At 36.4% G+C, this 72089-nt stretch overlaps 1 protein-coding gene across 1 annotated transcript; it reads right to left on the bottom strand.

Moving 5' to 3' along the window:
- Window positions 1–21391: 21391 nt before the first annotated feature.
- Window positions 21392–28703, bottom strand: LOC140887409 (WD-40 repeat-containing protein MSI4). Its single transcript, XM_073294641.1, has 15 exons — window positions 28408–28703; window positions 27829–27892; window positions 26564–26650; window positions 26415–26477; window positions 26042–26107; window positions 25865–25939; window positions 25263–25338; window positions 24958–25144; window positions 24510–24591; window positions 23820–23893; window positions 23567–23678; window positions 23388–23462; window positions 23062–23138; window positions 21865–21964; window positions 21392–21773 (listed from the first exon to the last, which is right to left on the bottom strand). Exons 1-15 carry the CDS (start codon window positions 28653–28655, stop codon window positions 21675–21677), a joined length of 1485 nt encoding a protein of 494 aa, XP_073150742.1. The 5' UTR covers window positions 28656–28703; the 3' UTR covers window positions 21392–21674.
- Window positions 28704–72089: the final 43386 nt, after the last annotated feature.

The raw sequence follows: 72089 nt of genomic DNA, 5'->3' as shown, positions 1-72089 counted from the left end.
ATTTCCACAATCTTCGGACACAATCTTGATTATATCCCTCGCTTAAGATTGTTCAACAAATTAAGACCGAGGTAGCCTACCACCATGTCCCACCTGGAATCACCACCAAGTGTATACTGGTATCACGCTTCCCTCATGCGTCAATTAGCCTTATAAAATCCTTAGCGTCTGATACAACCCCATTATTGATGAAAGACTAACATCGTTGGAAATACTCACCTCCGAGTCAACGTCTCAGACAGTATTCACTCTTCCCTCCTGAATAAGTCTCATATCAGGAGAATCCAATCATATTTCTAATATGATACTAGTCAGATGATATCCCCAATCATCATGGTGTAGTCCTCGTATTCGATTTGAAGTCTTAAAACAGCATCCCATCCAAGGAAGTTCTAACCACAACTCCGATGACAACTCCTAGTCATCGCTGGTAGAAATCCGTCCACCTACTAGATCCACACGTCTAGCAGTAACCCAAATGTTAAAAACCTATCTGCTCAGAGTATACACTTGTCAAGGAAATCCCTCCATGATTGGTTCCACAGCAGAAAACTCAAACTATATCTCTGGCACACCAGACGATATCGTACCATCGATATCAAACCTGATATCTAATCCAAGGTCATACCTCGTCGTGACTGCTACCAAATCCCTAGACTGAGTAGCCTTCCCACCACCAATCCTAAAGCACCAAGGCTCCCAGATAACCTCTGAAGTACAAGGACTCCCAGATTAATACTGGCATAGGGTCGCGCCCCATCACGTCTAGTCATGGTCATAGTCCACAACTCTCGGCATATACTGGACCTGGTATCCCAATGAAAACCCATCATCACAAGCCTCAACCTAACAAAGGTTAGACAGCCTGTTCTAAGGAAACAACCTAGAACAAAGCCCAAATGTTCTAAACCGAATCAATATGCCTAATGTCTCTAGATGAGTCCACTCATCGCTGGCACTATTTTAGTCCACTGACTAACTAGGTCAATCCTAGGAAAACGCCTAGACTAACCACAAGTCACACTATCACAGTCGGCCCACTCAAATCCCTGAGCTGCAACAGTTGAACACTAATCAACTAAAACAATGTCAATCCTAGCAAAATCACTTGCAATCATTCACGAATTGCTGGATAAATAAAACATGTATCATTGCTTCCATTTATGTACAATTTCTCAATTACAATCCCATGTAATACATACAGTATTCAAAATACAATGAAATGTACAATCGAACTTGAAATGATACAACCATAGTATGATGATTAATTACAATTGAATAACTGTTTACAACTACATCAATACAGTATTTAAATCATCGTACTAGTCTTCGTTTCTTGAGCATGAAGCTTCTAATCGACACACGCATCGATACAAGCATACTTCCGACCAAGTCTTTCTACATGTCCTCCTACGAAGAACTCCGGAGAAATGGCTCATGATAGCTAACCAGCTATGCTTTGCGTCAGTTCATGTCAGTCGACCCCTTCTGCTCACGATCTACCATCAGCGTTCTTCTTGTATTCATATCATGCTTCTGAACATGAAGTTTTTCGTGTGCCTACCGAAAGCATCGATATCAGCATATCGGCAAAACCATGTACTGCATGAGGTTAAAGACCTTACACTCGAAACCTGTCATGCCTTAGGCACTCGAGGCATTTTCTGGTAAAGGTATATCTGACAATCTCTCCAACTACTAGTGGAGAATCTTCAGAGTAGTGTCATCATGGTATGGACGATACAGATGCAAGCATCAAGTGCGTCCCATCCAATGCTCTGCCACTGCCTCTGACATCCGGTACTCGATCCAAAGCTAGGATCCACATGAGTAGAAATCTTGAAAACTCGGACACGATCCATCACTCCTGTCCGCACTTGCTGGTATCCCATAAGCTAAATCTTTAGAAATCCTGCCGATGATGATAGTATTCGGGCAACTTAATCGCCGCATCATTACCTCTTCCAAGGTCTCATCAATCTTATAAGGATAACCCAAAGTCTCTTTACTATATCCCAAGTCTCTTGCATGCATATGCTCTGATACCAATAAATGTAGCGACCCTACCCGGATCCGCTAGCTAATCAGAGTTAAGAGCATAATTAAACATGCATTAAATAAATCGCTGCGGAAGACTTAAATAAAAACAGACCGGCAGAATACAACCGGTTAAACCAATTCGATTTATACAACCAAATCGAATAAATAACCTAAAGGCATAACCTACAGCTAATCCTGCTGTCTTCACTGGTCACTGGCTACTCCAAGCTCCGAGTGCTCAATCCTGCACCTACACCTGCCCCGTCGAATGGGGTGTCCAAATACACAGAAAAGACTGGACGTGAGCTCTAAGCTCAATACGAAAGCATTGGAAAACATACAAATATGATGCATGCAAATGATAGGGTATCCATATCTGGGATAACTGTATATAACTGCTCAGTAATGGTGCCTAGGACATGAGTGGTACAACCCGGGGAGCAAACCCTGTGTACACTGCTCATTCCTATAGGACGTGGACTGTGTCCCCAGATGCTAATCACCCATGACCCATCAGTCACTGAGCACTAGACATCAACCGTCCAGACAGGGCTGAGGGGCCCTACATGGCTCATCTCACAAGATGGACAAACACAATATGATATGCACATGCTGCATAATAATATGACACACAAATGCAACATATAAGCATGCAAAACCCGCTGGCAATCTCAGTCTATACTTACGTACCTTACTAAAGGCAGTTCCTAGCAGTCCCACTCTAGGTTCCAAGCCTATATCAGCTCTACAATGCAAATACTCATGCATCAATAATTTAGCTCTAAAATCATTAATTAAGCTATTGCATACTCCTAAATAATTTAAGGAGACCATAGCTATATCTGCGTCCGTCGTCAACCCGCTGATGACAATTGCCTCAAAACTTAGGCACATCTTCGCCTCGACGTCAAGATCGCTATGCCACTTTCGGATTCCAATAGGATGCCTAGAACTCCCTAGATCTGAGTTAGAAGGCTTAGGAATCAGAGAGAAGAGAGGGAAAGGTGCACTTTGAAATGAAATCTCGGCCCCCTATTTATAGACGGAGTTCGGAGCCTCCGATCGCTCAATATTACGTCAGCCATGACGTCACCTTGCTGATGTCAGCGATGACACGTGCCCTGGTCCCAATCGGAACGTCCGATATTACCGACGGAGCTTCCGATCCACTTCGGAGCCTCTGATCCTGAGTTCGGATCCTCCGATCCAGTTCGGAGCTTCCGAACCCTCCGGACCTTCGGGACCTTCCCGGCTATTTTGAGTGTCCTGAATCCATTTCTGGACTTCGTTAACCCATTTGGGATTTCCTGAATCATGTTTTATTTAATCTAAACATAATTACACGATTAATATACTCATTAATCGCTAATTTTGGATACGGGTTACTACACATCTGAACATATTCAGAGCTTCCAAATAGTCCCAACACTTGGTTCCCTTTCAACCATTTTTTATCATTTTAAATTCGATTTTACACTCTTATTACCCAAACGAGGATCCCTTAACCATATTTTGACCAATTAAACATGATTAAGCAGTTTGATTACCTTAATTATAAAGTCGGGCTACTATGGATTTAAAAATTATTAAATTATGTAAGACTCTAGTAGACAGATGACCCAAACAAGTATTCTAGATAGGGAGAGACACGACAGATGCAGAGAGTGCTAGTGGTGGAGAAGGTTGGGGTCTGTGCTTGGTGTTGACATAACTGGCATCTCTGTCTTACACGGCTCTGACTCTCTTCTTGATCGATTTGACTGTATCAACAATCTGCTGAATCAACTATGGTCTATCAATATGTCGTTCTCCTACTTCATCACAAAACAAGGGTTTACGCCAACAGAAACTATAGAGAGCATCAAACGGTGTCATTCTAATAGTGCGATTATAGTTATTTATAAGCGAAATTTACATAGACAATTGATCTCTCTAGGATAATCCAAAGGTCCGAACCCTGGCGCAGCTTCAATACAATCCTCGTAGCACCTCGCTATCGTCTGGTCCTCGAGAATAAGGTTAAACCCTGAGAATTATACTGTATTTGAAAATCACACACACATTTCACACACTAAAATATGAGTCTCGGTCCTATTTATAGGCATCGGTGCGGAAGCTCCGAACTTGCATGACTGTCTCGTCTCAAAATGCCTCTGATCAGAAGCTCCGATCTACCTCTTCGGAAGATTCGATCATCTTAGGAAGCTCCGAACTCCTACTTCGGAAGTTCTGATCTACATGTTTTCCCACACGTCTACACACACTTGACATGCCAATAATGCACATGACCTAGCTCTTCGGACATTCGGATCTCACGTTCGGAAGTTTCGATCTCAACCCTTGCTTCCGAACTGCATCGCTTTTTCCGATCCTTATTTGTTCAAGTTCGGTGGTTCCAAGCCACCCGAACACACTTTGTATTATGGCCCATTTCCGATAATTCTGGAGTCGTTTAAATCCACTCGATTTACTCATATTAAAATCTCTTAAGCATGTTTTACTTATACTAAATAGGTTTATCCACTTAATCATGTAAAATGGATTTTGAGTTACTACAAACCCCTCTTATATAAGAACGAAGAATAGATAGAAGATGAAGAACAAAACCAGTTTTGGCTCTGGTGAAGGAAATGAATGTGTAGTTTAGTTTAGTTATATTATGTTATTGTGTTGCATTTGTTAGACAATGTTGTCGTTCTATTTTAATTCAAAGTTGTAAGAACAATTTAATTCAATATTATGAATAAATAGACTGATTGTTTTTATAAAATATGTACTTTTAGGCTTGTTGTTTTTGAATGTATAATTTGATAACAACGCCGATATAGATTATTTTGGGTTTGGGATGTTGGGGCGCAATAATTGTCTCTGCTTGGTAGAGCGATCGAACACTGGTGATTGGGCTGCTGTGCGATTTAAAAGATTTGAGTTACATCATTATCAACAGGTATAGCTTTTGGTAAAGCGGGGCAAGCGCTCGGTCCTACAATTGATATCAAAACCAAGGTCATGGGTTCGATTATCATTGATTGTGATGAGTGCAATTATTGAGAGAGATTGTTGGAGTGAAATAATTATCCTTGATGGATACAGCGATCGAACCATGGCGCTTGGGCTACTGTGATGTTTAAAAGATTTGAGTTGCACCATTACTACCAACTATTTTTGATTAAAGCGACAGATGCTCGATTCTACATGAGGCATGATAGTTGTAAACTGTGTGAAAGAATCTTTACACAGTAATTTGTTTCATTGTGTTGATCAAATTGAGTTACATGGGTTTCAAAATGCATTATATAAGTCATTTTGAAGTGGGTAGTTACAAGAGTTATAATTATCAAAGTCTTCTCGTGATAATTTTTGGAAACAAAAGAAAGAGAGACGTAGATGGGGTTTGTCCTTCGAAATTATATAAACAAGTGTTGTCTTTTTACCGCCTACATTTCTATAGTACTATTTCACTGAGTTCAGTAGACCTAGTTATTTTTGCACTTTTATTTCAAAAATGTGTATACTGCACTGAGAAGATTGAGATTAGTTCTTGACTGCCGACAATATTGAAAATAAGCTTCATATTCAGAAGAAAAAAGAAAAAATTGTGAGGTTTTTGTTCACTCCCTTCTAAACACATGAGTCGATCCTAAAAATGTTCTTTTTTTAGGATCTAAAAATGTTCTTCATAAAAACAAAAATACATGTGGGATATTAAAAATTCCCTTTCATCTTACAACATCTTTTTCACGAAAATTTTTCTGAAATATTTATAATAAAAACAAATATTTTGTATATTTTTTTTATAAAAACTTGTAACATTATGCACGCGTTTTATACTTGTATAATTGGTTTTCTGTAGATAAATATATTTTAATTTCAATTAATTTAATATGAAAATATAAATAATTGCATTGAAAATATTTGTGATTGTTTATGTTACAGTTTGAAATATATTTATTGGAGGATGTGTGCATTTTTGAAGAAAAATAATGATATGATTATAGTAAACATATTCATAATTTGCATAACTAAGGTGTGAATTCTTGAATTTCTTAAATTTGTTGAGAAACGATAGCTATTAGTTATAAATTTATAGCTATTAGTTATAAATTTATTTTACTAAAATAGGTTTGGTATTTTCTATAATAATATAAGAAAAAATATTTTTCTAATTAAATGGGTGCATTGTTGTAAATTACATTGATATCATCAAATCGAGCCAGTAAGGCCTCATGAGTTATATAATGTATGTATGTATATATAACAATTAGCTTACCATTTAATAAAGTCTCAACCCCTTATAGTAATTGATTAATTTGGTAATTTATGTGTGTAGACTAAAATATCTTTCAATTTTATTTATTGATGAAAATAATTGAATGACATTAATATGGTAATTTACATGACTCATTTTAAATCCAACTTCTCATCTCAAACCCATATTCTCTCCACTTTTCCCACTACCCTTTATTTTCTATACATTATATTTCACACATAATGTGTGTGCGTGTGTAGCTAGTAATAAATAAAATTCCAAACTCCAAATTGCATTGTCTATTGATCACGTGCACCATTCACATTTAATAGTTAATACAATTCCCTTTGTAGAAATAACGAGAACTCATGCACATGGCATTAAAACCCCATAGTAAGTTGGACAAAGATTTAATTTTCTAACTGTTGAAAAATATATTATTATTATTATTATTATTATTATTATTATTATTATTATTATGTTGAATATTGAATATTGAATGTTGAATGTTGAATATTGAGTTGTAAAATGTGGAAAATTAGTGTGTGATGATGTAGATGATGATGTATTTATTTTTGGACTAATCTCAAATGTGGATCTATAAATAGGTCTTCATTTGTGATGAAAAATACAATTGAGTTGAGAGAAAAATATTATAAAGTGTAGAGTTTGATATATTTTGAGTTTTGGAGTATTTACTTTTTACCGTAAATTTTTACTTTTTCACAACACGTTATCAGCACGATCGCTCGAAGGTTCTCTATAATTTTCGACGCTCCAAAATACAAGAAGAAGTCAAAAATATTCAACAAGTAAGAATTTTTATTTTACTGTTTATATATTTTTATTGTGTATATATTAATATATAATATCATGTTATGAAAAAAAAATAAGTTTTTTTCAAAACTTGTTATAAATCCTGGGAGGATGTTAAGACGACATCCCACACTCCCGGTAAGGGATACGACAAGTATAAAAGCCTGTAAGGTTCTTAAACAATATAATCATATTTGTATAATTTCATGTTATTATATAAAAGGTTGTCTATGGCACCGATCTTATAATAATGTGATATGATATACTATACCTGTCTTTATACTAACTATATTGGTATAATTTCACAATATTATATAAAAGGTTGTCTACGACACTGACCTTATAATAATGTGATATGATATACATAATTATTTAATTATGATTATCATTATATGCATTGCATCATTATCACGAATATTTATTCAACATATACTCGATTTTTTCTTTACCCTCAACGGTCACAAACGGCTAGTTTTTGGCCTATAAATATGTTCACTCAAACTTATTTTCAATCACACCAAAATTCATCTTTCTCTCAAAATATTTTTACTCGATTTTTCGAAGATGGAGATGATGGCATTTATAAGGCTATTTTTCATAACGATTATGATCATCATGCTCACGAGTCTTGTACTCACCAGCGATTTTCTACCACATACTTTTTATCTATTTGTATACGCACTTGTAATTTTTATTTTTTTCATTATTTTGTATTGTCATATTAATGGAAATTAACTAATAAAATGCATTGTTATTTTTTTAGTACCACCATGTCAAACTTGTCAAAGCTTGAATTCGTTGCACTCGATATCACTGGAAAAAATTATATGTCATGGACTCTTGATGTTGAGATGCATCTTGAGTCATTGGGTCTAAGTGATACCATCAAAGAAATTAATATATCAACCTCACAAGATAAAGCAAAGGCAATGATTTTCTTACGCCGACATCTTGATGAAGGATTGAAATGTGAGTATCTCACAGAAAAAGATCCAATGATTTTATGGAAAGGGTTGAAAGAAAGATTTGAGCATATAAGGGAAGTGATACTCCCGACCGCCCGTGATGAATGGAATACGTTAAGATTCCAAGACTTTAAAAAAGTCAGTGATTATAATTCTGCGATGTATCGAATAGTTAATAAGAAATCATCAATCCCGACCCACTGGATCAACGGCATTTCCTGAAGCAAATGTCGTAATGAAAAATGAATCAAAATCAAAGGCATAGACCAAATTTGGGTCGTGGACGAGGTCGAGGACGTGGGCGTGGACGTAAAAATGATCGCGGTCGTGGTCGCGGCCGTGGATATGAAAATAATCGAGATAGTTACTTCAATAACTCATCTCAAAAGAACGTCACGAACCACCCACCAAAAGGCAGCATGAAAATACGAGTGAAAATGAAAATCACTCAAAAAGAACTAAGAGTGTTTGTTATAGATGTGGCACTCCAGGACATTGGTCACATATTTGTCGAACCCCTGAGCACCTATGTAAGCTCTATAAAGAATCGACAAAGGGGAAAGGAAAAGAGACCAATTTTGTTGAAAATAGTGACCATTTAATTGGTTCAACTAGTTTCAATGCTGCAGATTTTTTGAATGATTTCGAATACATTGATTAAAGATTGGTGGAACTAGATTGTAACAAATTTGTATTTTTCATGCATTCTTGTATTATAAAGCATGTTATATTTTGCATTTGTATTGAACTTAATTTTTCTTTATTGCATTTTTGTGAAGTTTGATATGGAAAATGCTATGAGCAAACATGGAAATAATATCATGAAAATTTGCATACTGGATAGTGGTACAACGCACATTATTCTGCGAGATGAAAGATATTTTTTGGAAATAAAACCAACAAAAAAAAATGGTGAATACAATATCAGGTCCTGTAGACTTGATTGAAGGTTGTGGTAAAGCACAATTTTTGTTACCAAATGGTACAAAATTTCTGATAAATGATGCTTTATATTCACCATAATCGAAAAAAAATTTGTTGAGTTTTAATGACATATATTCTCATGGATATGATACTGAGACGATAACTGATGGAAATCAGAAATATATGTGTCTTACCACATATAAATCAGGAAAGAAATATGTGGTTGAAAAATTATCAATGCTCCCTACTGGATTGCATTATACACATATAAGGCCAATCGAATCAAATATGGTGGTTAATAGTTCTTCAATATTGATCAATTGGCATGATCGATTGGGACATCCTGGTTCAATAATGATGCGAAGAATTATTGAAAATATGCATGGTCATTCATTGAAAGACCAGAAGATCTTTCAGAATAATAAGTTTCAATGTAAATCATGTTCTCTTGGAAAACTTATTATAAGACCATCGCCAGCTAAAATCCAAACAGAATCATCCATATTTCTTGAACGTATTCAGGGTGATATTTGTGGGCCAATTCATCCACCATGTGGACCATTTCGATATTTTATGGTATTGATCGATGCCTCCAGCAGATGGTCACATGTATGCTTATTGTCAACTCGGAATGTGGCATTTGCAAAACTAATGACTCAAATAATAAAATTGCGGAATCAATTTTTCGATTATACAATCAAGAAAATAAGACTTGATAATGCTGGAGAATTTACTTCCCAAACTTTCAATGACTATTGTATGTCAATGGGAATTACTGTTGAACATCATGTTGCTCATGTTCATACACAGAATGGATTAGCTGAATCATTGATTAAACGTCTACAACTGATTGCTAGACCAATGATTATGAGAACAAAACTCCCTATTTCTATATGGGGACATGCAATTTTACATGCTGCGGCATTAATTCGCATCATACCAAATGCATATCATAAATTCTCCCCATTGCAGCTTGCATTTGGTAAAGAACCAAATATTTCTCATCTGAGAATTTTTGGATGTATGGTGTATGTGCCTATTGCACCACCTCAACGATCAAAAATGGGTCCTCAAAGAAAAATCGGTATTTATATCGGTTATGATAGCCCATCAATCATTCGATATCTTGAGCCTCAGACAGGCGATGTGTTTACAGCACGTTTTGCTGATTGTCATTTTAATGAAGAAATCTTCCCAATGTTAGGGGGGGAAAAAAACACATCGAAAAAGAAATCACATGATATGTACCATCATTGTTACATTTGGATCCAAGGACCAAACAATGTGAGAAAGATGTACAGCAAATTGTGCACTTGCAAAGAATTGCAAATCAAATGCCAGATGCATTTGCAGACACAAAAGGGGTAACAAAATCATATTTACATGCTGTAAATGCCCCTGCTCGAATTGAAATTCCAAAGAAACAAATTGAAGACACTCATGATGTCATAAAACGCTTGAAGCGTGGAAGGCCAGTCGGTTCCAAGGATAAAAATTCTCGGAAAAGAAAAGGTATAGAGAAACACGATGATCATAAAATAGAAAATGGTGTTCCAGAAGAAACACCTGATGATGAAAATGTTCTGTCAGAACCACAAACTGACGAGAATCGTGAAATTTCTATCAATTATATTAATACTAGAAAAATATGGAACCGAAAAGATATAGAAGATATTGATGAGATATTTTCTTATAATGTGGCATGTGACATCATAAATGAAAACGAGGATCATGAACCAAAGACCTTTGGTGAATGTAAAACTCGTCATGATTGGGCAAATAGAAAGATGTCATCCAGGTTGAATTGGATTCGCTGAATAAACGTAATGTTTTTGGACCTATAGTCCTCACACCTGAAGGTGTAAAACCTGTTGGATACAAATGGGTTTTTATTCGAAAGCGAAATGAGAAAAATGAAATAGTCAGATATAAAGTTAGACTTGTTGCACAAGGTTTTTCTCAAAGGCCTGGAACTGATTATGAAGAAACGTATTCTCCTGTTATGGATGCAATTACGTTTCGATATTTAATTAGTTTGGCAGTGTCTGAAAATTTAAAAATGTGTCTTTTGGATGTTGTTACAACTTACTTATACGGATCACTTGATAGTGATATATACATGAAAATCCCTGAAGGATTTAAGATGCCTGAAGCACAAAGTTCAAAACTCAGAGAATTTTATTCTGTAAAATTGCAAAGATCATTATATGGGTTAAAGCAATCCGACCGAATGTGGTATAATCGGTTAAGTGAGCACTTGATGAAAAAGGAATATGTAAATGATCCAATATGCCCTTGTGTTTTCATCAAGAAAACAACATCCGGATGTGTAATTATTGCTGTATATGTTGATGATTTAAACATTATTGGAACGAATAAAGAAATTCAAGAAGTTATGATGTACTTGAAGGAAGAATTCGAAATGAAGGATATTGAAAAAACTAAGTATTGTCTGGGTTTGCAAATCGAACAAAAAGAATGTGGAATTTTTGTTCACCAGGAAAATTATACAGAAAAGATCCTTAAACGTTTTAATATGGATAAATCAAATCCATTAAGTACCCCAATGGTTGTAAGATCATTAAACATAGAAAAGGATCCATTCCGTCCATGTGAAGATGATGAAGTTATTCTTGGTCCAGAAGTACCATATCTAAGTGTCATTGGTGCCCTTATGTATCTTGCAAATTGCACTAGACCTGATATATCTTTTGCTGTAAATTTATTGGCAAGATTTAGTTCATATCCAACAAAGAGGCACTGGAACGAAATTAAACATATATTCCGTTATCTACGAGGAACAACAGATTTGGGACTTTTGTACTCAAAAGACACCAATCAAAGTATCATTGGTTATGCTGATGCTGGATATTTATCTGATCCACATAAGGCACGTTCCCAAACCGGATATGTATTTACTCGTGGAGGCATCGCAATTTCTTGGCGTTCACAGAAACAAACACTCGTAACAACTTCATCAAATCACGCCGAGATTATTGCATTACATGAAGCAAGTCGTGAATGTGTATGGTTAAAGTCAATGACCAAACATATTTAAATATCGTGTGGATTGACAGTAGACAAGAAGCCTGTGACACTATATGAAGATAATGTTGCATGTATTGCTCAAATGAAAGAAGGATACTTCAAAAGTGACAGAACCAAACATATCCCCCCAAAATTCTTTGCCTACACTCAAGAGCTTGAGAAGAATAAAGATATTGATATCTGTTACATTCAATCAAGTGAGAACTCGTCGGATCTCTTCACAAAGGCACTTCCCACGACGATATTCAGAAAGCATATATACAACATTGGGATGCGCAATCTACGGAATATGTGAAGAATCACTCATGTTAACATGAGGGGGAGTTTACGTGGCTGCACTCTTTTTTTCTTACTATGGTTTTTATCCCACTGGATTTTTCCTAGTAAAGTTTTTAACGAGGCAGTATAAAACACGTAATGAAGACAGCCATCATATCACGATCATCATCACAAGGGGGAGTGTTGAAAAATATATTATTATTATTATTATGTTGCATATTGAATATTGAATGTTGAATGTTGAATATTGAGTTGTAAAATATGAAAAATTAGTGTGTGATGATGTAGATGATGATGTATTTATTTTTGGACTAATCTCAAATGTGGATCTATAAATAGGTCTTCATTTGTGATGAAAAATACAATTGAGTTGAGAGAAAAATATTATAAAGTGTAGATTTTGATATATTTTGAGTTTTAGAGTATTTACTTTTTACCGTAAAATTTTACTTTTTCACAACACTAACCACTTTATAAGTAGAGATTTGTGAACACAAAAAATCCCATGAAACTCTTTCACTAATCAATTTTATGAAGTGGATTTCTGACTCAACTCGATCCAAAAAAAATATTATTTTTTATTATTAATATAATATTTCAGATCGATCGTATGATAATCTCAAACTTACTCTTTATGAAAGATAAGAATATTAAAATAATATATATATTTAACTCATAATAGCGGAAACAAAATCACCACTTTGTGTGGTCATAAAACCTCATCGAAAACCTTGCGACAGTAATCAACTTAGTTATCATACAACCATATCGGATAAATCTCAAAAGCAAACGAAAATGAGTAACACTCTTATGAGACGGTCTCACAAATGAGACGGGTCAATCCTACTCATATTTACAATAATAAGTAATACTTTTGACATTAAATATAATACTTTTTAATGGATAACTCATATAAAAGATCCGTCTCAAGAAATTGACCCTTGAGACCGTCTCATATGAGTTTTTGCCAACGAAAATATACCTCTTGTTGAAAGAATAACATAAAAAATTTATTTGAAAGAAGAAAAAAATACTATAACTATAAAAAAAAAACTCAAAGAACTCCTTAATCTCACGAGTCATAGATGAATCAGTGCATAATACAAATATAATAAGTATTATCAACTAAGGAAGCATAAATAATTTATTTTTGCCACAAAAAATATTTAAAAAAATAAAATTATAATTTAAATACTAACAAATGCAAGAAATAATTATAATAGAATGAAGTAAAAATCAGTCTAAGAGCCGAATAAGCAAATCACAAGATTCTAGACTCTTAGAGACCAAAAATCAAATCAATTATTAAAAATAAAAACACCAACCACATTACACAACTAGATAAGAAAATCATACTAATAAAAAAATGACAAATAGTTGAGTCAATTTGAACAACTTAACCCACTTGAATAGAACAATTTAACGAAAAAATATTTTTTTAAAAGAATAAAGAATTTTTTAAGAAAATACAAAAAAATTGACAATTATTTCAAATTATAAACAAAATAATTAAGAGACTCTCCAAGATTCTTATAGAAAAAACCCAAATAATAATAATAATAACAATAATAATAATAATTGAAAAAATTGAGGCTCCTGCCAAGGGGAAGCCCTAGGAGGCTGCTTATGTGGTCTCCCCTTGGAGCCGTCGATGCTCTCTAGGCGACTTATGTGTATAACACTCTATTCCGAAGCACATGTGGATGAGTTCCACACAGACCTGATCTTGGACCTACAATATTCTGGTGCACGGCCCTACTCAAAATGGTTATCTCAAGTGATCATAACAGTCTCAACATGACATACAATGTTGCATGTAACATGAAAGTATAAACATGCATCACGTGACACATAAAATGCAAGCCAATATCAAAGAACGGGGTGTAGCGGGGAAAACAGTTCATCAGATAGGTTAGCTAATCAAGTAGTTTCTAAAGAAAAGATCGATGCCTGCTCCGCTTCCTTCTCACAGTTTGAGCCGTTGCGAGCCGAAAAGTGCAGAATACTCCGCATGGATATTTCATTCAGTACTTATGCACCTCTAAATTAATACTGGTTTAGGATTCCTTCGCTCCGGCCCTATATATCATAACTAAAAGAATGATATCACTAAATCATCATGTTTTCATCTCCAAACTTCTATTCCCAAATATTACTATGGCTTGCGGTTCATACGTGTCTCTGTTGACAGTCCTTTGGGGAAAATCACTTCATTGATTAATCCAGAAGTTGCTACCACTCTTGAAAACGCTTCATAACTAAGGTAATGTTTGGAAGAGCTTCTAATAAGCACTTTTTAATTTCTTTTTAACAAAATTTTCAAAATTTTGTTGAAAAAAGTTGAGAAGTGCTTCCTATAAGTTCTACCAAACACTACCTAAATCGACGTAAATATATGGCGTAGAAGTCATTAAAATATAATCTGAAACGAGAGAATACTCCAAAAATTCATGTCAATTCTGATGTTCGGATGACCTATTTATAATTAAGCTGAGTTCGAGTGTTTCGGGCTCGAGTTCGGATTTTTTGAACTATGCATATATAGTTATATACTGCTACATGTCATGCTTGATTTTTCACCTACCTGGACACCCGAGTTAGGAACGTCCTATATCGGGTTCGGAAGGTCCAAATTGCTATGTGTCACTGCACATATCTTGTCTTGTTGACAATAAAAGTTCGGATGGTCCAAACTGTCCGGTGATTCCAAAATACTTCACAGTTCACATGTAATCATCTCAGTTTACTTAATTAATGACATATTAATCATGTTTAAATAATATTTTATTTAAAATAGACTTTGGGTCGTTACATACACAAAGAACCGAGACTTTTTTAATGTTCCCCCTTCGTTTTAACTAGTTGCTAAAATAGAAAGAAAAACCAGGATTCTAAAATTACATCGAGTGTTAGTTGCATATTGTACATCTCTAGTCTAGCAGAGAAAACCTAATTCCGTGGATCTTGTCTTGTGCATCATTTCTCATAGAAATATATATAGTGCATGATCTTAGTAGGTTTTTTTGTTAGACGGTCTGACGGATCTTTATCCTTGAGATAGATAACTCTACTCATATTTTCAATAAAAAATAATAATACTCTTGGTATAAAATTAAAGGTAATGATTTTGGCATAAATTGACTCGTGAGACTGTCTCACATGATTTTTTTATGCGACGCTAATGTAAAAATCCTACTCTATCCATTGTCACATATTGTATTGATCGTATATCAAAAATCCGAGTGAGAGAATCGGCGGTAAAAATTTGTGAAACTGATGTAATTTCAATGAAAATCCCAATCGATACACATACATGGTCTTTTATGGTACTGTTGTGATAGAAATATACTACTTGAAATGTTGTGGAAATTTAAAAGTTTTTTAATTGAACAGCGCTATTACCATGTAACATAAAGCCTTTGCCGCCCTTTGATACAATTACATGTCCGATTCTTAAATGGTAAGTTGATATATACACAAGTTATTGAAATGTGATTATTGGATAGTAAAAATTTTTAAAACCGGTAATAAAAAATAATTGTTAAAGTCGGTGATAGTGCTCTTATAAGTAACATGACATATTCTCAATATGATATCACAATCCAAACGTTATATATATTAAACTTATTTATTGTTAAAAATATTCGAGCTATGCCGTTATAATCAATAACAATCTTTTATGTAACAACAGATAATCTTTCCCAAAAATATTGAACGAACAAGTAGGGCATTTTTTTTCTATCGACAAGTAGGACAGTTCCTTTTACACAAGGGATATAAGGTTTCATTCAATAATCCATTATTATTATTATTATTATTAGAGAAAATTATTTTGTTATTCTGGTATATTTGTTATTTTGCGATTTTGGTCCTCTATATTTTTAAATTTCAGTTTTAGTCCGCTATCTTTATTTTTTTGGCAATTTTAGTCTTTTTTCTGATGTGGCGCTGATGTGGCACCAATACAGTGTTGATGTGGAGCTGATGTGTATAGTGTCACGTAAGCATTTTCGAATAAAAAAGACTGAAATTGCCAAAAATTGAAACATAAAGGACTAAAACTAAAATATGAAAACATAGCGAACCGAAATCGCAAAATGACAAACATAAAGGACCAAAATTGCAGTTTTTTATTATTATTATTATTATTATTATTATTATTATTATTTAATAGAAAATCTTGGTGGGTATTAATGGTGAATATAATTGGGGACAGGGGTTGAGCTGGATGAAATCTTAGTAAATTCGAGGACCCCATATCTTGTTATTAAATTGGGAATCAGATTCACTTGTGCTTGCTTCCAAAATGTCCTTAACAAAGAGACACCAAGCATAATAGAGGTGTTTTTGCATGCATTATCTATCTTAGGTTTTATTATTGATAGGTCTTCTTCTACACATATAAGCCAAAAACTATTTGGTGTCATGGATTTCTCTAGACATCATCTCAAAAATTCTCAATTATTTTCTTGGTACCAAATGTTTTCGACGATACCAACAAAATCTTTTGCTCTCTTGTTGTCTAAAATATTTACATTATATATGTTACATTTCTTTTTCGAGAAAATATGTCTACTCCCTTCCCTGAAATTAAAATAAATTTCGAAACCCAATTGTTATATCCTATTTAATTCGGCAATTTTCCATGTTCGAAAAATATATTTATAGTGTAAATTTCTATAAATTCAATGGGAAGACGTTTGACCTACAACTCGACCTTAGGATTCCCCGTGTCTTCCACCAACTCAAAAATGACCAATTTTTTTCACAGTAATTATTTATAGAGATAGTACATCGCCAACTTTCAAGAAAGATATCAATTACACGTAGATGATCCATATTTATTATTATATAAATAAATATATATATATATAGCACAAAGTCAACATATTTTCAGTCTAAAGATTTCCAGTTCTACGAGAGGATCGAGTGAGAAAATGACCCATTTAATATATTTCCGAGGTGAGATTTATTATATTTTTTTGCAACATATACGAGGTTGGTTTGTATCTTTCAACTTTTGACAATTTTACTTCTTTTTTAATTAAAAGTTAGTATTGATGTGATAATAAACACATGAGTGTTATGTTGACATCAAGTCAACACTTCGTTGGCTTAATAAATGTCACGTTGGGGCAAAAATAATATATCAAAACTGAAATATGATAAGATAGAAATTAACCCGTGAGAAACGTCAAATTTAAAGGAATAAAAATACCAATTTCATTGAATAGACTGCATATGTACACGCTCAAAGTTTTTATCTTTGTGACACTTGAATTGCACCAATAGCAAGCAAAATAGAAAATCTAATCTAAAGAGTTTTGTTTGGGATTGATATTGATAAAGGGGACATCTGTGGGTGACATCGACTAGTCTAAATCAACAGAGCTGTTCTTCAACACTATTATTGAAAATCTTGCTACAAAAAACAACCTGGCCCACTTACTTCTTGTAGAAATTCAATTGATATGAGATTAAATGACAAGAAATTAGAGATTTTAATTAACAATTTATGAGATATGAAAGTTACATTTTAATAAATTATTTAGATGGTTGAGGTTATGTTTGGATTTGAGGATGGATCTGAAGAAAGGATTCGAAAGAAAAATTTGAAATCACTCCATATTATGGTGTATTTGAAATCATTCGATGTCTCAAAATATACTTAGTTGAGGATTTAAAATTCATGTTCGAGTGGATTTTATTGAACAAATCGGTGAATTTGTTATTATTGGAGTTGAAAATCATTAGCTCCAAATTTATCCAACCAAATATAAGTTTGTTTTTAATATAAATCGAATAACTGTTTATAAATATCCACTTCATATATAAATAATTTAAATATGCAATTCAAATTTACAAACAATCCTTGATGATTGAACAATATAAAAAAACCAATTAATCTGTCAATCAATTGTTTTGTTTGATTCATCAATTTTATTAAATAGTAATTTTAAGGACTAATATACAAAACAAAATTGGAAATATATTCTATTTATGAAGGTGGCTAATATAATTCCAAAATGTTTCTTACCAAAAAAAAATCAAAATTTGTGAACCCTTCTATGGACGCTATTGGAGTCATTGTTTTGCTTTCAATAACAATAGTAACTTTTGGTAGTCATTACTTATTACACAAGTATGATTTTCATCTTGGATTACTTAGAACTCAATACGGTTGTGTTTATATTTTCATTTAGCATTTCAAAATCTCCTTTGGTTTCATAATTGATTTCAAATGTTGCGTTGTATCTATGAAATTGAAAACGGTACGTCATTTAAAACAATATTTGTAATAATGAGTAAATTCCAAAGTTTTTTTTTTATCGAAGTAAATTCCAACGTTTTACAAAAACATAAACACACACACACATATATATATACATATATATATATATATATGAAACCTAAAATTGTTGAAAGGTGAAAAATACATGACTAAAACCAATATCGGAGATATAGAAGATCACAATTGAAAATAGAGTGAATATATATATATATATATAATATATCTTCTATATCTCAGATATTGGTTTTAGTCATGTATTTTTCACCTTTCAACAATTTTAGGTTTCATTTACACATATGTACTTTAAAAACGTTTTTAGTATTTTATAAATAAAAAAATTTAAAGTATGTAGTTGGATAAGATTTTTATAAAATATTTTTGAAAAAAAAAACAATTTTAAAGTGTTATCCAAGTATAATTTTTAAAGAACACTTGAGATATGTTTTTAGATGTTTTTAGAATTGAACTATATATCCAAGGTAAGGATGAACAACATTACTTTTAAAATGTTATAATATTTTTTATAGAATAGTCGTTCAAACGCATATATATTCTTAAAACAACATTTAAAATATTTTGTAAAAAAAATTATAAAAATATTTTATAAGCACATGTCCAAACAGAACCTTAATTACTTTTCATTAGGAGTGTTGATAGAATATTATATAAATCAATATCACATCACCGTCGTATCAACGTCACGTCAAGAAAAAATAAAAAATTGGTTTTTTAAATATCTTTATAATTATATATTCAATATATGCGTATACATGAATATAATGTTTGTGTGTGTGTATCTATATGTATGTATAACCTAGTACCAATTTGCCAACTATCACAAAGTACTCTTGATTCTCCTTTCAAATTAATCATGGACAAGAGTGGTTCTTCTTTGGAGTAGCCAATACTTCAGTGTGTGTATATATAATTCCAACAAAAGTGGACGATTTACTTTCTCAATAGTGGAAGTGTGGATTTTCCTCAACCGATAACATAAAACAAATGGATGGACCATGTTTTAATAGCAAACCTAAGATTAGCTACCATAAATCATATCGGTTGATAATGATTTTGCCCCACTTTTGTTGAACCAAAATGAAAAGAGAGTTTAGCATCATATGTAATCTAGATATTATATCTTTTATTGGCCATTCCGATGAAGTTTTATATGAATTATGTGATTATAGTATGTTATCATATTGGCATCACATTTTGCTTTTTAAAAAAGTCACTAAAGAAAGAAACCCTTTTGTTTAAAGAACAAGAACATATAATCTCTAGATTAACTAGGAGGAATCCATATGTCTTATCATAAGATATTGGTATTTCAAGGGACTTTCTCACCACTCATAGTATTTTCTTTACATCAATAGTTATGGTCCTTGCATCATAATTCGTTTGTCAAAGTATGCAAAACTCATTAATATTTCTCAGAATTTATCTCTCTCTCGGATAGGTTGTATTGGTATTCGAGAAATGATTTTGAAATTACTAGATGAATTTGAAATTCACAACAATAATTCAAAAAATACTTTGAATCATTGTTATCTCAAGGCTCGAGTTCAAATAAGAGACTACTCAAGTTATAATTAAGTCAAGCTCGAATATAAGTAAATGCACAACATAAACTTGAGTTATTCTTATCACTACAAATCATGTTACTTGAACTGCTAGCATCCTTGGACAATATTTGGCAAATATGATCAAATCATTGGGAATTATCATGATAGATTCCTAGTACATGTTCATGACACGTTTGGTTCAACAATTAATTATTCTATTTTATTTGTTATTCTTAAAATCAAATGATTCATCATTCTACCAACCGAACCAAATAGTGTCTTACAGTATTGGCAAACTACTAGTATTAAGGATTATTTATAGTAAAATTTGACACGCATTTTATTAACTTTTAGCTTTCCACCTTTCGAAGAAATTACGAAGTGTCGCGGCTGTGTGATGCAATCTTGGACTCGAAAATAACGAATTGTTAAAGCTGGGGATAGTATGTAATTTCCTACGGTTAATGGTTTCTGAAATTGGTGGGCTGGCCCAAATAGCATTACATACATTACCATGGCTGTTAAATGAATATTTTTTTTTTGGAAATAAACTATATTAATGATTTTTTTTTATGACGATATTATTAAAGATTTTACAACTCTTGGTTTGAAGAAAATATTATAGTGTTAAATTATTTATTACACCGAAATTATAACATGAATAGATCTTTTAAAAATGATCTCACAAACTCTATATCTCTAAAATATGTCGATTCACTCATATCTACGATGAAAAATAATCGATAAGACGATTTCATAAAAATTTTCGTATGAACACCAACAAAAAACTTAAAAATAAAGGCAATAACATATTTAAAGTTAAAGAAAAAAAGTTAAAAGTTAAGTAATAATAATTTTTTAAAGAAAAAACTGCAATGTCAATCTCATATGTTTGTCAATTTGCAATTTCGCTTTTTTATGTTTTCATATTTCAATTTTAGTCCTGGATGTTTTGATTTTTGGTCATTTCAGTCATTTTTCTTTGAAAATACTTACGTGACATTATACACATCAGTTCCACATCAGCACTACAATGGTGCCACATCAGCGTCACGTCAAAAAAAAAACTAAAACTGCTAAAAAAATAAAAATAGTGAACTAAAACTAAAATCTGAAAATATAGAGCATCAAAATCGCAAAGTGACAAACTTACAGGACAAAAAAGCAATTTTCCCTTTTTTAAATTACATAAAATTTAAAAACAAAAAAAAAAAGCTGCCGATATTAATAATGATTTTTTCCAAAATTCGATATTAACGTACATGTTTTGGATTTATGCAATGATGATGCGAGTGTCGTCCATCTGGGATCAAGTTAGTTTCAGTTTAAAAACAAGTACGAAATCTAAACTTCGAGTTAAATCCTATTCCAAGCATTTCACAAAGTAGGAGTCAGAATAAAGAACATAAAAATCTGCAGCTAGAACCAAACACTATCCATCAGAATTCATCTAACAAGCTCAATCAATAGCCTACATTACCCTTGAATGCCGGGATCCGTCAAGTCTTGGCGCACTCAATGACATGGTCCTTGAACTGTTGCAGTTCTTCCAGAACTTCGTCCTTGGGCCGGTACAATAAATCAATCATTCGCCACAGCTACGATCAAACAACATAAAACCATCAAATAAGAAACCAAGCCGCAGGTCAGTGAAAAACTGCAGCATCGGAAAAGAAATTCAAATATCACCTGCAATGTACCACCACCACCAGAGAATTCCCCATCATCTGATACACTGACGATTGTCCATGGATCATTGGCATTCCAGTGGAAGTCAACAACCTTGTCCCTGGAACAGACGGTAACAGTTTTTAGCGGAAATCCATCATAGAAACAAAATACATATTTCTATAAGACATAAATTGTATAATATCAAATAGCCCACTTAGTACAACACTACAATCATTAGGTCAGCAGTTATACTGTATAACTTATACACGACATTTTTAGGGAAAATATAGCGAAAAAACAGAATGCAGGACAACTTCGAATGTCTTTCATTGAATCTCTTTTGCATGGAACTATATAGTTATGATTATATCAAATACGAACAGTTGTAGTTTAATTAATTTAAGGAAGGTAACAATGCATGACAGATGGTCCTTTTTTATACCATATGATAAGCTGATTTATACATAAAAGAAGAATATGTGTGCATCACCCATTTGCGAATTTAATCTTTCGACTAGTGATTACATCCTTTTTGTACAGATCGAACCAACATCACTAGATATTCCACGTCAAACACCGTATTTCAATAAAAATGGAGGCATAATGACCAGAACAATAGGAATCTGAATATTTTTTCAAGTATATTGCCTTGATTAAATAGGACAAAAATTCGATTTTCAACATCCTAGTTATCACAGAAAGGCATCTGTAAACAGCCACGGTATCAAGTCTCACACTTTTCTGTTTTTACATCATTCTCTAACCACGATCACATTCATTCCTTAATTACTGGGATCTGCTACATTCAGTTGAAAAGTTTACTGATCATCTTCTAACACTTCAATTTTTTATTCCTCACACAATGCTTATGCTATCACACAGCTCAATATTACCCAAAAGTTAGACCAAACAAGTAATCCGAGAGGAACATCTTCAAAAGCGCTTCCAAATAAATTGAAGACAAGATACAATTAGATTGTAAATAATACTTCTCGTCTACTGTAGCAAAGCACAAAATAATTATTATTGAGAAAAAGGGTTTCCAAAATACTTCACATATTGTTGCACCGCATAAACCAAAGAATTTAGGGGAGAGGGTCATGGAACTAATTTACATTATAATACGTGGAAATAAATACGTATCTATCATATAAATATAACTGCCAAATGCTTGACAGGTTCGATTTTCATTTTCTAAGAAGAGGAAGAGTCTACCTGTGTCCAGCATGTTGGAAAAACAGCCCTGATGGGGTATTAGGAGATTTGGACCCAGCTTCTTCCTGGTTACCAACCTGCAGCAACATAAATGAAAATAAAAAGAGCATGTGAAGATCCATATGTGAGCAGATTTGGGGTTCCAGGCTGCAGGGAAGGTAGGAAGTTGATGAGTTGATCTAATAATGGTGCTTTGCGGGAAATAATATATTTACATCAACATTATCCGCACAATATGAAAATTATATTTCTAAAGACAGCCCAAGATCCTTTGAATAAAAGTTTCAGACCACGGTGAGTTTAACAAAGAGCATGAGCTTCCCCACCTTCTCATAGTCCCAAATGTTCAACAATCCATCGTCCGCTGAACTCCCAAAGACTGAGCGCTTGTCAGGTGACCACTAAAATTTGAATAATAAATCAGGGTTAAAATATATCGATCGACAATGTACTCGACATGCATCATAGAAAGGTTATTTACAGTGTGAAAACACAATCGAAATACCTGGACACAAAGAACAGCGGCAGTATGACCTTCAAATTTATGGACAGGCGATCCAACTCCATCAGATGTTAAAGTTCGACGATCAAACATGCAAACTGAATGATCGGCGGACCTGAAATCAATGGAACATAGAATAACAACCTTTTAATGAAATCAAGTTGCCAATGAGGCAATGACTGGAAACATTAAGTTTTGCACACTGTTAAGGATCAACAGAATGATATTCAAAATCATGAAATAGGCGAAGGCATACCCTGTTAATATATAATTTTCATCCTGAGAATTCCAATCTACACAATGAAGATCAGCATTATGTGCCTTTTCAACCTAATAATTAAAGAAACATTCCAGTTGAGTAAAATACTAAACAAACTAACAGTAGAAATTACTATTCAAGGAACAAAATTCAAAGGACAAGATATTAGAGAGAATAAAATATGCATCAAAAGTCAAAACAAAGTGAAAATTTTTAAACCTTGAACTTCTCTAACCAGTATTTTTCAACCAACATATAGTTTTCATATTACATACTAAGAACACCGGCCGTTTATCAAAGTTCAAATAACAATGTAGGAATAATTGAAAAAATAAAAATAAAAATTTGAAGTTGATTGATGAGACAGGGACGAATGATGACATTATAAACAAAAAGAAATAAGATATAAAACAAGTGCTACTGGATGTACGATCGAAAACAAATATCAAATCTGGGCAGCAACTATGCTTATAAAATATAAACATTTAAATGAAGTGGTCCATGGTATTTACGGAAAGTGAATTAGTTCATTTCTTATGCTCAAGAAATCCAGACCATTCGAGATTGGCAGAGTTCAAATTAGATAAACATGTCATTAAGAATACATCAAGCCGATGTTGAGTTTAATTTCAAAAAGGAACCAAAGCAAGAAAAGCTATTAACAAATTACAAAAATATCCGCCTAACCTTTACGACTGGACTGTTACCAATCCTTGCGTCCCACAGTATCAAGCAGGAATCATCTCCAACACTACAAAACTGCTGTGAACTTCACGATGCAACAAATAAGTCAGACACACAAAGACAGAAAACTATTAAGAAATTTAGTGTATTCAGAAAATATATATATACATAATTAGAACTTTAAAAAATAAAGAAGTATAGGGACAAACTTTTCATGCTGGAAAGCAATGGAAAATTTAATGAGTAATAAAAAATCAACAAGTTATAAGAGAAATTTTACTTTGAAGTATGAGATTTGCAGCTGTTTAACTTAAACCAATTATATTCGCAAGATTAAAATCACATCACTCATACAATTCAGGAGAACGATAATTAAAGTAAACCTTGATAAAAATTGCATGTATTCAACATTATCGATGATATAATCAAAGAGATCACGAGGGCATGTTACCTTGATGGGCAAAATTGAACGTCCTCAACTGTATCAGTGTGCCCCTGAAAAATTCCACGCGGACCAATGGGAGAATTATCAGCAGCTTTCACAATTGAACTAGTAGATTCAGCAGATTGGGTTACATCTGTGGCCAGAGATGAAACATGATCCTGAATACTCCACAATACCACAGTTTTATCCTTCCCTGTTAGACACCTCATCATCAAAAAAACTAGACTAAAAACCTAGACAAAGCTCATAGGAGAGGGAGAGATATTAAGATAACAACGGTGAATGAAACGTAAAACAAGTCAAGTTCAAACCTCCAGAAAGCACAAAAGGTTCAGCTGGGCACATTGCAAGAGCAAATTCCGCGTTATCTTGGTGTCCAGATAATATCTAGTTAAAAACAATAGTTCTCAAAAATTGAACAAAACAGAGCAATAAAGTCAACTCCGCTGATTAAACTGAATAGTCTTGTGCCTACCAGTTTTCACGAGGCTTAAAAGGACCATGGCAGAGGAATAAAAGTCAAATCTAGGAGTCACTAGGAATTATATCGAAGATTTAAAGAGGCTCATCTATTTAGGAAATTACTGAAAAAATCCAGGTACCATTTTTGTCATAGACTAGAGGATTATATGTATATAAATATAGCATCTGGCTTAGTACCACCAGCATATCCCAACAAAAGCTCAAAAAGAAATTTTGTTGCAATAAATAAATTTCCACCTGACATATTTTCTGACCTGTCAACTTTGCAAGTTATTAATTAGAAGACGTACAGTCGCAAATTTTTAAGTTTTCCACAACACGACTTAAGCAAGTACACAGAACATGGTGTTCTACTGAGAAGCATTATGTGCACGTTGCGGGGACAGAGAGTAAATAGATTAAAATAAAATACAAGAAACAAAAAATGCACCAAATCAGGACGAGATTCAGCAGCTCCAATGACAGCATGTCGATTAGGTTGGGATTCAACATCCCAAATAAGAACCTGGTATGAAACAAAAGAACCAGAAATATTTAAATGTTCAAACAAAATATAGTGCATGTTCATATAGTTTTAAAGTAACATAAACCAAGAACAAACACTTACTTCAGGACAATCAGTGTGTGTTGCTACTATATTTTTATTCTGAGGCAGTTCCCTGATTCTGTTCACCTGACCAGTAATCATTTATGAGAACTGGTTGTCAAAAGGCTGATGAACACAATGACAAAAACTTCTATATTGACAATAAAGAGAACACATGCGATAAACAATAACAATCTTCACAGGCTTGAATACGGATGAGCTAACATGGTACATCAGTAAAGACTTAAATTCATGGAATATCATCTCAAGTATCATGGAGTTCCCATGGCAAGAATCCAAGAACCACAATTGATCATCATCTCAAAACAAGGAATATAAATGAATAAGCATGTCATACAGGCACATAGTTTTTGGGAATTCAGATAGTCGATACCTCTCCCGGATGCAAGATAGTTTTGTACTTCTTGACATATGGTGAACGCGCATCTTCATTGAACTAGTAATTAAGAATTAAATAAACCAAATCATCATGAAACCTTATGCAAAAAAGATTACAACATAAACCAGTAAAAAAGTACATACATTAGCAATGTGATTTTCTGAAGCAACTCGGGGCTTGACAACCTCACAATTTGCTATAATCAAAGTGTTAGGTTGTGTGTGGTCGGTCTGATCAAGACAGAAACAAGGAAGATGTGATTAGATCGATAATGTCAAATAAAGGAAACAAAGCAAAAGCTGTAAATTTAAAATAGTCATATTCACTCTGCTACATAAAAGCTCCAATGAAAGTCCATCAGGAAGCAAAAGCAATGTGCCAGTAATATTCCATTTATTCAGACGACGAAAAACAAATGAAACCATCAAGCACAAAAAGCGGAACTTTAAGAATGAGGATGCAGCACCGGCTTAAGGAAAAACAAAGAACATAAAATAACAATTTTTTAGATCCAAATGCCCATGAAGCATTGAAATATGGGCTCTGCATCCACGACAAAATAAAATCAATAGTAATACATATTTATAGTACTTGATGCATATTCTTATTCAATAGATTGGAACATTGGAAAGTATCTATTTAACTCCATAAAATATAATTTTCATCATGTACCTGAAGTCCTAAACTTTAGAATATTGAGCATTATTGAGCCTCATCGAGCCTCATTAAGATCACTATCCCACAGATTTAACAGGTATACATACAGTTATTATACAAGTAATATATTTTTTTAATCATCTTTACTTTTAGTTACCATAGTAAACCACACGTTTAGGAAGAAAGAAGATTACCAGTACTCTTTGGGGAAAAATTAGTTAAGAAGACATGACAGGATTAAAACGTCAATCCAATGGTAGAGCAATTAATGAAGTTTATTACTCATGGCTAATACTGAAGAGACTTTAAAGTCAAAACAAAAATGAAAGAACTTGAGTCGTCTTAGAAAAGCTTGTAGAACCACAATGAAAGCAAGCCAAATATATCCCCTCCAAACGACTCCAAATTGAACCAGACAAACATGTCCTCATATAGCAATGACCACCAACATAAATGTACTTATAAACCAATCATATACTCAGAACTCAGTTGTAATGGTTGACAGTTATATATAATTTCAGTTCAGATATTTACAGGGTAGAAGGGATCCTTGTTCTTCCGAATATTTAGTCTAAGAAACACTGAAACAGCTCAAATGCACAATCAATATTCACACGATATAACCTCTAACCAACAGCACCAACAATGAATAGCAGCCTTGGCACTGAAAAATTGTCATAGAAATAAACTTTTTTTTTCCGAAAAAAAAAAAGAATAAAAAAACATTCTTGGCCAAGACGAGAATGCTTACTTGTTCAGATAGATAAAGACGCTGTTTGGTTTTGTAGTTTCCTTGCTCAAGAACTGGGCCCCAACTGCGACCATGAAAAGCAACCATAGAAGACCATCATTACATTGTTTCCCCGTGTAATTGTTAATCAAAAATCGTATAACAATAAGCACAGACTGAACAATACAGCCTACGTGTATTACAGATATTCCAGCTAACAAGAAAAAAGTTCACATTTTCAACTTGGGCCCGCACTTGTATCAGATGTAGAGAAATCAAGTTATTGGTTATTGGAGGCAAGAGAATGTGGGAAACACCACACCGCAACCAAGTATGAATTCAACATCGCTAGCAGCAAAAAAAGAAAAAAGAAAGTTCCAAAAGTCCCAATCAGATGGTGTGAGCACCAGAATCATTATATTGTCCGTAGAAAATTCAAAACCATTTCACCAGTTTAACCCCAAGCAAAACTAATCCAGGCACCCACATCTCCACATAAAAACTTAAACCACGTCATGAAGGATTTCAAACGATACATACATTCAATTCTCAAAAAACGTAAAACCCTAACCAAAAGAATACAAGTCCGGAAAGCTATACCGGCAAGAGAGAGACGGCCAAACTAGGTTATGATGCGCGAGCCAGTCGTAAAGCACCGGAACCAGCAGCTTCCAGTGCCCGTAGCTCTCTTCGGCGGCGGCATTTCTCTTCTCACCGCCGGAGCCTCTCATTCTGGGGTGCGGCGGACCTCCTCCTCCGCCGGAGTCCTTCTCCTTGTCTCCTTTGGATTTGGTGGAACCCTTGGGCCTCCCACGCTTCTTCGGCTCGGGAGTCGGCGTGGCCTCCATTTTCCCTCCTTGGATTTTTTTGTGTTTCCCTCTCGCTTTTCCAAAGTGGTGAGAATTTTTAAATGGAGCTCAGCACTCAGGTGACGTCACCAAGGCTTTGTTTGGTAACTATGAAAAAATTGGGGGGAAAAAAACTTGAAACTTTCTTCTTTTTTTTGTCTAAAAAAAATCCCTTATTAAAAAATATTGAAGAATAAAACTTTTTTCTTGAAACTTTCTTCTTTTTTTTGTCTAAAAAAAATCCCTTATTAAAAAATATTGAAGAATAAAACTTTTTTGAAAACCCATATAGTTTTGGATTCGAATGTACTTATATATGTGGTAATAGTTAGATTAGATAAAATTGAAAATTCATCTCCTGTTGTGTACAAAAAATAAAGTTTTTTTTTCGTGTGATTATTTATTTAAAAAAAGAGTAATCAACTGTTAGCAAAATATCATTTAATCATGTGATTGTTCTTTGAGTTTTAACAAAATAAGAAGAATGATGTTACATGTACATCAATATTTATATATCAATTCTTATAATACAAAATTTTCTATACGAAAATTTCATTTGTTGTAATCTCATTGTATATTGAATACAAAATCTCGTGATATAATATCAAAATCTCATGATATAATCGATATACATGATATTGGATATTTCTCTCGCAATATTCGAATAAGAATTTGTTTGGTTTACCTTTGGGAAACATATTGTTATTGTAGAGATTGTTAATTATTATCTTCCAGCTTATACATAAAGAATCTATCTATTAGACACCATCTTTTTGTTTACCGAAATGACCCTTATGTGATATAAATATTATACTTTTGTTTTTATTTTTAAATTTCGACATTTTAAATTATAGTTTAGTCTCTTGATAATTTTTTACAATTATAATATTACTCTTATTTAAATATAAATCGAATTAATTACAAAAATATTATACAAGCACGCAACGTGTGCATCAATAAACTCGTATATATTAAAAATGGGTTTGAGAAATGAGAATAAAGATAATAAAATATATTTTATTTCACGGAGGAAAATCTTTTTCTCGAAATTAAAAGCAAACGGGAGCACAAAATTTTCAATTATTAAAGTTTCAAAAAAAAATCAATTATTAAAGTGGTGTGATGAAACTTGAAATTTGTGAAATGGACGAAATAATTGAGAGAGGAATATGGAGCAACCTCAAGCGGACCCTGAAAAATGTGATCAACGTGGGCTTCTTCCCATATATAAAAATGATGATCCGAAAATTATTTAAAGGGTATTTGGCAGAGCTTAAAAGCTCTTTCAAACAGATTATAAGTTGTTTTAGAGCTTTTAAGCTCTGAAAATGTGTTTGGTAAAATTTTTAAAAATAAGCTTATAAGCTATCAAAATAAACTGTTTGACAGCTTATAAGCTGTTTTTAAAAAAATAAGGGGAATGTACTTTTTTAAAAAGATTTTATTTTAATATTCTATCTCTCTAAAATATCCTTGAATATTTTAATAAAGCTTCATTTTATCCTCCACTTATTAAATATTAAATATTATTTTTAAAAAAATTACAAATCACATAAATTTTTCTAAAAGTAAAATATTAAAACAATTTTATTTTTTAATATAGGTTTATTCTAAAATTATTTTCGTATATATATAAATCGAAACATTATTTTCATAGAATTATACCCTTTTTGGTAATTTTGACAATAAAAAGATCTTATAATACCAAACATATCAACATCTTTAACTTGTTTAAAATAAGTTTATCCAAACACTTTAACAGATTATTTTTAAAATAAGTTATAACAGCTTATAAGCTCATAAAACAGCTTTTAAGCTCTAAGAGCTTATAAGATCTTTTTAATAAGTTTAGTCAAACACTCTTTTAGTCTGAATTGATCCAAGCTCATTTCCCTTAATAAACTCGATTAGATCTTATCTCATAAAAGTCAAAACCTTGCACCGATCTTAAGATGGTTTGAGCCCAAAAAGATGAATCTATAGATGAGCTCATGTAGCCGAGCTCATATCGGTCGGGTGAAAGAGCCGAGCCCAAGAGTTAAAGTCGAGCCTAGGTGAAAGGGCCGAGCCCAGTTATACCAAGAAGAAGGGCCGACCCGAGCTCATTAACTAAATGTAAACTGTAGTCATATATTTGTTATATCTCACAAATATGGAAAATACTTGGGAATATCTGATTATGGGGAATAAATCCCGATAAATCCACCAAATCTGGTAAGAGTCCTGACCTCATAATAGTTAAGTCCTGCCTTTAGACGTCAAATACGTTGGGCAGAATTATAGCCAACAAGGATTTTGCTCAAGCAAGGTAACCAAGACATCATGCTTCTATTAATACCAGTTATAATTTATTATTCACTTGCTTTCACTCTCCTGCTTTATTATCATTTATCACTACTATATTCATTGCTCTTTACATTCATTGTCAGAATACTAACTAAAACATCGGAGATGTGACGCCAGAAATATCTTCGACCCCCCCCCCCCCTAAACTTATTTTCGCCTATGTAGAACTCTTTTTACTGACTCGTCCCAAACATTGAAAGATTCGAAGATCCGTTAACCAACCCGAACCAGAAGTAAAAGTTTGATTACCAAAGAAACATCATTATGAGATCCAAAAACACGTATAAAACCCTTTTTCATAAAATTAATGATTATGAATAAATACATATTTTAAAAAATGAGTAAGTTGTGTATTAGACGATCTCGTTAATCTTTTTTCATTAGACGGGTTGATTTGGTCTATAACTACAATGAAAAGTAATAAGTTCGATATAAAAGGTAATATTTTTCATCGACCGTATCAAATAGGAGATCGCTCTCATAAAATTAAATCATTAGACCGTCTCATATGACTTGTGTGTTAAAAACAATATAGTATTAAACATCCTCATAATGGGATAAATACGACTCATGTGTCATATATATATATATATATATATATATATATATATATATATATCTATCTATCTATCTGTGTGTGCGTTTGTGTATTATATTTCACCATAGTAATAACTACAATTTATTCCAAGGTCGTTTGGTATGAGTGATTAATCCCAGCTTGGTTAACAATCTCATAATTTCAATTGGTTTCTAGGTACCCTAATTAATTGTGAAATTGTTAAAATTTAACGTTCAAATAAGAAAGTAAATCAAACGGTAAACTCCATAATATTCCATTCTTTATTGCACAATACCCACGATTGTAGTCCAAAATTACACAAATATCCCTCAATTAACCTAAAATCCTTCATTATCTCGACAGTCGACCGAAAGCCCCCTCCATCCCTCTCTTCTATTGAACACTGACATAAAGCACCATGGAGTAAACCAAATCTTGAATTGGCAATTTCAGAGGTTGTTGGGGTTGCTAACTTCAAAGGGTTTTGATATGACAGCTTACACAATTTGTATACAAGGAAAAAAAAACAATGCCGATCAAGAAGATGGAGATGGTAAATACTCACAACAACGTGTATTTCATGGTTGATATTGATTGAAGACTTCAATCACTTTGCACCAAATGTTCCGATCTAACCGTTGTCGGCAATATTTTCCGTTATAAAGGAAGAGAGACTAACGAAGAAGAGGTTAATTGAGAAACAATGAGTCATTTGTAATTTTATTATTTTGCCCCAACATAAAAATCTATTATTTACTAATATCATATGTCCCACATATTTAGATTTGTGTTTATTTTTACAAAGATTACGAAAGTTTTTGAAAAAAGTAAATTTTATAAAGCATTTCAATTTTTTTCTTATTTAATGAAGATTTTAGTATTATAAATAATTTGTGTAATTAGTTAATGATATTCATTTAATAGAGACAAATTAGTAAAAGAGCTGGAAAGAGAAAACTAAATATAAAAACTGAACTATATAATTAAGACGAAAGAAAAATAAATATAGCCTAAGTAAGTGAATCAAATGGATTAAAAATTAAACTTAAAAAAATATTGACAATTCACTTGAATTTATTCATTCCCACCACCCAACGTCCCAACGAACGGACACACCAAACTCCGGTATTTATTCTTCTCAAATGAACAAAAACTTCATGTAGGGTCCGAGGACTTGAAGAGGACAGTTTGCCACCACTGTCGTTCTTAGAGCTTGATAGGATCTATTGAGGGGGATGAACTGCTCTGTTACACCTAGATGAGATCGGTAACAGTCCTGACCTCATAATAGTTAAGTCCTGCCTTTAGACGTCAAATACGTTGGGCAGAATTATAGTCAACAAGGATTTTGCTCTAGCAAGGTAACCAAGACATCATGCTTCTATTAATACCAGATACTGCTTTATTATCATTTATCACTACTATATTTGTAACACCCGGTATTTTTAATTACGTAAATCCGCATGCATAATTAGGATATTTAATTATTTAAATTTTAGATTTATGGGTTAAATAATTATGTGAATTATTTGTGCATGATTTAATTTATTTTTAAGCATTTAACCCATAATTAGTAATTTTTATGATTTTTTTAGTATTTTAATTATTTGATCGCGTAGACGGGACCGTGGACGGACGAGATGACAACTTTCTAGACAAATTATTTTATGAGCCTTTTTAGAGCCCTAAAATATTATTTTGAGTTTTATTATCTCAAAATTTTAAGTATTTAATTTTATATAATTTTAGGAGTCCATTTTTATCCAAATTAAGCCATTTTAATGACTTTTTATTATCTTTAAAAATTCCCTAAATTAATATTTCGGGAATTTCAATTATTTATTAGGTTTCTTTTTTTAATTAGAGTTCTAAGCAATATATGTTATATATTAAAATCCTTATTAATAATTTTTAATTTACCTAAAACCTATTTTATTAATTAAAACCTAAACCTAATCTACCCAACCCCACACACACACGCCTCCATCACTCAGCCGACACCCATTCCCTATTATCCCCTGTTCACTTTCTTCTCGGTCGAGCAGCTGCCCAAGAGCATCATAGCTCGTTTTCTTTAAGCTTCCGAAGGGGTTGTTCATCGTTCGTCGTCCCGGGAATCGTTCTACGCGCTTCTAAACTCAAACACCGGTGAAAGGCATGTTTCTTTTCATTTTTAATGTGCCATATTAGTGATTATGTGGGTGTGTGCGTGATCAGTAGGATTTTTCAAAGAATTTTCAGAAAACTCGGTGGGTTTTGTTGGATTGAAGCATGTGTATTCGTTGCTAGTTCATCTCACGTTTTTGTCCTTCATGGATCGTTCCTAGCTACTGGTTAGTTTCAGTGGGTTGTATGGAAGGGGTCTAGGCTGGAATGGCTCGAGTGGCTCGAGCCAAACAAGCCTAGTACCCTGGTAGAACAGTTCGGCCGAGGGAGTTGCAAACTAGGGTTCTGAGGGAAGTGGTTCGGTTAAGGTGGCTCAGGGTGCATGGGGTCTGGGCATGGGCTAGGTTCTAACCGCCCAGACGTGGGCTACGTCTGGGCGGTGGGGCTCCGGCCAGGGCGGCCGGAGCAGGGCGGCAGCAGCCCTAGAAGAGCTGCTGCCCGCGGGAGAACAGAACAGGGAAAGGGGGGGGGCGTCGGGCTAGGTCCAGTAGGGTTTGGGTCGGGTTGTGGGTCTTGGGTTGGGTCAGTAGGTTAGTGGGTCGGGTCAGGTTCGTCCGGGTCTGGGTTTTGTGGGCCGGACTCGAGTCTTTTTATTTTTAAAGTATTTTAGGAATTAATTGGTTTTTGGGCCAATTAATTAGAAATAAAATTATTTGGGTTCCCAAATAATTTTATTTGGGCTTTTAAAATTTTAATTAAGTTAGTCCATTAATTTTATGGGCTTTTGAGCCCATAAAAGTTATTGGGCCAGTCTTTGGGCTTTTGGGCCCATTGGGGCAGTTTAAGTTGTTATTGGGCCTAGAATGTTTTATGGGCTTTGAATTAATTTAATTGAGCTTAGAATAATTTTATTGGGCTTAAGTATGTTATTGGGCCAGTCTCAGTGTTAATGGGCCAGATTTAAGTAAATGGGCTTGAGTGTTAGGGCCAGCAGTCCAAGACCATCCATGAGAAATTGCATGTGTCCTGAATATATATTTAATTATTTTTTTTTTTATGCATGGAAGTTATTTTTATATTTATATGATATTATGAAATTAAATTAAATATATATGAAGGACACACATTTTATTTAAGTACATGCATTCATGAAATAATTTTATGCATAATTAAATGTTTAAGGTTGAGCAATAATAAAATATTTTATGTTGGAAGTTGAAGTAGTGTGACAATTTAAGGGGGATTCGTCCCCATATGTGACCTATTGAAGGGCAGTTTACTGCCAATTTAAGAGGTGATTTGTCACCGCCACGTACGTTGGTTTCCACGCTGATCAGTATTTAATGTATGATTTAAGGTTACACTACGGATACAACCATGCGATGTTAGAAAATTAATTGCTCAACAATGTTATGTATTATGTTATTTAAGTTTAGTTAATTTAAGTTATGATATGTTATGTATTTTTGAAGCATGCTCATTCATGTATATGTATGTATTAGTATTTAATTGTTTTAAATTATTTTAAACCCTTGTTATGTTAGCATGTTGGGCCTCTAGGCTCACTACACTGGTATGGTGCAGGTGAGTACGTTGAGGATGATGTTGTACCCACCGGAGGCGAGGATGTATGAGCAGACATGCAGTGACCCCGTGACCGTGATAGATGGCTGAGTCACATGCATGTTACATTTTATATTATTGTTCAGTGGTTGTGAATTTTGAATATTTTATGGAATATTGTCAGTGCATGCGAATTTTAATCATTTTATTTATGCAGTATTTTTAATTAAATGTTTGACTCAGATGTTTATTTCATTTTAAAGAATGCATTTTTATTTAAGTATTTATTTGTTTATTTATTTATTTATTTATATTAAATCTTTTTATTCTGTGCATATATGTATGGGCATATATGTACATATTTTATTTAGTAAGTATAAAAAAAAAATTTTTCCGCATATTTATTTATTAATTATAGAGTTAGGGTCGTTTCAGTTGGTATCAAAGCACGGTCCTTGGAGGGGTCATTACTGCTATGCGAGCTCAGAAATCCACACTACCGGTCTGTAAGTTTTAAGTGTTTATAGCATGATTTAATTTCTAGAATTTAAGTTAGCATTAATTTGAAACAACTTAGTTATGCATGGCGATTTACGGAAATAAATATGTGGTGGTGCAGAATGCCTCCGAGACCAGTTAACAGACGTGGAGGACCTCCACCTCCACCTCCACCTCCGCAGAACCCTATTGCAGCATTGGAGCAGGCCAATGCAAATATGATGGCAGGGATTACTGCTCTGTTAGAGCAGCAGGCTACTCATCCCAGGTTGTCCCACGAGGAGGACGTTGTTGAGAGGTTCCAGAAGAAGGGGCCCAAGGAGTTTGTTGGTACCACCGATCCTTTGGTGGCGGAGGGATGGATTCGCTCTCTGGAGTCCATCTTTGCTTATATGGGGATCACAGACACCGACAGGGTGAACTGTGCGACGTACATGCTGAGGGGTGATGCAGCGCTCTGGTGGGAGGGTGCAGCCAGAGGAGTCGACCTTCCTACACTGACCTGGGCAGAGTTTAGGCGTATCTTCTACGCCAAGTACTTTACTGAGGATGTGCGCAGTCGCATGATCCGTGAGTTTATGAGTCTCCGTCAGGGGGACAAGGCCGTGGTTGAGTATGTGAGGCTGTTCGAGAGGGGCTGTCACTTTGTGCCCTTGATTGCTGATAGTCCGCAAGAGAAGTTGAGACAGTTTGTGGAGGGCCTGAAGGCTGATATCAGGCATGATGTTCGTATGGCAGACGTCCTTACTTATGAGTCTGCAGTCAGTAGAGCCTTGCGTTCCGAGGAGGGTCGGAGAGAGATCCAGAGGGAGCAGCAGGGGAAGAGGCAGTTTCAGGCTGGGTACCAGCGACCATCGTCACAGCCTCCTGCGAAGAAGCAGTATACAGGGCCGGCTAAGGGCCCGAATCAGCAGCAGAGGCCACAGCAGCAGAGGCCGCAGGAGCAGAGGGGCGGGGCCCCTAATGCCATAGCTTATCCTATCTGCCCGAAGTGCCAGAAGATGCATTCGGGACCTTGTATATTGGGAGCAGGAGTTTGCTACCACTGTAGGGAGCCAGGGCATCAGATAGCTAACTGCCCCAGGAAGAAGAACACCGCTGGTAGGGTGTTTGTGATGCAGGCTGAGGAGGTAGATCCAGACACCTCCTTGATCACCGGTATATCTTATCCCTAGCATTTTAATAATTTTCCTTTGGTTAAAAATTTAGTCTTTAATTTGGAATTCTTGTTATTTGGGTTATTTAACTGCATGTTAGAATAGGAAACATGTTTTACTTGTGATTAGAATTAAGAATTTGTAGTGACTCGTTGGGGAAAATTTAGTAGTGGTATGAAACTGTTGGGAATTTTCTGCGTGCAGGGAGAATTCTAGTTGGAGGCAACTCCACGTTTGCGTTACTAGATTCAGGGGCTACGCATTCGTTTATCTCCCTGGAGTTTATCAGGCGGGTAGGCATCACACCTGAGAGTAGTGACAGTGGGTATGATGTTACTATGCCGTCAGGGCAGATTATTTCTACCTCGAAGGTTATTCGAGGACTGGAGTTGGAGCTGCAGGGACACTCCATTCGAGCAGATATAGTAGTTTTGCCTTTGAGTGGATTCGATTTGATTTTGGGCATGGACTGGTTGACAGTCAATGGAGCTTCGATTGATTTTCGTCGGAGATCAGTGTCAGTGAGACCTACAGTAGGCGACCCGTTCACTTTTCATGCATCTCAGAGCAGTGATATTCCTCAGGTGATATCTCATATTCAGGCGAGGAAGTTGTTGAGACGGGGTTGCCAGGGGTTTCTAGCGAGTATTGTCACGACTTCAGAGCCATCTAGCAGATCATTATCAGAGATAGAGGTGGTTCGTGACTTTTCGGATGTCTTTCCGGAGGATGTTGCCGGAATTCCACCAGTGAGAGAGGTGGAGTTCAGCATCGACTTAGTGCCAGACACCGTGCCTATCTCTAAGGCACCTTACAGACTTGCTCCTACCGAGATGAAAGAGTTGAAGGAGCAGATTCAGGAGTTGTTAGAGAAAGGCTTTGTTCGTCCTAGCTTTTCTCCGTGGGGGGCTCCGGTGTTATTTGTGAAGAAGAAGGATGGCAGTATGAGACTGTGCATCGATTACCGAGAGCTCAACAGGGTCACAGTGAAGAACAAGTATCCACTGCCGAGGATAGAGGATTTATTTGACCAGTTGCAGGGAGCTTCAGTGTTCTCCAAGATCGATCTGCGATCTGGGTATCATCAGTTGCGTGTCAGAGATGCAGATGTGTCCAAGACTGCTTTCAGGACACGATATGGGCATTACGAGTTCTTAGTAATGCCATTTGGGATGACCAATGCTCCAGCGGTTTTCATGGATCTCATGAACCGAGTCTTTCAGCCGTATTTAGATCAGTTCATCATAGTCTTTATTGATGATATTTTGATCTATTCTAGGAGCATCGAGGAGCATAGACAACATCTTCAGACGGCCTTGCAGACTTTGAGGGAGCATCGGTTGTATGCCAAGTTCAGCAAGTGCAAGTTTTGGCTTGAGCAAGTGGCATTTCTTGGCCACATTATTTCGAGAGATGGGATTGCAGTTGATCAGTCTAAGGTTGAGGCAGTGCAGAATTGGGGTATTCCGAAGAATGCTTCAGAGATTCGCAGTTTCTTGGGTTTGGCAGAATATTATAGGAAGTTTATCAAGGGTTTTTCCTCTATTGCAGTACCCTTTACTTCCTTGACCAAGAAGAATGCGAAGTTTATCTGGAGTTCAGACTGTCAGAGGAGCTTCGATCAGCTGAAGGAAGCACTCACTACTGCACCAGTGTTAGCGATGACAGTACCACACGAGGAGTTAGTGGTGTACACCGACGCGTCTAAACTAGGTTTAGGCGCAGTGCTTATGCAGTGTGGTAAGGTTATTGCGTATGCGTCGAGGCAGCTGAAGATTCATGAGCAGAACTACCCGACGCATGACTTGGAGTTGGCAGCAGTGGTCTTCGCTTTGAAAATCTGGAGGCACTATCTGTATGGCGAGAAGTGCAAGATTTTCACAGACCACAAGAGTCTCAAGTACTTCTTCACACAGAAGGAGTTGAACATGAGACAGCGCAGATGGTTGGAGTTGGTGAAGGACTATGATTGTGACATTAGCTACCATCCGGGTAAAGCTAATGTAGTGGCCGATGCTTTGAGTCGGAAGTCGTCAGTGGTATCATGTTTGACCGTACAGTTACCACTACAGAGCGAGATTCAGAGTTTTGGCTTGGAGTGTTATCCGAGTGGCCATGCACCGAGCTTGTCAGTGTTGACAGTGCAGCCAGTTCTGCGAGATCGGATTAGGGAGGGACAGTCCACTGATGAGGAGTTGCAGCGATGGAGACAGAGAGATGAGGCTAGAGGTAATCTCTTGTATACAGTGGAGGATGGTATCGTTCAGTACCGTGGGAGGATGTGGGTACCGAACGTCGATCAGTTGAGAGCTGAGATTTTAGCAGAGGCTCACACATCTCCGTACTCCATTCACCCCGGAAGTACGAAGATGTACAAAGATTTGCAGCTATTGTATTGGTGGCCCGGGATGAAGAGTGACATCGGGAGAGTGGTGTCAGAGTGCTTGACTTGTCAGCAAGTCAAGGCAGAGCATCAGCGTCCAGCAGGACTTCTTAGACCTCTTCCCATTCCGGAATGGAAATGGGAGAATATTACGATGGACTTTGTGGTTGGCTTACCGAGGAGTGCCAGAGGTTGCACAGCGATTTGGGTGATTATGGATAGACTCACCAAGTCAGCTCATTTCTTGCCGGTGAGGATTACTTATACTTTAACACAGTATGCAGAGCTTTACATCAGAGAGATTGTTAGACTGCATGGCATACCAGTGTCTATTGTGTCAGACAGAGATCCGAGATTCACATCTGCGTTTTGGAAGAGTCTGCACACAGCTTTGGGGACGAGGCTTTTGTTCAGTACAGCATTTCATCCCCAGACAGATGGTCAGTCTGAGAGGGTGATCCAGGTTCTCGAGGATCTTCTGAGAGCTTGTGTCATTGATTTTCGGGGCTCTTGGGAGACTAGACTGCCATTAGTGGAGTTTACCTATAACAACAGTTTTCAGTCGTCTATAGGTATGGCTCCTTATGCAGCATTGTATGGGAGGAGATGCAGATCTCCTGTGCATTGGGATGAGGTTGGTGAGCGGATTTTGCTGGGTCCTGAGATTGTGCAGCAGACAGCTGACATAGTGACTCAGATTCGAGATCGGATGAGGACTGCTCAGAGTCGGCAGAAGAGTTATGCAGATGCCAGACGACGAGATTTGGAGTTCGCTGTAGGTGATCACGTATTCCTGAAGGTGTCACCGATGAAGGGAGTAGTGCGTTTTGGACGGAGAGGCAAGCTTAATCCGAGATATATAGGGCCATTCGAGATCTTGGAGAGAGTTGGCACGTTGGCCTACCGTTTAGCTCTACCACCGGGCTAGCGGCAGTGCACAACGTTTTCCATGTATCCATGCTTCGGAGATATGTCTCCAACCCGTCGCATGTGTTGGATTTCGAGCCCTTACAGTTGCCACCAGATCTAGTGTATGAGGAGAGGCCAGTACGGATCTTGGCTAGGGAGGAGCGGAGGCTTAGGACGCGGGTCATACCGATGGTCAGAGTCCAGTGGCTGAATCACTCAGAGGAGGAAGCTACTTGGGAGACCGAGGCAGACATGAGGACTCGCTACCCGGAGTTGTTCGGGTAAGTACTTTAATTTCGAGGACGAAATTCAATTTAAGGGGGGAGAATTGTAACACCCGGTATTTTTAATTACGTAAATCCGCATGCATAATTAGGATATTTAATTATTTAAATTTTAGATTTATGGGTTAAATAATTATGTGAATTATTTGTGCATGATTTAATTTATTTTTAAGCATTTAACCCGTAATTAGTAATTTTTATGATTTTTAGTATTTTAATTATTTGATCGCGTAGACGGGACCGTGGACGGACGAGATGACAACTTTCTAGCCAAGTTATTTTATGAGCCTTTTTAGAGCCCTAAAATATTATTTTGAGTTTTATTATCTCAAAATTTTAAGTATTTAATTTTATATAATTTTAGGAGTCCACTTTTATCCAAATTAAGCCATTTTAATGACTTTTTATTATCTTTAAAAATTCCCTAAATTAATATTTCGGGAATTTCAATTATTTATCAGGTTTCTTTTTTTTTAATTAGAGTTCTAAGCAATATATGTTATATATTAAAATCCTTATTAATAATTTTTAATTTACCTAAAACCTATTTTATTAATTAAAACCTAAACCTAATCTACCCAACCCCACACACACACGCCTCCATCACTCAGCCGACACCCATTCCCTATTATCCCCTGTTCACTTTCTTCTCGGCCGAGCAGCTGCCCAAGAGCATCATAGCTCGTTTTCTTTAAGCTTCCGAAGGGGTTGTTCATCGTTCGTCGTCCCGGGAATCGTTCTACGCGCTTCTAAACTTAAACACCGGTGAAAGGCATGTTTCTTTTCATTTTTAATGTGCCATATTAGTGATTATGTGGGTGTGTGAGTGATCAGTAGGATTTTTCAAAGAATTTTCAGAAAACTCGGTGGGTTTTGTTGGATTGAAGCATGTGTATTCGTTGCTAGTTCATCTCACGTTTTTGTCCTTCATGGATCGTTCCTAGCTCCTGGTTAGTTTCAGTGGGTTGTATGGAAGGGGTCTAGGCTGGAATGGCTCGAGTGGCTCGAGCCAAACAAGCCTAGTACCCTGGTAGAACAGTTCGGCCGAGGGAGTTGCAGACTAGGGTTCTGAGGGAAGTGGTTCGGTTAAGGTGGCTCAGGGTGCATGGGGTCTGGGCATGGGCTAGGTTCGAACCGCCCAGACGTGGGCTACGTCTGGGCGGCGGGGCTCCGGCCAGAGCGGCCGGAGCAGGGCGGCAGCAGCCCTAGAAGAGCTGCTGCCCGCGGGAGAACAGAACAGGGAAAGGGGGGGCGTCGGGCTAGGTCCAGTAGGGTTTGGGTCGGGTTGTGGGTCTTGGGTTGGGTCAGTAGGTTAGTGGGTCGGGTCAGGTTGGTCCGGGTCTGGGTTTTGTGGGCCGGACTCGAGTCTTTTTATTTTTAAAGTATTTTAGGAATTAATTGGTTTTTGGGCCAATTAATTAGAAATAAAATTATTTGGGTTCCCAAATAATTTTATTTGGGCTTTTAAAATTTTAATTAAGTTAGTCCATTAATTTTATGGGCTTTTGAGCCCATAAAAGTTATTGGGCCAGTCTTTGGGCTTTTGGGCCCATTGGGCCAGTTTAAGTTGTTATTGGGCCTAGAATGTTTTATGGGCTTTGAATTAATTTAATTGGGCTTAGAATAATTTTATTGGGCTTAAGTATGTTATTGGGCCAGTCTCAGTGTTAATGGGCCAAATTTAAGTAAATGAGCTTGAGTGTTAGGGCCAGTAGTCCAAGACCATCCATGAGAAATTGCATGTGTCCTGAATATATATTTAATTATATTTTTTTTTTATGCATGGAAGTTATTTTTATATTTATATGATAGTATGAAATTAAATTAAATATATATGAAGGACACACATTTTATTTAAGTACATGCATTCATGAAATAATTTTATGCATAATTAAATGTTTAAGGTTGAGCAATAATAAAATATTTTATGTTGGAAGTTGAAGTAGTGTGACAATTTAAGGGGGATTCGTCCCCATATGTGACCTATTGAAGGGCAGTTTACTGCCAATTTAAGAGGTGATTCGTCACCGCCACGTACGTTGGTTTCCACGCTGATCAGTATTTAATGTATGATTTAAGGTTACACTACGGATACAACCATGCGATGTTAGAAAATTAATTGCTCAACAATGTTATGTATTATGTTATTTAAGTTTAGTTAATTTAAGTTATGATATGTTATGTATTTTTGAAGCATGCTCATTCATGTATATGTATGTATTAGTATTTAATTGTTTTAAATTATTTTAAACCCTTGTTATGTTAGCATGTTGGGCCTCTAGGCTCACTATACTGGTATGGTGCAGGTGAGTACGTTGAGGATGATGTAGTACCCACCGGAGGCGAGGATGTATGAGCAGACATGCAGTGACCCCGTGACCGTGATAGATGGCTGAGTCACATGCATGTTACATTTTATATTATTGTTCAGTGGTTGTGAATTTTGAATATTTTATGGAATATTGTCAGTGCATGCGAATTTTAATCATTTTATTTATGCAGTATTTTTAATTAAATGTTTGACTCAGATGTTTATTTCATTTTAAAGAATGCATTTTTATTTAAGTATTTATTTGTTTATTTATTTATTTATTTATATTAAATCTTTTTATTCTGTGCATATATGTATGGGCATATATGTACATATTTTATTTAGTAAGTATAAAAATTTTTTTTTTCGCATATTTATTTATTAATTATAGAGTTAGGGTCGTTTCAATATTCATTGCTCTTTACATTCATTGTCAGAATACTAACTTAAACATCGGAGATGTGACGCCAGAAATATCTTCGATGCCCCCCTAAACTTATTTTTGCCTATGTAGAACTCTTTTTATTGACTTGTCCCAAATATTGGAAGATTCGAAGATCCGTTAACCAACCCGAACCAGAAGTAAAAGTTTGATTACCAAAAAAACATCATTATGAGATCCAAAAACACCTATAAAACCCTTTTTCATAAAATTAATGATTATGCATAAATACATATTTTAAAAAATGAATAAGTTGTGTATTAGACGATCTCGTTAATCTTTTTTCATTAGACGGGTTGATTTGGTCTATAACTACAATGAAAAGTAATAAGTTCGACATAAAATGTAATATTTTTCATCGACTGTATCGAATAGGAGATCGCTCTCATAAAATTAAATCGTTAGACCGTCTCATATGACTTGTGTGTTAAAAACAATATAGTGTTAAACATCCTCATAATGGGATAAATACGACTCATGTGTCATATATTTATATATATATATATATATATATTTCCGTGTGTGCGTGTGTGTATTATATATTTCACCATAGTAATAATTACAATTTATTCAAGGGTCGTTTGATATGAGTGATTAATCCCTGCTTGGTTAACAATCTCATAATTTCAATTGGTTTCTAGGTACCCTAATTAATTGTGAAATTGTTAAAATTTAACGTTCAAATAAGAAAGTAAATCAAACGGTAAACTCCATAATATTCCATTATTTATTGCACAATACCCACGATTGTAGTCCAAAATTACACAAATGTCCCTCAATTAACCTAAAATCCTTCATTATCTCGACAATCGACCGAAAGCCCCCTCCATCCCTCTTTTCTATTGAACACTGACATAAAGCACCATGGAGTAAACCAAATCTTGAATTGGAAATTTCAGAGGTTGTTGGGGTTGCTAACTTCAAAGGGTTTTGATATGACAGCTTACACAATTTGTATACAAGGAAAAAAAAACAGTGCCGATCAAGAAGATGGAGATGGTAAATACTCACAACAACGTGTATTTCATGGTTGATATTGATTGAAGACTTCAATCACTTTGCACCAAATGTTCCGATCTAACCGTTGTCGGCAATATTTTCCGTTATAAAGAAAGAGAGACTAACGAAGAAGAGGTTAATTGAGGAACAATGAGTCATTTGTAATTTTATTATTTTGCCCCAACATAAAAATCTATTATTTACTAATATCATATGTCCCACATATTTAGATTTGTGTGTATTTTTACAAAGATTACGAAAGTTTTTGAAAAAAGTAAATTTTATAAAGCATTTCAATTTTTTTCTTATTTAATGAAGATTTTAGTATTATAAATAATTTGTGTAATTAGTTAATGATATTCATTTAATAGAGACAAATTAGTAAAAGAGCTGGAAAGAGAAAACTAAATATAAAAACTGGACTATATAATTAAGACGGAAGAAAAATAAATATAGCCTAAGTAAGTGAATCAAATGGATTAAAAATTACACTTAAAAAAATATTGACAATTCACTTGAATTTATTCATTCCCACCACCCAACGTCCCAACGAACGGACACCACCAAACTCCGGTATTTATTCTTCTCAAACGAACAAAAACTTCATGTAGGGTCCGAGGACTTGAAGAGGACAGTTTGCCACCACTGTCATTCTTAGAGCTTGATAGGATCTATTGAGGGGGATGAACTGCTCTGTTACACCTAGATGAGATCGGTTTTGGGGTGAGAAACTACTTGATAAACTGATTTCTCAATATTACTGCAGCAGTTGACCTTCGAAACTCTTAGTTTGGTTCAGTTGTGGTTAGTCAACTGAACTCCTCTCTTCTCGTGTGTTGATGTTAATTGGAAAACAAGTATATTGTGCGGAATGATGCCAACTAACAAGTAGAAGTAGTAATTCAATGGATTGATCAGAGCAGCAGGTAAGTAAGAATGCACAGCTGAAAGTAAGATGACACAGTGGTTTGTTTCTGGATGTTCGAAGATTTCAAAAACTACTATGTCACCCCTTCTTCCACCTCAAAAGGATTTACTTTAGAAGACTTTAACTATTACAATCAACTTGCAACAACTCACTCCAAGACTAGGACTTATACACAATCGTCTATCCCAAAACTCCTAGACTTAAGAACTCAGCCCTCGACTTATTATTGTTACAATGAGATTTGCAGCATCTCAACTGAGGAATTATAGATACAACACTTTGTATTATAACTCAACACTTAGCACAATGTGATTCGCACTGATCTTATATACTAATATAAGTACTTGTGTTCTTCGACTCCTGATAATAAACTTTGAAGTGCTTCTGCTTGTTTTCTCGACTGAGTGTTTAAGTGGGTAAACTGAAGGAATTCAGTTTACCTCTGATGACTTGAATGTATATGCAAGAATTCTTAATGAGTCGGATGATTCTCAAGTGCCCCATTGTTGTGTATTTATACTTGGCTGGCAACGACTCTTTCAAATTCAAATCAAAGCCGTTAGCTTATCTTTTTCGCAAAAATTCTTTGACAACATCGTACACTGTTGCGCTTATGCTTTTGCGACGTCTGGTCTATACGGAAAATTCTATCCATAAGAGTAGAATTGATTCAGTCTAGGTCATGGGTACTCTTGGATGATTCAGTCTAACGTTGTCGAAGCAGTTGGGCTTAGGAACTGATTAAGTTTAGCTCCCTAAACTAAATGTAGTTTTCCAAGTGAAGTTAGTTCAATTACCCGGCTGCTTGATGCTACTTGATGACTTGATGGTTGAGGTTTGACTCTTAGTCAAAGTCAACTAATTTGATGTTAGGAATCAATCCAGAAGAATTCGATATTCCAAGAAATACCAGACAAACAAACACACAAGAACACAATCCCAATGAACAGATAAAACCAACGCACACATATCAAACTCAACACTCACGCAAAAGCAAATAAACGACGCAAGTATTTACGTGGTTTGACAAGGAATTTTCCTATGTTCACGTGAGAGCAACACAAAACGTTTACTAATCACCAACAGAACAAATCAAAGCTCAATAACCAGAGCTTATTATAGAGATAGACCAAAAAAATCTTAATGCTAGATACAGACACGATTCAAGCTTTAAATTCTTGAATCTTCCCGTCACAATCTGGGCCCAAATTTTCTCCTCTGAAATCTCTCTTTTCTTCTCTCCCAATATATTCTGAAGAATTTGATTTTTTGTTATGTTCATTGCGGCCAGCTTCCATCTGCTTATATAGAGAAATAAACCGACTTTCATCTTGGGCTTTAGGTCAACACCAACTTACGGCCCAATTATAAAGTCAACATGGTCCAACCCGATAAGTCCTCATTCATCAGTCTGATCTTCTCTCGTACTTTGATCTGCCTTCAAGCTTACAGCTTCTCGGACACTTCATTTGACTTCTAACCAAGTCACAGTATTCGAGAAATCGATCTGCATGAACTCATCCAAAGACTCATCTGACCATCACTTCGATCTGACCATGAACTCATCTGATCACTTAATTCATCTGATCCGTACTCTTTGATCTGATCTCTTCTCTATTCTCATTCAATCTGATAGAAGCATACTTCAACAGTTGATGTATGCAGTTTAGTATTGAGACTTCTGTTTAGCTTCAGAGACTCGTCCAGTTTATGTTTCCTTTCTTACGATCAGTTGCACTAAGATAATGACTCAGATTTGTCAATCATCAAAACCTCAGATGTTCCAACAGAGTTCCACCACCGACTTCAAATTCAATTTTCGGCCCGACACTCATTATATTGAAAAAAAATTGGAAATATTGATTTGCAATAGAAGAAATTGAACGACAACTATGTAGTGGTAAGACCTCAAACCTTTAAATGCTTAGTTATTGTTATTGTAGAATGCTTGAGAATTCCAATCTCAGTTGACCTGATCCATAGTTTTGAGAACTCGCTCAAGGGCTTATATTGTTTTGCCCACTTCTCAGTGTTTGATTTTGGGTCAAGTTATATTGGGTTGGGTCGCGTATTACAAATTATCGGCCAAGTACGATACAACTTGACCCAAAACAGATTGATCGAAATACAATCTCACCCACGTTTTTAACAAAACTTGTTGATGGTTTCATTATTTTGGGGTTGATTATATGTTGTTTTGGGTCGCGTATTGCAAAATCTCGACCAAGCACAATATAACTCTTCCCAAAACAGATTGATCGAAACACATTCTTGCACTCATGTTTTTATTAGAACCTATTGATGGTTTGATTATCTTCGGATCAACTATATGTTGCTTTACGTCGGTCTTTAGATTCTCGATATGTTATTGTCCAACCTTAACTCAATCAACAATAGAAAATTTAAATTTTTTCTTCAACAAATTAATTCTATTTTTTCTTTAGTTTTACGAAATATGTATTTGATTAGTTATATGATATGATACTGTGTGTTTCACAAATTTATTTTCCCACCCAACTTCTAAGAGATTATGAATTTCACTGCAAACTGACATTGGAGTGTCACTACAAGAAAATGTGTGAGGACACGAGGCTGAGGCTGCACCGCATCACCCGTACACGAGTCCTCTTTATCACTCGCTCCTTCGATCTCTATCGTTGTCACTGATCCATCCTCAATTTCATCCAGATTCTTATGTTGTTCGTATAAAAAGATAGCATGAATGACTTCGGTTTTCTATAGTTTTACAAAATATGTATTTGATTAGTTATATGATATGATAATGTGTGTTTTACAAATATATTTCCCCACCCAACTTCTAAGAGATTATAAATTTCATTGCAAAATGGCATTAGAGTGTCACTACAAGAAAATGTGTGAGGACACAAGGATGCACTGCATCTGTAGGGACCCAACCCGGATCCACTATCTAATCAGAGTTATAAATAAGCGCATGCAATAATACTCAAAGCGTAAGGAGTGGATAATTAAAAATACAACAAATCCAATTGGCAGAATACAACCGATGATAACACAAGTGTATAAATACCATTATACAACCAAATCAAAGGTTCAGGGTAAACAAATCCCTACCCTCTAAAACCTCACACTCTCGGATCAATCCTACTGAGAGCCGCCTGGACCGTCCAGCCTCAAACCTGCCCCGCCACAAGGTACACCACAATACCCAAACACAGGGCGTGAGCGACCACGCTCAATACGAAAGCAATGATATAAGTACAAATATACGCACACAGATGATTTCAAAATCCCAAGTAAAACATTTGCTCATGGCGCCAGGAATATACAATACCGGCTAGAGAGCGACTCCGCGGGGTACTCGTATATTCTATATTAGGGCTGAGCCAACCCCATCCTGACCCGAATCCAAAATAGGATACAAGTCCCATATGGAAACTGTCATACCTGACTGGAGTCCAAAATGAGATTATTGTTCCCTATGGAGACTGTCAATGACTCACATCTCTCAGGATGCAGTCACACGTAAAATCATGCATGTGTCAAGGCGATAAAACATGCTAAGTCATGATAAAACATATAGCACATACTCATGCAACATACATGCAAATATATCATGCCGGCTATCTCGGTTAGTACTTACGTACCTCCAACACTGCTGGTCAAACCTAGCTTCGCTGGTCTAGACTCCAAGCCTACTAGTCCAGTCTACTGCTACTACAATGCAATTACTCATGCATCAATAATTAAGCTCTAAAAGCCTTAACTAAACTATTCTATACTCCTAAATATTTTTAGGAATCCAAAGCTATACCTGCGTCCATCGTTAGCCCTTTGCTGTCGCTTACCTCAAAACTAGGCCACAGCTCTGCTACAATTTCTAGATCGCTATGCTACTTCTGGATTCCCCATAGAACATCTAGATCTCCCTAGATCTGAGTTAGAAGGCCTAAGATTCAAGAGAGAAAAGAGGAAAGAGGTGCAAGAAATGAGCTCTCGGACCTTCTATTTATAGACACGGAACGGAACGTCTGTTCTCCATCGTTGCGTCCGTTCCCGATCATTGCGTCCGTTCCCTCCATCGTTGCGTCCGATGTCCCATAACGTGCGTAAGCAATGACGTCATCTTGCTAACGTCACAGATGACATCAGTAGGCCAGAACGTTGCTTCCGATCCTGGTCACCCTTCGGGCCATTTCTGATCATTCTGAATCCATTTATGAAGTCTGTTAATCCAACAAAAACTTCCTTAATCATGTATTAATAAATCAAAACATGATCAAACGATTAATATACTCATTAATCGTTAATTATGGATACAGGTCACTATAGCATCACCCGTACACGAGTCCTCTTTATCACTCGTACCTTCGATCTCTATCATCGTCACTGATCCATCCTCAATTTCATCCAGATTCTTATGTTGTTCGTATAAAAAGATAGCAGGAATGACTTCAGTTTACTACAAAGTGAGTTGTTTGATGGATTTTCACATGACCAGGATGTGATGAGGCAGATGCAGACATAACATGAAGCAGAAATGTTGAGCTTAAAGCAGATGATTGAATCTGGGACACCTAGGCATGCAAATATTGGTAATTTTTACCAATATTTTTATAATATATTATTTTGTAGTAATATTGTTTCTCAGATGGCCGAGAAATAGTAGTGCGAGAGCAAGAAATAAATACTATGTTGGAAAACGGTGTTCAGATCAATCAGAATTGATACCCGGTGCAGTGGAAGTTTTAAAATTTTATATGAAACGATTCCATATCATGGGTATCAAAACTTTACGATTAAATTGTGCGTGTAAAAATTAAATAACAATTAAATTTTTACCTTGAAATCTCGAAACGAGATTATGGACACCAACAGATAACTCTGCTCTTGTTGTATATCCCAGGAACTAATGAACGAACAATTCTTCAATCAGGTCCACGAACAGAAGTTTAATCCCTCTGATAGACTGCACTAGAAAGTCTATCAGAAGTTTCTGCGAAGAGATTGAACAGATATGATCTGCTAATTCAGACTGCAAATTCGAAATTCGCAGACTGAAAATTCTCTAAGACAGAGAGAGGGGGGGCGGCCGAATTCTCAAGACTGGAGTCTAGGGTTTTCGAAAATTTTGACCTCTGTTGTGTATAATTTCTGTACTGCAATAACTTATTTATAATGTGGGCTGCTAACAGCTTAGGGCCCATTAGTCATAAGTTCAAGCCTGACAAGAAAAGCCCGCATGTTCAGAAATTAATATAAAATTCATCGTGACTCAGATTGATAAACCAATTTCACCAATGTGCACAGAAACCATTTCTGCATCTTTTAAAGTCAAGATAAATTTTCTGAATCCGAATTCAGTGATTTCCAAAAATGCCCATCCCTATGTCATTTTAGAAAATCTTACTCCCTCTACTCTTAAATAAGAAGTCCCACTTCTTTATTCACTAAATTTAACTCTTTAAATTTAATTATCTCAACGGGGATTAAAAATCCATTACTTGTGTGACCCTCAATGGTTCAGGGATACAGCTAGCCGTGGGCTCACAACTCCTTGTGACTCGGAACAACAATTTCCGACTTGCCCATCGAATCATGGTAAGAGCGCCTAGCAACATCGCCTCATGATTCCCTAGGTATCACTGATAGTGCCTGCAAGAACCAATAGATTTTGGTTAGCGTACAGTACGGTCCCTTCATCCATATATCCTGATCGAATCAACAACCATTGGTAAATCGAGAGTCGTTCGAGATTCGATAACTATGCAATGCATCTTGAAGATCAAATAGTGACATCGCATGTGCTACTAAGAAACCATTTCTTAAAACACATCATGTACTCTGGCCAAAGATTCGTCACACTAATATCTCCTCAGATTGCATAGGATATCCACACTAGCAAGTATGTGGTGAATCCTTGACAACAATGCATCGACTCCTATATGTGTCGTAACTGTACCCAATCCCGACACCTGATGACCCCAATATAGTCGGTAAATAAGTCAAAGTACAGTACTAGCATATAGAGTCTCAATGATGTTTCAAGTAGTAAGGACTAATGGTGTACAATCAAAACCGCGGACTTTATCCACTCGATAAGTGATAACCACTTGGAAAGTCCGGATAGGGTAGTTCGATCATTCATCGTATGAATATCCATTTGCATGCTTTGAACATCTCTATGTTCCATACCAATGAAACGTGGTACTCGGCATCGCAAATGCTAGTCTCAATCTCGAGCGATCCTTATCCTTATTAACGGACGGCTCAATCGACTAGGAACTGTTTAGAATATACAGTGACTATAAGATGTGTTTCATGATAGCCATCCCCATGTGCCACCACATCTTACATACACTATAGTATATTCAAGGTCTTCATCTAAACATCTTATAGTATGTCACAACATAATAATATGATAAAATATAAAGTAAATGCCATTATAAAAGTGTAAATTATATTAAACAAAAGATTGTTTATACATAGAGTCATAAAAGCCCTTAGCCACAAGTTGGCTCACCGGGCACCCACTCTTTCAATCTCCCACTTGCCCTAAAGCCAACTAGTCATACTACGCAGTCCCATTGCTTCGCGATGTTTGTCAAATAATGGTCCTGGCAAGGGCTTAGTAAGTGGATCAGCGATATTGTCTGCAGAGGCCACTCTCTCGACAGTGATGTCTCCTCTTTCCACGATTTCCCGGATGATGTGGTATTTCCTCAGTACGTGTTTGGATCTTTGATGAGACCTTGGTTCCTTTGCCTGAGCAACGACACCCGTGTTGTCACAGTACACCGGGACTGGACCAACAACTTCAGGAATAACGCCCAACTCTTGGAAGAAATTCCTCATCCAAACGGCCTCTTTAGCAGCAGCTGATGCCGCAATGCATTCTGCCTCAGTGGTGGTATCCGCTGTGGTGTCCTGCTTGGAACTCTTCCAAGAGACAGCACCGCCATTGAGCATGAACACAAATCCAGAGGTTGACTTCGAGTCATCCACGTCACTTTGGAAGCTAGAGTCGGTATAGCCTTCCAATTTCAATTCTCTTCCTCCATATACCATGAACATATTCTTAGTCCTTCGTAAGTACTTAAGAATGTCCTTCACGGCTTTCCAATGCATTTGACCGGGATTGGCTTGATATCTGCTCGTGACACTCAGAGAAAATGCTACATCCGGTCTGGTAGATATCATCCCATACATGATACTACCTATGGCTGACGCATATGGTACATGTGTCATTTTCTCTATCTCTTCATCAGTCTTGGGACACATAGACTTGGATAGAGAGACTCCATGACACATAGGTAGATGTCCTCTCTTGGACTCATCCATTGAAAACCTTTTCAATATAGTGTCGATGTAGGTAGCTTGAGTAAGTCCTATCATTCTCTTAGATATATCTCTATAGATCTGTATCCCTAGAATATAGGACGCCTCACCCAAATCTTTCATCGAGAATCTACCTGATAACCATATCTTTGTTGACTGCAACATCCCTACATCATTCCCAATGAGTAAGATGTCATCAACATAAAGTACTAAGAATGTCACAGCATCCTTAACTACTTTCTTGTACACGCACGGTTCCTCCGGGTTCTTGATGATTGAAAGAGTGGGTGCCCAGTGAGCCAACTTGTGGCTAAGGGCTTTGATGACTCTTTGTATAAACAATCTTTTGTTTAATATAATTTACACTTTTATTAATGGCAATGACTTTATATTTCTTAATATTGTTATATTGTGATATACTATTGTTGTTTTGATAAAGACCTTGAATATACTATAGTGTATGTAAGATGTGGTAGAACATGGGGATGTCTATCATGAAACACATCTTATAGTCACTGTATATTCTAAACTGTTCCTAGTCGATTGAGCCGTCCGATAATAAGGATAAGGATCGCTCGAGTTTGAGACTAGCATTTGCGATGCAGAGTACCACGTTTCATTGGTAGGGAACATAGAGATGTTCGAAGCATGCAAATGGATATTCATATGATGAATGATCGAACTACCCTATCCGGACTTTCCAAGTGGTTATCACTTATCGAGTGGATAAAGTCCGCGGTTTTGGTTGTACACCATTAGTCCTTACTACTTGAAACATCATTGAGACTCTATATGCTAGTACTGTGCTTTGACTCGTTTACCGACTCTATTGGGGTCATCAGGTGTCGGGATTGGGTACAGTTACAACACATATAGGAGTCGATGCTTTGTTGTCAAGGATTCACCACATACTTGCGAGTGTGGATATCCTATGCGATCTGAGGAGATATTAGTGTGACGAATCTCTGGCCAGAGTACATGATGTGTTTTAAGAAATGGTTTCTTAGTAACACATGCGATGTCACTATTTGATCTTCAAGATGTATTGCATAGTTATCGAATCTCGAACGACTCTCGATATACCAATGGTTGTTGATTCGATCGGGATATATGGATGAAGGGACCGTACTGTACGCTAACCAAAATCTATTGGTTCTTGCAGGCACTATCAGTGATACCTAGGGAATCATGGGGCGATGTTGCTAGGCGCTCTTACCATGATTCGATGGGCAAGTCGGAAATTATTGTTCCGAGTCACAAGGAGTTGTGAGCCCACGGCTAGCTGTATCCCTGAACCATTGAGGGTCACACAGAGTAATGGATTTTTAATCCCCGTTGAGATAGTTAAATTTAAAGAGTTAAATTTAATGAACAAAGAAGTTGGACTTCTTAATTATGAGTAGAGGAGTGAGATTTCCTAAAATGACATAAGGATGAGCATTTTTGGAAACCACTGAATTCGGATTCAGAAAAATTTATCTTGACTTTAAAAGGTGCAGAAATGGTTTCTGTACACATTGGTGAAATCGGTTTATCAATCGGAGTCACGATGAATTTTATATTAATTTCTGAACATGCGGGCTTTGCTTGTCGGGCTTGAACTTATGACTAATGGGCCCTAAGCTGTTAGCGGCCTACATTATAAATAAGTTATTGCAGTACAGAAATTACACACAATAGGTCACAAAATTTTCGAAAAACCCTAGTAATTTTCCTCCGAAGTGGCCGCCCCATTTTCCCCTCTGCTCGGTAAAATCCAGTTTGTGAATTTTGAATTACAGTCTGGTTTAACGGATCAAATTCGTTAATCTCTTCGTAGAAACTTCTGATAGATTTTCTAGTGCAATCTATCAGAGGGATTAAATATCCGTTCGTGGACCTGATTGAAGAACAGTTCGTCCATCAGTTCCAGGGATATACAACAAGAGCAGAGCAATCTGTTGGTGTCCAAAATCTCGATTCGAGATTGAAGGTTAAAATTATAATTGATATTTAATTTTTACACACATAATTTAATCGTAAGGTTTTGATACCCACTATGGAATCGTTCCATATAAAATTTTTAAACTTCCGCTGCACCGGGTATCAATCCTGATTGATCTGATCGCCCCGTTCTCGAACAGTGGTATCAGAGACAGGTTGCTCAGATCAAGCGATTAAATTAATCGGTTGTACAAAAATTTTATAGCCTCGGTTTTTGAAACAAAATAAATATTTTAAAAATAAAAAAAAATTTCGGGCAAAACCCGAGCAGCGATTGGATCGCTGCCCGGGGGGGCAGCGCACGGCGCTGCCCTAGGGGCAGCCGGGCTGCTCGGCCCGAGCCCCTTTGGGGCGCGGGCAGCCCGGGAGTGTCCCGGGCGGCCCGCGAAAAATTATTTTTAATTTTTAAATTAAAATTTTAATATGTTAAAATTCTATTTTTGGTCCGATCAAAAATTGTTTTTGATTGGTCCACGAGGCGTCGGATCGAATTGTTCGAGTCCGAAAATTTTAAAATTGATTTTTGGATAAATTTGAATTTTTTGAAAATTTAAATATTTTATCCGTTAAATTGAATTTTGAAATTAATTATTTTTGGTACAATTGATGATAAGATATGATCTTATGGATATATTGAGTAAAATATGATTTTATGTATAAAATTGGATTTTATAGATAAAATATGATTTTATTTGATAAAAAGATAAAATATGATTTTGTATGTAAAATAAGATTTTATATATGAAATATTATTTTATCCTTTTAAATTTAAATTGCCATTGCATGTTATCCAATAAATTAATTTTGAATTAAAAGTTATTGGATAAGGATGATCGATTGCCATGACCAATTTTGTAGGTGTATGTCAAGAATTTACATTTGTTTTTATTGTCGTTGGATTTATTAATGGGCCTGGTTTATGGCCCAATATGAATTGTCATATGTAATAAAAGTGGCCTTGGTTTATGGCCCGTTCCCACCCCTTAAAAATGTATCCCCTACTTGTCATTGTTATTTATTGTAAATACATTAGATTTAGTGGGAGATCAAGATTTGAAGATGGAGGTGGGCCCAGCAGACAATAAAGACAGAAGAAATGTAAATTGGAAGCACAATGTAATAGGATTGCATTGCATACTGCATATAACCTAGGATTGGACTAAGACTCGTGATTGGCAACCACGGGTCGATTAGAAATGGAATCGATCATCCTATATAATATGTGATATTATTGTTGTATGCATGTTTTAGACAAAATTGTGTGAATCCGGCAAGCATACAAAATTTTAAAAATGATGAGACAAATTTTCAAAATTAAAATCCCTCATTTTAAATATGATTTAAAATTGATATCAAGATAAATAAAGGAAATTTAAATTTGTTTAAATGTTCCTACCTTCCATCAACGATCAATGTATGAGATGCTACCCGCGGATACGGTCCGGCTCATATTATTGGGGGGGGCCCGTTCGTCGGAAAGCTGTACATTGGATCGACACATGTTGTAAGTTGGGTGGAATTCCCATGGGATCGGCTCATATTATTGGGGGATCCACATGGCGACCGTCCATCACAACTTAATATTGATGGGTCATCTTGACATGTCACAATAAACGGCGTCATATTATTGGGCCCTTATTGGACATGAGGTAAAAACGTGGAGGTTGCTTTGGAAGCAATTGGGCTCTACCTTTTGAAAATTATGGTTGGCTGATATTATTCGGGACCATAGTTTGTCAATTGGACTCCATGTTCTTACTAAAAAAAACAGTTTTCCGTTTTCACTAGAGGGTAGTGAAATCGTTAAAATAGTGGGAGTGAGATTCATAAAATAAATTTTGCCTATTTTATGTCTTAGTAAATTAATTAAACAATCATCGATAATTGTCTGTTTCATCTCAGTATATCATTATGATGAATCTTCGTAATCCACATGTTTCAATTCTCCAACAAAACAAACTTACTGCCGCAAACAATACAGAATGATTCCATAAGTTAAGATTGTCCTAAGTTCGGAAAAGATTTTCTAAGTGTTAGAAAAGGCTTCTCCGAAACAACCCCGGCTGATGTAACTGCAGAAAGGTTGGCCGAACTAGAGAAATGGTTGGACCATGATCTCAAGGCCAAATGTTACATGAAAAATTGGACAAGTCTAAACAAGTTTGCCATCACTGCAAGAAACCCGGTCATTGGAAACGTAACTGCAAGGAATACCTCGAGCAGTTGCGAACTGCAAAGGGTATGTTTTACATTGAAATAAATGTTTTTCTTAATACTACTTCTTGGGTATTGGATACCAGATGTAGATCTCATATTTGCAATGAGTTGCAAATGATGACAAGAAGTAATAAGCTTAGGATGGGTGAGACCCAGCTGAGGCTCGGAAATGGTTCTAGAGTTGAAGTCAAAGCTGTGGGAGACGTTTATTTAATTTTGCAGAACGATTTTAAGTTACTTTTGAGAGATGTTTTATTTGTTCCAGATTTGATTAAAAACATTGTTTCTGTTTCTATGCTTGATAGAGATGGTTATTCTTGCAATTTTGTGAATGAGATTTGCAATATTTACAAGAATGAATGTTTGATTGGAAATGGACAACTTGAAAACGATCTATATAACTTAAAATTGAAAGACGTTCCAATAAATTATGTTGATAAACCGGCAACAACAAACAAAAGGAAAATCGATAGTCAAAACCCGGCAAACCTTTGGCATGCTAGGCTAGGTCATATTTCCTCAAGGAGGATGAACAAGCTAGTGGGAGAGGGCATGTTTGATATGTCTGATATTAACTCTCTCCCTACTTGTGAGTCCTGCCTGAAAGGAAAAATGACTAAATCTCCTTTTAAGGGGAAACCTGAGCGTAGTCAAAATCTGTTGGATTTGATCCATACAGATGTTTGTGGTCCATTTAGAATTGGTACTAAATTTGGCCACACCTACTTCATTACCTTTACTGATGATTATTCAAGGTATGGGTATTTATATTTAATGAAATATAAGTCTGAAGCATTTGAAAGGTTCAAAGAATTCAAGGCTGAAGTAGAAAACAAGCTAGGTAAAAGTATTAAAGCACTTCGATCGGATCGAGGTGGAGAATACTTAAGTACCGAGTTTTTGGACTATCTGAAAGAGAATGAGATTCTCTCTTAGTGGACTCCTCCTATGACACCTCAGCTGAATGGTGTATCGGAGCGTCGTAATCGAACTTTGTTGGACATGGTTCGATCCATGATGAGCTTCACTGAGCTTCCACCTTCGTTTTGGGGCTACGCGCTTGAAACGGTGGTATTGTTGTTGAACAACGTCCACACCAAAGCAGTGGACAAAACACCATACGAGTTATGGAATGGCAAAGCTCCTAAGTATTCGTACTTGAGGATTTGGGGATGTCCTTCTTACGTGAAGCAGACAGTGGGAGATAAGTTGGATAGTCGATCCACCTTATGTTATTTTGTAGGGTATCCAAAGAATTCAATCGGATATTATTTCTATTATCCTGCTGAAACAAAGGTGTTTGTTTCAAGGAATGCCACCTTCTTGGAGAAGGAGTTCTTATTAGATAAGAAAGGCGAGATGATGGAATTCGAAGAAATTCGAGAAGAACCCGAAATACAAAATAACGATCCTACACCTCAAGAACCATTGATAGACACGCCTGTACCTAGAAGATCCGAGAGGACTTCTAGACCTCCTATTCGATATGGTCTTCTTCTTGAAGGGGATCAAGATGAACCCGATGTTGGATGTGATCCAAAAAAACTTCAAGGAAGCAATTTCTGATGCGGATTCAAATTTATGGCTTGAAGCTATGCAGTCGGAAATAGATTCGATGCATACAAACCAAGTTTGGTCTTTAGTAGATCCTCCCGATGGAATTGTTCCAATAGGGTGTAAATGGATCTACAAGAGAAAGCTTGGGCCTGATGGTAAGGTATTGACCTACAAGGCGCGATTGGTGGCGAAAGGTTATACTCAAAGACAAGGAGTTGACTATGATGAAACCTTTTCATCAGTTGCAATGTTCAAGTCCATAAGAATCCTTATTGCCATAGCTGCTTGGTATGACTATGAGATATGACAAATGGATGTGAAGACTGCTTTTCTTAATGGAGACATTAAGGAAGAAATCTATATGACGCAGCCTGAGGGGTACACATCCATGGGAAGCGAGCATAAGGTATGCAAGCTTCAGAGATCAATTTATGGTCTAAAACAAGCATCAAGAAGTTGGAACCAGAAATTTGATGAAACAATAAAGGATTTTGGTTTCATCAAGAACCCGGAGGAACCATGCGTGTACAAGAAAGTAGTTAAGGATGCTGTGACATTCTTAGTACTTTATGTTGATGACATCCTACTCATTGGGAATGACGTAGGGATGTTGCAGTCAACAAAGGTATGGTTATCAGGTAGATTCTCGATGAAGGATTTGGGTGAGGCATCCTATATTCTAGGGATACAGATCTATAGAGATAGATCTAAGAGAATGATAGGACTCACTCAATCAACCTACATCGACACCATATTGAAACGGTTTTCAATGGATGGGTCCAAGAGAGGACATCTACCCATGTGTCATGGAGTTTCTCTATCCAAGTCTATGTGTCCCAAGACTGATGAAGAGATAGAGAAAATGACACATGTACCATATGCGTCAGCCATAGGTAGTATCATGTATGGGATGATATCTACCAGACCGGATGTAGCATTTGCTCTGAGTGTCACGAGCAGATATCAAGCTAATCCCGGTCAAATGCATTGGAAAGCCGTGAAGGACATTCTTAAGTACTTACGAAGGACTAAGAATATGTTCATGGTATATGGAGGAAGAGAACTAAAATTGAAAGGCTATACCGACTCTAGCTTCCAAAGTGACGTGGATAACTCGAAGTCAACCTCTGGATTTGTGTTCATGCTCAATGGCGGTGCTGTCTCTTGGAAGAGTTCCAAGCAGGACACCACATCGGATTCCACCACTGAGGCAGAATACATTGCAGCATCAGCTGCTGCTAAAGAGGCCGTTTGGATGAAGAATTTCGTCCAAGAGTTGGGCGTTATTCCAGAAGTTGTTGGTCCAGTCCCGGTGTACTGTGACAACACGGGTGCCATTGCTCAGGCAAAGGAACCAAGGTCTCATCAAAGATCCAAACACGTACTGAGGAAATACCACATCATCTGGGAGATTGTGGAAAGAGGAGACATCACTGTCGAAAGAGTGGCCTCTGCAGACAATATCGCTGATCCACTTACTAAGCCCTTGCCAGGACCATTATTTGACAAACATCGCGAAGCAATGGGTCTACGTAGTATGACTAGTTGGCTATAGGGCAAGTGGGAGATTGAAAGAGTGGGTGCCCAGTGAGCCAACTTGTGGCTAAGGGCTTTGATGACTCTTTGTATAATTGTTTAATATAATTTACACTTTTATTAATGGCAATGACTTTATCTTTCTTCATATTGTTATATTGTGATATACTATTGTTGTTTTGATAAAGACCTTGAATATACTATAGTGTATGTAAGATGTGGTAGAACATGGGGATGTCTATCATGAAACACATCTTATAGTCACTGTATATTCTAAACTGTTCCTAGTCGATTGAGCCGTCCGATAATAAGGATAAGGATCGCTCGAGTTTGAGACTAGCATTTGCGATGCAGAGTACCACGTTTCATTGGTAGGGAACATAGAGATGTTCGAAGCATGCAAATGGATATTCATATGATGAATGATCGAACTACCCTATCCGGACTTTCCAAGTGGTTATCACTTATCGAGTGGATAAAGTCCGCGGTTTTGGTTGTACACCATTAGTCCTTACTACTTGAAACATCATTGAGACTCTATATGCTAGTACTGTGCTTTGACTCGTTTACCGACTCTATTGGGGTCATCAGGTGTCGGGATTGGGTACAGTTACAACACATATAGGAGTCGATGCTTTGTTGTCAAGGATTCACCACATACTTGCAAGTGTGGATATCCTATGCGATCTGAGGAGATATTAGTGTGACGAATCTCTGGCCAGAGTACATGATGTGTTTTAAGAAATGGTTTCTTAGTAACACATGCGATGTCACTATTTGATCTTCAAGATGTATTGCATAGTTATCGAATCTCGAACGACTCTCGATATACCAATGGTTGTTGATTCGATCGGGATATATGGATGAAGGGACCGTACTGTACGCTAACCAAAATCTATTGGTTCTTGCAGGCACTATCAGTGATACCTAGGGAATCATGGGGCGATGTTGCTAGGCGCTCTTACCATGATTCGATGGGCAAGTCGGAAATTGTTGTTCCGAGTCACAAGGAGTTGTGAGCCCATGGCTAGCTGTATCCCTGAACCATTGAGGGTCACACAGAGTAATGGATTTTTAATCCCCGTTGAGATAGTTAAATTTAAAGAGTTAAATTTAATGAACAAAGAAGTTGGACTTCTTAATTATGAGTAGAGGAGTGAGATTTCCTAAAATGACATAGGGATGGGCATTTTTGGAAACCACTGAATTCGGATTCAGAAAAATTTATCTTGACTTTAAAAGGTGCAGAAATGGTTTCTGTACACATTGGTGAAATCGGTTTATCAATCGGAGTCACGATGAATTTTATATTAATTTCTGAACATGCGGGCTTTGCTTGTCGGGCTTGAACTTATGACTAATGGGCCCTAAGCTGTTAGCGGCCTACATTATAAATAAGTTATTGCAGTACAGAAATTACACACAACAGGTCACAAAATTTTCGAAAAACCCTAGTAATTTTCCTCTGAAGTGGCCGCCCCCTTTTCCCCTGTGCTCGGTAAAATCCAGTCTGTGAATTTTGAATTACAGTCTGGTTTAACGGATCAAATTCGTTAATCTCTTCGTAGAAACTTCTGATAGATTTTCTAGTGCAATCTATCAGAGGGATTAAATATCCATTCGTGGACCTGATTGAAGAACAGTTCGTCCATCAGTTCCAGGGATATACAACAAGAGCAGAGCAATCTGTTGGTGTCCAAAATCTCGATTCGAGATTGAAGGTAAAAATTTATAATTGATATTTAATTTTTACACACACAATTTAAGCGTAAGGTTTTGATACCCACTATGGAATCGTTCCATATAAAATTTTTAAACTTTCGCTGCACCGGGTATCAATCCTGATTGATCTGATCGCCGCGTTCTCCAACAGAAACCAAAATCCTTTATTGTTTCATCAAATTTTTGGTTCCAACTTCTTGATGCTTGTTTGAGACCATAGATTGATCTCTGAAGCTTGCATACCTTATGCTCGCTTCCCATGGATGTGTATCCCTCAGGCTGCGTCATATAGATCTCTTCCTTAATGTTTCCATTAAGAAATGCAGTCTTTACATCCATTTGCCATATCTCATAGTCATACCATGCTGCTATGGCAATAAGGATTCTTATGGACTTGAACATTGCGACTGGTGAAAAGGTTTCATCATAGTCAACTCCTTGTCTTTGAGTATAACCTTTTGCCACCAATCGTGCCTTGTAGGTCAATACCTTTCCATCAGGCCCAAGCTTTCTCTTGTAGATCCATTTGCACCCAATTGGAACAATTCCATCGGGAGGATCTACTAAAGACCAAACTTGGTTAGAATGCATCGAATCTATTTCCGATTGCATAGCTTCAAGCCATAAATTTGAATCCGCATCAGAAATTGCTTCCTTGAAGTTTCTTGGATCACATCCAATGTCGGGTTCACTTTGATCCCCTTCAAGAAGAAAACCATATCTAATAGGAGGCCTAGAAGTCCTCTCGGATCTTCTAGTAATAGGCGTGTCAATCAATGGTTCCTGAGGTGTAGGATCATTATTTTGTATCTTGGGTTCTTCTCGAATTTCTTCGAGTTCCATCATCTTGCCTTTCTTATCCAATAAGAACTCCTTCTCCAAGAAGGTGGCATTCCTTGAAACAAACACTTTTGTTTCAGTAGGATGATAGAAATAATATCCGATTGAATTCTTCGGATACCCTACAAAATGACATAAGGTGGATCGACTATCCAAATTATCTCCCACTGTCTGCTTCACGTAAGCAGGACATCCCCAAATCCTCAAGTACGAATACTTAGGAGCTTTGCCATTCCATAACTCGTATGGTGTTTTGTTCACTGCTTTAGTGTGAACGTTGTTCAACAACAATACCGCCGTTTCAAGAGCATAGCCCCAAAATGAAGGTGGGAGCTCAGTGAAGCTCATCATGGATCGAACCATGTCCAATAAAGTTCGATTGCGACGCTCCGAAACACCATTAAGCTGAGGTGTCATAGGAGGAGTCCACTGAGAGAGAATCCCATTCTCTTTTAGATAGCTCCAAAAACTCGGTACTTAAGTATTCTCCACCTCGATCCAATCGAAGTGCTTTAATACTTTTACCTAGCTTGTTTTCTACTTCAGCCTTGAATTCTTTGAACTTTTCAAATGCTTCAGACTTATATTTCATTAAATATAAATACCCATATCTTGAATAATCATCAGTAAAGGTAATGAAGTAGGTGTGGCCAAATTGAGTACCAATTCTAAATGGACCACAAACATCTGTATGGATCAAATCCAACAGATTTTGACTACGCTCAGGTTTCCCCTTGAATGAAGATTTAGTCATTTTTCCTTTCAGGCAGGATTCACAAATAGGTAGAGAGTTAATATCAGACATATCAAACATGCCCTCTCCCACTAGCTTGTTCATCCTCCTTGAGGAAATATGACCTAGCCTAGCATGCCAAAGGTTTGCCGGGTTTTGACTATCGATTTTCCTTTTGTTCGTTGTTACCGGTTTATCAACATAATTTATTGGAACGTCTTTTAATTTTAAGTTATATAGATCGTTTTCAAGTTGTCCATTTCCAATCAAACATTCATTCTTGTAAATATTGCAAATCCCATTCACAAAATTGCAAGAAAAACCATCTCTATCAAGCATAGAAACAGAAATAATGTTTTTAATCAAATCTGGAACAAATAAAACATCTCTCAAAAGTAACTTAAAATCGTTCTGCAAAATTAAATAAACGTCTCCCACAGCTTTGGCTTCAACTCTAGAACCATTTCCGAGCCTCAGCTGGGTCTCACCCATTCTAAGCTTGCGACTTCTTGTCATCACCTCCAAATCATTGCAAATGTGAGATCCACATCCGGTATCCAATACCCAAGAAGTAGTATTAAGTGAAACATTTATTTCAATATAAAACATACCCTTCGCGGTTCGCAACTGCTCTAGATATTCCTTGCAGTTACGTTTCCAATGACCGAGTTTCTTGCAGTGATGGCAAACATCCTTGGACTTTTCCATGTTTGAAGCCTTTGTCTTGTTCTTCTTCTCGGGTCCGGTTTTCTTGGATGGGGCAGAACGTTTCTTACCCTTTGTACTTGGCCCCTTCTTAGCAGAAGAAGAGGAGCCCACCAAGAGAACCGGTTTATCCTTCTTTAAAGTGGCTTCATAAGTTACAAGCATATTGACCATCTCTTCAAGGGAGGCCTCTATCTTGTTCATATTGAAATTCACCACAAAACCATCAAACGATAAAGGAATAGAGAGAAGTAATAAGTCCACATTGAGTTCATGCTCCAATACCAAATCAAGCGTTACCAACTTCTGAATGAGCCAAATCACGCGTACCCCATGATCACGGACCGAAGTCCCTTCACGCATGCGACACGTCATTAACTCTTTTACAGTAGCGAACCTTTCAGCTCTCGATTGAGCCCCAAAAAGTTCCTTGAGTTGTACGTGAATGTCAGCAGCATTCACGGTATCCTCAAATCGCCTCTGGAGTTCATCAGACATCGAAGCTTGCATATAGCATTTGGCCTTGATATCATGGTCCCACCATTTATCAAGTTTGGCCAACTCTTCCGGACTTATATCAGCTGGTGCTTCCTTCGGAGGAGATTTTTCTAACACGTAGAACATCTTCTCCGAGGTCAAGACAATCTTCAACTTACGGAACCATTCCATATAGTTTGCGCCAGTCAGTTTATTTTGTTCGAGAATAGAGAATAGTGGATTGCGCGAATTCATCTTAATGAAATACTGAAAAGAAACAGACAATAATCAGTGATTGTTTAATTAATTTACTAAGACATAAAATAGGCAAAATTTATTTTATGAATCTCACTCCCACTATTTTAACGATTTCACTACCCTCTAGTGAAAACGGAAAACTGTTTTCCTTAGTGGAAACATGGAGTCCAATTGACAAACTATGGTCCCGAATAATATCAGCCAACCATAATTTTCAAAAGGTAGAGCCCAATTGCTTCCAAAGCAACCTCCACGTTTTTACCTCATGTCCAATAAGGGCCCAATAATATGACGCCGTTTATTGTGACACGTCAAGATGACCCATCAATATTAAATTGTGATGGACGGTCGCCATGTGGATCCCCAATAATATAAGAAAATCCCATGGGAGTTCCACCCAACTTACAACATGTGTCGATCCAATGTACAGCTTTCCGACGAACGGGCCCCCCCAATAATATGAGCCGGACCGTATCCGCGAGTAGCATCTCATACATTGATCGTTGATGGAAGGTAGGAACATTTAAACAATATTTAAATTTCCTTTATTTATCTTGATATCAATTTTAAATCATATTTAAAATGAGGGATTTTAATTTTGAAAATTTGTCTCATCATTTAAAATTTGTATGCTTGCGGGATTCATACAATTTAGTCTAAACATGCATACAATGATAATATCATATATTATATTTTAGGATGATCGATTCCATTACTAATCGACCCGTGGTTGCCAATCACGAGTCTAAGTCCAATCCTAGGTGATATGCAAGTATGCAATGCAATCCTATTACATTGTGCTTCCAATTTACATTTCTTCAGTCTTTATTGTCTGCTGGGCCCACCTCCGTCTTCAAATCTTCATCTCCCACTAAGTATAATGTATTTACAATAAATAACTATGACAAGTAGGGGATACATTTTAAGGGGTGGGAACGGGCCATAAACCAGGCCCACTTTTATTACATATGACAATTCATATTGGGCCATAAACCAGACCCATTAATAAATCCAACAACAATAAAAACAAATGTAAATTCCCTAACATACACCTACAAAATTGGTCATGGTAATCGATCATCCTTATCCAATAATATTTAATTTAAAATTAATTTATTGGATAACATGCAATGACAATTAAATTAAAAAGGATAAAATCATATTCCATATATAAAATCTTATTTTACATACAAAATCATATTTTACCTTTTTATCAAATAAAATCATATTTTACATATAAAATCCAATTTTATACATAAAATCATATTTTACTCAATATTTCCATAAGATCATATCTTATCATCAATTGTACCAAAAATAATTAATTTCATAAAATCTGATTTAACGGATAAAATCTATAAATTTTCCAAAAATTCAAATTTATCCAAAAATCAATTTTAAAATTTTCGGACTCGAACAATTCGATCCGACGCCTCGTGGACCAATCAAAAACAATTTTCGATCGGACCAAAAATAGAATTTTAACATATTAAAATTTTAATTAAAAATAAAAATTAATTTTCCCGGGCCGCCCGGGACGATCTCCCGGCAGCCCGCGCCCCAAAAGGGGCTCGGGCCGGGCAGCCCGTCGCTGCCCCTTGGGCAGCGATCAAATCGCTGCCCATGGGCAGCGCCGTGCACTGCCAAGGGCAGCGATGGACTCGCTGCCCTTGGGCAGCGATCCAATCGCTGCCCTGGGCTGCCCCGGGTTTGCCCATTAATTTTAAATTTTTAAAATTCTTTTGTTTCAAAAACCAAGGCTTAAAAATTTTTGTACAATAGATTAATTTAATCGCTTGATCTGAGCAACCTGGCTCTGATACCACTGTTGGAAAACGGTGTTCAGATCAATCAGAATTGATACCCGGTGCAGCGGAAGTTTTAAAATTTTATATGGAACGATTCCATATCATGGGTATCAAAACTTTACGATTAAATTGTGCGTGTAAAAATTAAATAACAATTAAATTTTTACCTTGAAATCTCGAAACGAGATTATGGACACCAACAGATAACTCTGCTCTTGTTGTATATCCCAGGAACTGATGAACGAACAATTCTTCAATCAGGTCCACGAACAGAAGTTTAATCCCTCTGATAGACTGCACTAGAAAGTCTATCAGAAGTTTCTGCGAAGAGATTGAACAGATATGATCTGCTAATTCAGACTGCAAATTCGAAATTCGCAGACTGAAAATTCTCTAAGACAAAGAGAGGGGGGCAGCCGAATTCTCAAGACTGGAGTCTAGGGTTTTCGAAAATTTTGACCTCTGTTGTGTATAATTTCTGTACTGCAATAACTTATTTATAATGTGGGCTGCTAACAGCTTAGGGCCCATTAGTCATAAGTTCAAGCCTGACAAGCAAAGCCCGCATGTTCAGAAATTAATATAAAATTCATCGTGACTCAGATTGATAAACCAATTTCACCAATGTGCACAGAAACCATTTCTGCATCTTTTAAAGTCAAGATAAATTTTCTGAATCCGAATTCAGTGATTTCCAAAAATGCCCATCCCTATGTCATTTTAGGAAATCTTACTCCCTCTACTCTTAAATAAGAAGTCCCACTTCTTTATTCACTAAATTTAACTCTTTAAATTTAATTATCTCAACGGGGATTAAAAATCCATTACTTGTGTGACCCTCAAGGGTTCAGGGATACAGCTAGCCGTGGGCTCACAACTCCTTGTGACTCGGAACAACAATTTCCGACTTGCCCATCGAATCATGGTAAGAGCGCCTAGCAACATCGCCCCATGATTCCCTAGGTATCACTGATAGTGCCTGCAAGAACCAATAGATTTTGGTTAGCGTACAGTACGGTCCCTTCATCCATATATCCCAATCGAATCAACAACCATTGGTAAATCGAGAGTCGTTCGAGATTCGATAACTATGCAATGCATCTTGAAGATCAAATAGTGACATCGCATGTGCTACTAAGAAACCATTTCTTAAAACACATCATGTACGCTGGCCAGAGATTCGTCACACTAATATCTCCTCAGATTGCATAGGATATCCACACTAGCAAGTATGTGGTGAATCCTTGACAACAAAGCATCGACTCCTATATGTGTCATAACTGTACCCAATCCCGACACCTGATGACCCCAATAGAGTCGGTAAATGAGTCAAAGTACAGTACTAGCATATAGAGTCTCAATGATGTTTCAAGTAGTAAGGACTAATGGTGTACAACCAAAACCGCGGACTTTATCCACTCGATAAGTGATAACCACTTGGAAAGTCCGGATAGGGTAGTTCGATCATTCATCGTATGAATATCCATTTGCATGCTTTGAACATCTCTATGTTCCATACCAATGAAACGTGGTACTCGGCATCGCAAATGCTAGTCTCAATCTCGAGCGATCCTTATCCTTATTAACGGACGGCTCAATCGACTAGGAACTGTTTAGAATATACAGTGACTATAAGATGTGTTTCATGATAGCCATCCCCATGTGCCACCACATATTACATACACTATAGTATATTCAAGGTCTTCATCTAAACATCTTATAGTATGTCACAACATAATAATATGATAAAAGATAAAGTAAATGCCATTATAAAAGTGTAAATTATATTAAACAAAAGATTGTTTATACATAGAGTCATAAAAGCCCTTAGCCACAAGTTGGCTCACCGGGCACCCACTCTTTCATACTATTGGTGTCGATGATACAAATTATGTTGGTTTCGGTATGTGCTATTGTATGTGTGAGACCTCGGTTCTAAACAACTAATCTCAGATAAAACAACAATTAAGCATACAAGATCCAAAAGTAAAAGTAATAGAGATTTTTTTTAAAGTTACCGCGCTCGATCGCATGAATCCGTGCGATCGAGCGCGCCATCCAGCAAAACACACTGCCGGGAAAATTGGAGGTGCCACGCTCGATCACATGAACTCGTGCGATCGAGCGCGTCCTCCTGCGCTTTCTTCTGTCCAAGAATAAAAGGGGTTGCGCTCGATCGTGCCAATTCGTGCGATCGAGCGCACCCTGAGCCCAAAAAAACATCAGAAAACAGAACAGGTTTTTCCAACTTTCAACAACAATTCAAATTAGAAATTACAACATACAACATGCATAAATCCAATACAAGGTAGTTCTAAAGTTATACAATCTCAAACTAGTAGAACATGCTTCAATATACTTATTCAAAACAATACAACAACACGAGTTCGAATACAATCTAAATTCGATTACAAATTCGACTTCCAAAACACCAAGTCTCACTTCTAATCGACTCAACCCTTAGCCATGTTGCCTCTGACTCGATCCTGCCCCACCTGTTGCCAAGCACACATACAAAGACAAGACAACAACCAGATAATCAAGTGAGAATAATATTCCCAGTAAAAGAGACTAACATGCAATCTCAGATAAGCATCTCAAAACGAAATACATCCATTTCCAGATATTCAAATATCAACCATGCAATTCCAAGAGAAATCAGAATGAAATGCATAACTTTAAAACTCTTGGATTATCAAGTTCGGATAATCACAAAATTGTTGCTCTGCTTTTGGGATCCCGAGGATGAGATCACGTAAACAACTCACCGACTCTCCCGATAGAGGTGGTGCCTACGTATCTCCATCCTCTAGACTTTGGTGTGACTATAAGGAGTATGCTGACACTAGGCGAATCTCTACGCCTAGGCCACTCGCTTAAAAGCCCCCAAAACGTATACACAAAAGGGCCATTCTGCCCGCTGAAACAAGGATTTTGGATCAAGATGAATGTAATGCAAATCATAACTCATTCAATAAGGTCAAGTAATTCAATTAACATGCAAGTATGTGATTTCTTCGGAACACTCGAATCACGTCGGATTCGAGTCACTCGTTCCATTCCAGTCTAAGTCGTCTTATAACTCTTTCAAACGTCGATGCTCCAATCTGGAAACAACAACAATAATATACTCATTCAAGATTCAATCAAACTTCCTAGTCGATAATAAGAGAATCGATACTATACCGGCTACAATCTCTAAAATGATACAACTCCTGCAACCTCGCAACTCAACGGCCTTCAAACGAATCTGCAAAAGAATTAATAAAGGCCCGAGATCACTATCGACATTCAAACACAACTGAAAACGGCTCAAATCAATTCAAGCCAAGCTATAGCCCAAAAACTCAAACCGGCGGCATAACGACTAGATTCTGATCAAACCGAAAATGCAGACAGCAGTACAATAACGATACCCACTCATAGCAATGCTAAGACAACAACAACAAAGCAATTCCAACACATATCAAAACCTCATTTTCGAAAATAGGCTTCTGAAAATCATAGCAATTCCGAACGACGCTCTATTTCAAAACCGACAGAGAATAAACGATCAGAACTCTGCCAAGAACAAAATACTCGAAATTCAAAAGATTCTAACAACATCCGAAAAATATAATGTATCTGATCGTAGAAAAACTTACGATAGAACGAATCTCTCGCAGCCGTGATCGCTAATCTGCCTTCAGAAATAAATTCTAACGGACGGAACGAGCTCGGGAAGAAATCTGGAAGCTTGGAACTCAAATGGGTTGGCTTCAATGGAGGGAGGAGGCGTGGAGGAGAAGGATGGGGAAGGAAGAAGAGTCAAAGAGCTTATAAATATCTAACAAATCCAATATTTGCATTTTAGTCCCTAAAAAATCCAAAATTTGCAAAAAGGACCCTGATCAAAATCAAGTCAGCTCTTGAACTCTGTAATCTCCGATTATCTCAAATAAAGTCAATTAAAATAAATTTGGGGCGTTACAATATGTTTATTTAACAATACTTTATATATTTCACATTATATAATTTTTGACAACCTTATTTCTTTGGTTCGGAAGAGATGACTGTGCTAGAGCTAGTGGTAAATATTGTTGGTTTTACGAAAAAAATACACGATCTGAGATTATTTTTTTTGGTAAGTGTTATTATTGTTGGTGTCGACGAGAAAAATACATGATCAGAGAGTATTGCTGTCGGTAAGTGCTATTATATGTTTATTTAAAAATATCGTATATATTTCATTATATATAATTTTTTGACAACTTTATTTCTCAGACAAGTATGTTGAAATGCATCGAGATTGGATCAGATTAGTTGATGACTTAGAGAGTTTTAATAAATACGCATGGGGTATAATACCCTTAGAGCCGTCAATTCGGGTTTGGTCCATCGGACCAATCGACCCCACCATTAAAAATGTAAGGCCCGGGATTATTTAATTTTAATCCGAGAATATTTAATTTGGGAATATTTAGAGTTTAGAATTAAATTCTAATATTCTTAAATTGGAAAGGATTGAAATTGAATTAAATCGCTTTTCCGGGGACTGAATTGCAAATAGTCAAAAGTTTAGGGACTAAACTGCAAATATGCTTATATTTATCATCTTTTCCACTTGCTTCATATGCAATTCACGTGTGTTATCAGCAAAAGAAAAGAAAAGAGGCAGAACATCGGCTGAACCCTTGTCCCAAGCCATTTTTATCCGCAAAAGCTCCGATATCTTGCGTTTCGGTTGTCAGAAATTCGAAAGAAATATATATCTGCGATCACAGCTCCGAGACCTTCGATTTGGTACATGTTTTATTCACATATCTCAGATTTTATTTGTATGTTGAAGATGGAAAATTATGATTTTATCATATATGCGTATATCAGCTGTACCGATCGTGTATTCGCAGACGGTTCGGAAAAAGACTGTCGTTCGGATTTGATATGAATTTGGGAAGAATAATTCGAACACTACCATGTTTGATTGATACTGATTTTTATGGTAATGAGATGATATGTTAGAGATTATAAGTTATCTGGATTGTTGGATTGATTTGGATATTGTTTGGATTGTCGGTTTTAGCCGTTATGCCGTCGATTTGCAAAATGTCAAGACTTTGATATTGTTGATTGAACGAAGCATGGTTTGAATGGCATCTGATCTTGTTAGTTATTCGATATGTAATTTATCAGCTTTCTATCGAAGTTGCCGAACTCGAGATCTCCGAGTCAAACCGAGAAGGATTTGAAGCAAGGTTTGCTAGCATTTGCACTTGAGATTGAGTTGAGAAGTGGAGCAACCTTTTGATATGAATTTTCATTGATGTACTTGCAGATTTGAAGTACTTTCAGACGTGACATAGAAAGGTATAAATGACAGCAAATCCAGATGGGATAGAACGCTTGAAATAGCTTTCATTTCAAGTATTCCCATGTCAATCACATACTTGTTTCTTTATATTTCTTATGTGATTATTTGTTTGTACTGCTTTGTTTGCTTATATGCTTAGTTGTTCAAGATGTGTTTTATAGCTTTTAATGCATACAGCTTATGTTGCATTCATCTTGAACTCCAGCCTTAATAGCACAGAGGGCAGCCATCGCCTAGAGTGCAGATGACGTTTGGAGAGCTGTAGTGAGTGGCATGGACTGTAAATTTATTTCTAGAGTCAGCTTGACTCATGGCACAGAATATGGATTTATGTTCAGAGCCAGAAGACTCACTATAGTTGTACCAAAGTCAGAGGACAAAAATACTTGATGCCGCCTCGAATGGGAGTATCGGTGGTTTGATAGTTATTTTATTCCTCGGGATCC

Source organism: Henckelia pumila, chromosome 3, assembly GCF_033568475.1.
Source record: "Henckelia pumila isolate YLH828 chromosome 3, ASM3356847v2, whole genome shotgun sequence".
In the NCBI taxonomy this organism is placed as follows: Eukaryota; Viridiplantae; Streptophyta; class Magnoliopsida; order Lamiales; family Gesneriaceae; genus Henckelia; species Henckelia pumila.
The sequence above is the reverse complement of the archived record's forward strand: the minus strand, read 5'-3'. Positions and strand labels throughout refer to the sequence as shown.

Coding starts and splice junctions, on each gene's coding strand:
- LOC140887409 (XM_073294641.1), bottom strand. CDS start 28,655: ATGGAGGCCACGCCGACTCCCGAGCCGAAGAAGCGTGGGAGGCCCAAG. Junction 25,339..25,864: donor CTGAATCTCGTCCTGATTTG/GTGCATTTTTTG, acceptor GTTTTTAACTAG/ATATTATCTGGACACCAAGA. Junction 23,463..23,566: donor CCGCTGTTCTTTGTGTCCAG/GTATTTCGATTG, acceptor TTCAAATTTTAG/TGGTCACCTGACAAGCGCTC.